Source organism: Oncorhynchus masou, chromosome 30, assembly GCF_036934945.1.
Source record: "Oncorhynchus masou masou isolate Uvic2021 chromosome 30, UVic_Omas_1.1, whole genome shotgun sequence".
Taxonomy (NCBI): Eukaryota; Metazoa; Chordata; class Actinopteri; order Salmoniformes; family Salmonidae; genus Oncorhynchus; species Oncorhynchus masou.
Genome location: NC_088241.1, coordinates 29,777,910 through 29,840,098, shown reverse-complemented (window position 1 = coordinate 29,840,098; position 62,189 = coordinate 29,777,910). Strand labels below are relative to the sequence as shown.

Below are 62,189 nucleotides of genomic sequence, written 5' to 3'. Positions count from 1 at the left end.
CTAGCAGATCTTCAACCATAATCTAATATTAGATCAAGGGAACATCAGTTTACAAATAACAAACAAATGTAAATTTGTTTTATTTATTTAAATAACAAAGTTATGCAACACCTATTCCCCTGTGTGAAAAATGAATTGTCCTCTTACACTCCTGGTTGTGCCACCTTTAGCTGCCATGATTGCAACCAAATGCTTCCTGTAGTTGTTGATCAGTGTCTCACATCGCTGGGGAACAATTTTGAACCACTCTTGCATGCAGAACTGCTTTAATTCAGTGACATTTGTGGGTCTTCAAGCATGAACTGCTCCTTTCAATTCCTGCCACAACATCTCAATTGGGATGAGGTCTGGACTTTGACTAGGCTATTCCAAAACTTCAATTGTGTTGCTTCTTAGCCATTTTCAGGTAGACCTGACTGTTTTGGATTATAAATTATGCTCTGTATCAAATAAAATGTTATTGGTCACATACACATATTTAGCAGATGTTATTGCGAGTGTAGCAAAATACTTGCTGTATCAATGAATTCTACAGAATGTCAGACTGTCTGGGAGCTGAAGCTGAAGCACAGCTGGGCCATGCAGCAAGACAATAATCCAAAACACAATCAATGGCTAAAAAGCAACACAGTTGAAGTTTTGGAATGGCCTAGTCAAAGTCCAGACCTAATCCCAATTGAGATGTGGCAGGACTTTAAATGAGCAGTTCATGCTTGAAAACCCACAAATGTCGCTGAGTTAAAGAAGTTCTGCATGGAAGAGTGGGACAAAATTCCTCCACAGCGACATGAGACACTGATCAACAACTCCAGGAAGCGTTTGGTTGGAGTCATTGAAGCTAAAGGTGTCACAAGCAGTTATTGAGTGTAAGGGGGAATTACGTTTTCAACACAGGCATTGGATGTTGCATAACTTTGTTTATGAAATAAGTATGTAATTGTTGTGTTATTTGTTCACTCAGGTTCCCTTTATCTAATATTAGGTTTTGGTTGAAGATCTGACAAAATTCAGTATTAAAAATATGCAAACGTACTTTTTCAAAGCACTGTATGTTTGTTTGTTTGACGGTATGTAAGGTGAACAGTATTGCAGATGCGGGTGAGTTTCTTTTGCTCGTATCGTATCCCCATCAGTGTCTTTTCTCCAAAATTGGATGAAAGTGCAATAGTTTATTCTTCTACAACCCGCTGTCCTCGCTTGCCCCTTACACAAATTAAAACATTGCTGGCCCTTTAATTAATATTTTTATAACTAAGTTTCATTCATTCTGAGATTATATTTAAAGTGAAGGGATAAAGGACTAGTGAGTCTGAGTTGTACATACAGTTTACTGTTCATTAAATTCATTTATTGCAGATGTCAGGGACAGATTTCCTTTTTTAAACCAATGTAAAAGTGCCAATGTTGAAGGAATGGCTTTGGTCCCTGAAAATGTGGCCAAAATGCAGGTCTTTGCTGTTTCTCGATTTGTATTTTAAAGAACCTCAGGCTTGGGAATAAAATGGCACTTTGAATGGTCTGTAAACTATTTGTGTTTGAGTTTAAAGTTAAGTTAATAATGTATTTCATTTAAATGATTTGTCACTTTCAAGTGTATTGATTAAAAAAATAATTTAAACCATTGTCTGTAATACTTTCTTTATTCAGTGTGTTTTGGGTAGGTCTGTTGTCTCCTCTTTGGATAGCATAAAGTTGTTGCATATGTGTGAGAGTGTGATGTCTGATCCATTGCATACCCAATGAGCACAATATGTTGAAAATACATTTTAACTAATTTTGCTTAACTGAGAAGAGTTCCCCTTTTTGATGTACCTTGAAAAAACTTAGAGGGTATATATTAATGGTATATAAAATAATAATCCATTGATTATTGAAGAATATAACATATTGTCTCATGATCTTAGGTCAATTGTCATACTCCATCAGAATTGAAAATATAAGCTGTTTTACTCCAATGTTTGTAAACAATGTAATTTGAAACAAAAGCTATACAGCCTCAACTGGTTACTTCTATAATTTTGACGTCATGGATGGTCAGTCCATGCAGACATAGCTCTATGAATTTGAGAGTGGTTGCGTTTGGCTACCGTGGTTACATACAGGACTGGCGATGTTATTGTTTAAACTGAAGATTTATATTAAACAACTTATATTTTTCCCGATAGATAATTAAACAATTAAAATATAAAACAAAACATATACATTTAAGGTATATTAACTAGTGAAACAAACAGTTCAGTATGATCTTCAAGGGCACCACCTATGGACTACCCGGACACAAGGGAGTGTCGGAATTTCCGGTGACGTCATCGCGTCTCAATATCCATAATGGGTCTGCAGCTGTCTGGAGAGCAACAATAACAAGAGAAGCTCAGCGATAAAACGAGTTATTGTCTCGTCTCTGACACCTTTGCTAGCCCCAACTTTACATCATTCTGTCACCAACACCCTCGGTGAATTAACTCTGGCCTCCGCTTCCTCCGACTCGGAAACCGGCGGAGCGTCGCCGCCACCGCGAAAGAAATACCGAGCTTCGGTGGCGGAGGGAGCAGGGGGGCTTGGGGCTGCAATTGGGTCAGCGGCCCTGTCTACAGTTGTGGGGATTTGAACTTTTCCCAATTCACCCGTTGCTCCTATCATTCGATTCAATCCGCACAGTGTAGCCCACATCAACATTAATAACATGCAGGCCAACGGGGCAGGGCAGGGGCAAGATTCGGAGCTGTCCTGCCTAAACAACAGTGCGCAAAACGGAGAGTCGTCCTCCGCCGGGGAAGCTCACACTAACGTTAATGGACTATCCACAACAAACAATGGGAACTCTGTCAGTAACAACGACGGTATCCCATCCCCAGCAGCATCCAACAACACCGTGTCTTCGGATGCAAACTCCGTGAAAAAGAAGAAACGTCTTTCTCAGTCAGAGGAAGATGTCATTAGACTTATAGGGCAACATTTACACGATTTAGGACTTAAGTAAGTAACGTTAGCTAACGTTCGCTTCCTAGCTAGCTCTCAGCTGATGCTAAAGCATGTTCTTCATAACGCGAATAAAGCAAGTCATCATGTTGACAGCGACTAGTTCGGTGAGATAAACAGAGGGGCTTTGTAGAGGTAAATGGAATACAGCACGGGTCCTTTAGAAAATTGATGAAGGGAGAAAGATGGCCCATTATTACACAATGTAGCTAGTTTTGGTAGGAAGCTAGTTACTTTGGGTTCCAGAAATGGGACTTCATGAAATGACAAGAACATGCAGTTTTCTCGTTAAGTAGCCTAAATAAATACTTCCCTAATCATCAGCCATATGCATACTTATATATGTTTTAAGTGTAATTAAAAATATGCTCATAATGACATTACTCTTGGGAGTTGCCAAGACCATGGGAACTGGAAAATCTAGTCCAGAATGCTTTGAGAATGTTTGGTTACTCGATAGTATTTGCATGTCAATCAAGCCACAAGGTCACGTGAAATCGATCTGTTTTCGTTAAAAGAAATTAGAAAATTGAATGGTCACAACATTTGCCTCCAACGTTAAAGATATGTCTACATATTTGATACAGCACAAGTCGAATTGTTTAGGACTTTGGCAAGCCATTGATAAAGATACAATGATCAGGCATTGGGATGTTGTACTTGACCAAGTAATAAGTTAGTGAACATGATTCAAATTAATTATAACTTTTTTTATAACTTGGTCAGGGCTCTGACAAAATAAGAAATTTAACAAATATTTTAGTGTTGAATATCTATACATAAAATAATGGTATTTGCAAATACTTTGTATTTCTCCTTTGCAAGTGCTCACCCTCCCCCTCTCATCTACAGTCAGACAGTGGACCTGTTGATGCAGGAGTCTGGCTGCAGACTGGAGCATCCCTCTGCCACGAAGTTCCGCAACCATGTGGTGGAAGGAGAGTGGGACAAGGTGATGAAACCATTTGAGATGTTTTTATTTTTAATCATCTAACCTTAGAGGTACACAACACATCTATTCTACTTGTTGACTTATTTTATACACTTCTCTCAAACTTTTTAAACAATTTTGCTAAATTAAGTTGAAATGTACAGTAGTTAGAAAACAGAAAATAACCTGTGTCTATTTTTTTGGTTTGAATATAGGCTGAAAGTGACCTGAATGAGCTAAAAGCATTGATGCATTCTCCAAGTGCTATTGTGGTAAGCCCAACAGTGCTACAGTTAGTGCTGAGTGATTGGTGCATTTTGAGGTCCATTTCGGTTTTGATTATATATAAATAATTAAAAAACACTTTTTAATTCTTGTTTTTTAACATTAAATGCACTATGCATTATGTGGGTTGAATGCTGTAACACATAATAAAACAATTAATTACTGCTTATCACTTATTAACCATAATCTATACACATTTAATACAATATTTCAGTTGTTTTGTATGTTACATTTGTTTTAGGCCTATTTGATTGCTATTATTTCATTCCACATCATCTCATCTCCATAGAGCTGATGCTTATGCTGTCTAACAAAATCACTATTTTAGTAGTTCTTCACAGTAAATAAGGCATACTTTTATTACTGCTACCATCTATCAATCTTAGATTATGTATTTTCAGGTAGCGATACCACACAAAGCAACTGCTCTCTATCCCTATTGATTGTGTGTTCTTCTGTCTCTTGATTATGGTCATTGTAGGTAATTACCATGTTTTCTACACCAAACTATGTAGAATATTGGCCTGTTGGAAACTAACTAGTACATTGCGCAGTTCAGGATTGATCTGATTTATCTCTAGAGAAATTGCACTCATAGAAAAAAACCCGGAATAAAATGGAATTCAAATAATTGAACTGAAATCAGTCAATTAGTTGTTTAAAAAGCCAAAAATAACTGACGTTTCGGTTAGTCACTCAGCACTAGCTACAGTAGAATGCGGACAAGACATTGACAACTATTGCTTGTCAGAGTAAAATAGTAGGATGTGTAGGCTACATTTTCTTCATAGACAACCATTTTGATATGTTTTAAGATGCATGTGCTTAACTCATAATGCACTCATATTTTCCTCCCCTGTCTGTCTTATTTTCTCCTTTATAGCGGATGAAGTTCCTGCTCCTGCAGCAGAAGTACCTGGAGTGTCTGGAAGATGCCAAGGTCCTGGAGGCGCTGCAGGTCCTGAGAGCTGAGCTCACTCCCCTCAAGTACAACACAGAGCGCATCCACATCCTGAGCGGGTAGCTACCTCTGATCAACAGTCCTAATGCCCTACCACAGCCTAAAGAAATGGCCTAGATCACAGAGATATAGCTAAGCCTCTTTTGAAATTGAAACCGCTGTCACTTGTAGTACCTTTTAAAACTAATTTGATCCACGTCCATTGCAATGTGACAACTAACTATTCCATCAGTGAGGAGTGTTTGTGTTGGAATATAGCCAAATCCTCATTCCGTATGGTCGATGGTATGGATTTGTTAAAGACACATTTTTTGCTCCTCTTTGAATTTTAGCTGATTTTGAGTTAGACAGGGAATCCCATTATTCTAGCTGACTGTCTCCGTGGTGCTGGGGGTGAGTCCTTCAGGGCAGCCTAATACCGATGTCATCTATTTCAAAGGTACCTGATGTGCAGCCATGCAGAGGACCTGAGAGCAAAGGCAGAGTGGGAGGGCAAAGGCACTGCCTCCCGCACTAAACTCCTGGACAAGTTACAGAGTGGGTGCCATCTTACACGCACACATACACACACACACACACACGCACATCTCACACACACCTCACACACACACACATACCACACACACACATACCACATCCTCCCATTCAGCCTTCCCCCCGGTTTTAAGATGAGTGCACCTTTATTATCAAATGTATTCCTCTTGTTGGGTTCTGAGAATATGAAATATACTTATTCATGTCACTGAGGGAGAGAGGGAACTGTATAACGTTTACATTCTGTCCGGATATGTTATTGTTAGCCATCAGGGATCCTATCGGAGGAGAAAAGACACAGTCTGGAACGAGTCAACATGACAGCCGTGAGTTGGGAAGGAGTGAGCACTTTGGGGCAGAGGTCAGGTCAGATGAAGTGAGGAAGAACAGGTATCACTAAGGTTCTGTCTAGCGATGCATTGGCTGTTCAGATGTGTAGGAGAAGAGTTAAATATCAGTGCTTGTGTGAAAATATTTGGTTTGAGCTTTATTAAGCGTCCATGAGTTTTAATAGCTTCATTCAGAACCTAACACTCTCCAGATTAGAAACGGAATTGATGGTCTTTAAACACATATTTTGTTCCTCTTCTTTTCCGAGTGACATTTTAAGAATAGACTTTCTTTTAAACAATGTATCTCTCTCCCTCTCTCTTTGTTCCCCTCATTCCTATCTTATCACACTGTGCCTCATTCCCTCCCTTCTCCTGTCTGCAGCGTACCTGCCTCCCTCTGTGATGCTGCCTCCGCGCCGGCTGCAGACCCTGCTGAGGCAGGCTGTGGAGCTGCAGAGAGAGCGTTGCCTCTACCACAACACCAAGCTGGACAGTGGCCTGGACTCTGTGTCCCTCCTCCTGGACCACGCCTGCAGCCGGTAAGGCTCTGTCTATATTTGTCTGTCCTTTCTGTGTTCATTCCATTAATTTGGCCGTCAAAATTGCCTTGCCTAGGACCGTAGCTGTAGCTGTAATGGTCTTAATTCCCAGTAATAGTTTGTTTTGCTTCTATTATGGTTATGTCACAAGATTGTTTGTATAGATTAGAGGTCGACAGATTAATCGGAATGACCGATTAATTAGGGCCGATTTCAAGTTTTCATAACAATCGGAAATCGGTATTTTTGGACGCCAATTTCTGATTATAAAATAAATAAAAAAATTATAATATTCTTTTGTTTTTATACCTTTTATTTAACTAGGCAAGTCAGTTAAGAACACATTCTTATTTTCAATGACTGCCTAGGAACTGTGGGTTAACTGCCTTGTTCAGGGGCAGAACGACAGATTTTCACCTTGTCAGCTCAGGGGTTCCATTCTTGCAACCGCACAGTTAACTAGTCCAACGCTCTAACCATTGCACTCCACGAGTAGCCTGCCTGTTACGTGAATGTAGTAGAAGCCAAGGTAAATTGCTAGCTGGCATTAAACTTATCTTATAAAAAACAATCAATCATAATCACTAGTTATAACTACTGATCCAGTTTAGCAGGCAATATTAACCAGGTGAAATTGTGTCATTGCACACAGAGTCAGGGTATATGCAACAGTTTAGGCTGCCTGGCTCATTGCAAACTAATTTGCCAGAATTTTACGTAATTATGACATACATTGAAGGTTGTGCAATGAAACAGGAATATTTAGACTTAGGGATGCCACCCGTTAGATTTAAAAAAAAAAATACCGAACGGTTCCGTATTTCACTGAAATAATAACCGTTTTGTTTTCGAAATGATAGTTTCCGGATTTGATCATATTAATGACCAAAGGCTCGTATTTCTGTGTGTTATTATGTTATAATTAAGTCTGATTTGATATAGCGGTCTGACTGAGCAGCAGCAGGCCCGTAATCATTCATTTCGTGTGTTTTGCCAGCAGCTCTTCACAAGCACAGCGTTGTTTATGACTTCAAGTCTATCAGCCTAATGGCTGGTGTAACCAATGTGAAATGGCTAGCTAGTTAGCTGGGTGTGCGCTAATACTGTTTCAAACGTCACTCGCTTTTAGATTTGGAGTAGTTATTCCCCTTGCGCTGTAAGGGCCGAGGCTTTTGTGGAGCGATGGGTAACGATGCTTCGAGTGTGGCTGTTGTTGATGTGTTCCTGGTTTGAGCCCAGGTAGGGGCGAGGAGGGGGACGGAAGCTATACTGTTACACTGGCAATACTATAGTGCCTATAAGAACATCCAATAGTCAAAGGTATATGAAATACAAATGGTAGAGAGAGAAATAGTCCTATAAATACTATATTAACTACATATTAACTACAACCTAAAAACTCTTACCTTGGAATATTGAAGTCTCGTGTTAAAAGGAACCACCAACTTTCATATGTTCTCATGTTCTGAGCAAGGAACTTAAACGTTAGCTTTTTTACATGGCACATATTACTTTCTTCTCCAACACTTTGTTTTTGCATTATTTAAACCAAATTGAACATGTTTCATTATTTATTTGAGGCTAAATTGATTTTATTGATGTTTTATGTTAAGTTAAAATAAGTGTTAATTCAGTATTGTTGTAATTGTCCTTATTACAAATAAAAAAAATATTTAAAAAATCGTCAGATTAATCGATATCGGCTTTTTTTGGGGGGTCATCCAATAATCGGTATCGGCGTTAAAAATCATAATTGGTCAAACTCTAGTATAGATCATATGTATTCACGCGCCATTGACTAACTGGATAGGAAATTAAGTGATTCCTTTAAACCAATGCTGAAACCTTAGCGCATTGTCATTATCTGCCCTGGTTTAAAAATATATAAATTAGGTACCCACACTAGCTGGGTAGAACGTTCAGGGTGATAAGGTCTATTCCTGGAATTAACAAAACCTTATTCTCTCCTATACGTCGTCTCTCCCTGATGTCTGAGTGTTGTTATCTACAGGAAACAGTTCCCTTGCTACACCCAGCAGATCCTCACTGAACACTGCAATGAAGTGTGGTTCTGCAAGTTCTCCAATGATGGCACCAAACTGGCCACAGGATCCAAAGACACCACAGTCATCGTGTGGCATGTCAACACAGTAGGAACCTTTCTCATTACAGGTTAACCATTATCATGCTGATAAGTGTATCAGGTTTTAGTAAACAGCATATAAGAGAGGGGGGTTTCAAAGGGGTGGCGGGGGCAGGAAGATGTGAACTTTGGGGAAAATTATTAGCTGAGGTGATAACTGTGCTGCTGATTGACAGGAGAGTCACCAGTTGAAGCTGATGAAGACTCTAGAGGGCCACGCCTACGGTGTCTCATACCTGGCCTGGAGCCCTGATGACACTTACTTGATTGCCTGTGGCCCTGATGACTGCTCAGAGCTGTGGCTGTGGAACGTACAGGTAATGTTGGATTTACTTTTTATCCAGAAAGCTTGCTGTTGGAAAGATCAAAAGTCCTCTACAAAGTTCTATTCGTCAATGATTGTGTTGCGGGTAAATTAGAGATGACTTCCACATCTTACTCTCACCAGGATGAAAATGGTAGTTGTTATTGTCATGTTATTGCTAGGCATTAAAAAAGTTTAAAGGTTTTAAAAAAAAGTCCTCCCTGCTCACTCACCCATGTCTCTTGTCATTGGCCAGACGGGTGAGTTGCGGACTAAAATGAGCCAATCACACGAGGACAGTCTGACCAGTGTGGCTTGGAATCCAGACGGCAAACGGTTCGTCACCGGAGGCCAGAGGGGCCAATTCTACCAGTGTGTGAGTGTCTTCCATCAGGGTGTAACTTGTCTGTCTCAGCATAAGGGCAGATTGAGCTACTGTGTGTGTTGGGACTAATCAGTGCATTTAGGTTGATATAACCTTATCCCCAGGATCTGGATGGTAACCTGCTGGACTCGTGGGAAGGAGTAAGGGTTCAATGCCTGTGGTGCCTGGGTGACGCTCGAACCGTCCTAGCATCAGACACACACCAGCGTATCCGTGGTTACAACTTTGAGGACCTGACGGACAGAAACATGTGAGTTAGTCCCATTCATTGTCATATCTAATCATTGTTTCTATATGCACGAGGCCCATCCTGTGCTTATGCAAGTTCTGTGTTTGTGCTGCATTTCCACAGAGTCCAGGAGGACCATCCAATCATGTCTTTCACAGTTTCAAAGAACGGGAGGTTAGCTCTGCTGAATGTGGCTACTCAGGTTAGTGGTTTGGCTTTTCTTTTGGGGGGGGTTGGTCAGTTTTATGTCGAGCTGTCTGAGAGTGCACCGGTCAATATTCTGCCTGTCTGTAGGGTGTGCACCTGTGGGACCTACATGACCGGGTGCTGGTGAGGAAGTATCAGGGTGTGACACAGGGCTTCTACACCATCCACTCCTGCTTTGGAGGACACAACGAAGACTTCATCGCCAGTGGGAGTGAGGGTAAGGCCACGTCCTCTTCTAGTCGATGTGTCCAAATTATGCTTTGACATTACTTTCAGTATTCTTTGTAAACCTGTCAGTATAACCACACTAACTCACTCACACATCAGGGCTGTTTATTAGCTCATGCAACAGAAAACATTTTCAAACAGTTTGCAAAGGAAAAAGGCCAGGTAGACCCTCCCTGTTTGTCTGTTTTCTTCCATTTGTTGCCTAATGAACATGACCCAGGAAAAGGTAGAGGCGAATGTTTAACACTCACATGGTCTACAGATCACAAAGTGTACATCTGGCACAGGCGCAGTGAGCTGCCCATCGCAGAGTTGACAGGTCATTCACGTACAGTGAACTGTGTGAGCTGGAATCCTGTAGTGCCCGGTCTCCTGGCCAGCGCCTCAGACGACGGCACTGTCCGAATCTGGGGGCCCGCCCCATTCCTTGATGTCCAGGACGCTGAGGGGCTAAACGGTACGGATTTATTTGACTGGTCATCATACTTTAACTAGTGGCTTAGAGCCCTCTTTATATCTGCCATATGTTTTTGGGTTCAGTGTATATTATTACCATAGTCTCTACACTGTAATTATGAGACAAAGTGATGTAAAATACAATTTGAAAGGTTTTTAAGTCTATTGTGTAGGGGTGGACCAAGAAGTTAAGGTAATATACATGCAAGTGCTCTTCTATAATTAACTCTACATAGGGCATTGTTGGGAGATTTGGAAAGCCATAATCAATCAACAATATAATTGTACTTTGTGTAAAAATGTGTATCTTTAACATACAATCTGTAGATCCTATAGGATTAGACAGGTTCAGAATTTATGTGAAACGGCACAGTTGAAAAGTATATGACACATGGAAATCATACGAGGGCAGTTTACGGCGATAGGTGGGATGGTCTGAGAGTAGCTGAGGGGTGGTTTTAAAAGCTCATGTTCTACAATAGTTATGACTGACAATGTAATGTATAAATAAGTACTATTCTATATAGATGTAATGTATATAAAAATATCAAATTATTTTATTCTTGCTATGTAACTACTGTAAAGAAAATCAAAAGTGGCATCTATGTAAAACGTGTGTAGACTACATGTAACAAGAAAATAAGACTGTAAGAACAATGTTTATTTTTGTCATCCGAAGAAGGGGATGGGCAAAAATAAATGTTCAAAAAATAAACAATATATGAAAATGCTGTTCTGTTTCTCTCTCTCCCTGAAAGAATGTTGTAGCATGGACAGCTGATGGTGACCTTGGAGCAGAAGACACTACTTCTCGAATCCAGGAGAAAAACACTAAACTCTAACGAATGAAGCAGAGAAACTATTGTGTTTTGACAGCTGCTTTCTGAAGGTTTGGCTCTGGGGCTGTGCTCCAGTGGCAGGTGATAACGTCACACACACGGAGATGTCAGACAAATCACTTAAATTAACTGATTACCAAGCAGGCACCTTGACTGACCTCCCACCTCTTCTTACCTGTTTGGCTCACAGTGTCTGATGTCTGTTGCACCTCCTGTGTTCAGCCAGGCCCCATCCTCTTTCGTCTTGGAGCTAACCCCAGGTCTGCCACCTTTCACCTGCCTCGTCGAGAGTTTATTATTTATTATTGATAGTATTATTTATTGTCATGATTAGTACGTTGATATATAGAGAGAGGGCTGTAGTGGTGGAGAGTGGTATGGGTATATACAGTGCTGTGAAAAAGTATTTGCCCCTTTTTAATTCTCTACTTTTGCATATTTTTGATACTAAATGTTATCAGATCTTCAACCAAAACCGAATATTAGATAAAGGGAACCTGAGTGAACAAATTACACAACAATTACATAGTTATTTCATAAACAAAGTTATGCAACACTCAATTCCCCTGTGTGAAAAAGTAATTGCAATCTTTAGCTACAATGACTCGAACCAAACGCTTCCTGTCGTTGTTGATCAGTCTCTCATGTCGCTGTGGAGGAATTTTGGCCCACTCTTCCATGCAGAACTACTTTAACTCAGCGACATTGTAGGTTTTCCAGCATGAACTGCATGTTTCAAGTCCTGCCACAACATCTCAATTGGTATTAGGTCTGGACTTTGACTAGGCCATTCCAAAACTTCAAATTTGTTGATTTTTAACCATTTTCATGTAGACTTGATTGTGTGTTTTGGATCATGTCTTGCTGCATGACCCAGCTGCGTTTCAGCTTCAGCTCACGGACGGATAGCCTGACATTCTCCTGTAGAATTCTCTGATACAGAGCAGGATTCATGGTTTGTTCTATTAAGGCAAGTCACCCAGGTCCTGAGGCAGCAAAGCATCCCCAAACTATCACACTAAGACCATCATACTTGAGGTTTTTATTTTGGAATGCAGTGTTTGGTTTTCGCCAGGCGTAATGGTACACATGTCATTATAAAAGTTATACTTTTGAATCATCTGTCCATAGAACATTCTTCCAAGAGTCTTAATGGAAGTCCATGTGCATTTTGGCAAACTTGAGTCTTTGTGAATAAGGGTCCCATTATGTCTAACGAAAACCAAACACTGCATTCCACAATAAGAAACTCATAGCAACGTTCAAGCATGGTTTGGGGATGCATTGCTGCCTTAGGAGCTGGACGACTTGCCTTAATAGAAGGAACCATGAATTCTGCTCTGTATCAGAGAATTCTACAGGAGAATATCAGGCCATCAGTCTGTGAACTGAAGCGCAGCTGAGGGGTGGTGACCTGTCAACTCTGCGATGGGCTGGGTCATGCAGCAAGACAATGATCCAAAACACCCAATCAAGTCTACATGAAAATGGTTAAAAAGTAACAAATGTTAAGTTTTGGAATGGATTAGTCAAAGTCCAGACCTAATCCCAATTGAGATGTTGTGGCAGGACTTGACAAAAGCAGTTCATGCTTGAAAATCACAAAATATCGCTAAAGCATATCGTTAAAGCAGTTCTGCATGCAAGAGTGGGTGAAAATTCCTCCACAGCGATGTGAGACACTGATCAACAACTAGAGGAAGCATTTGGTTGCAGTCATTGCAGCTAACATTGGCACAACCAGTTATGGAGTGTAAGGGGGCAATTAGTTTTTCACACAGGGTAATTGGGTGTTTCATAACTTTGTTAATACATTTTTTTGTAAATTCGGGTTCCCTTTATCTAATACTGGGTTTTGATTGAAGATCTGATAACATTCAGTATCAAAAATATGCCAAAATCAGGAAGGGGCAAATACTTTTCACGGCACTGTATATCTATGTTGTTTTTCCAACAGGAAAGTAATTTTTATTGGTTTATTTATTGCCTCTAATAAACCTCTCAACGTATATGAGATTGGGGTTTTCACACGCTGAAAATAATGACGTATTTTATTTCACCTCAAACTTTTAGCTATTTTTAAATGACAGGACTTACAGGCATTTTAACTGAATCGGATGGATATAAAATCCACAAATCTAAGTGAATCTTGGAGATGCTTGTATGGTTATGATGATTACGTTTGTTTAGTGTTTTTTTAACACCGTTAAATACCCTTTTAAATTGGATGTAGCTTTGTTTCCCCAAAGGATGGGATGGTGAGATTGATGTGCATGTTGCTTAGGCCTCACTGCTGCCAGAAGAAACCATTTTGACCACATGTGGTTCAGCTAAATAGCATTTGATTATATGGTGGCTATGCTCTTACTCTTCAGAGTCCATGCTAGACCTAGTGAAGCACGTGCTGAGGCTAACTTTCTAATGGGAATGTTTAGGAGGTTATAAACTGAGCAAAAAAAGAAACGTCTCACTGTTAACTGCGTTTATTTTCAGCAAACTTAACATGTGTAAATATATGTATGAACATAACAAGATTCAACAACTGAGACATAAACTGAACAAGTTCCACAGACATGTGACTAACAGAAATTGAATAATGTGTCCCTGATCAAAGGGGGGGTCAAAAGTAGCAGTCAGTATCTGGTGTGGCTACCAGCTGCATTAGGTACTACAGTCCATCTCCTCGTGGACTGCACCAGATTTGCCAGTTCTTGCTGTGAGATGGTACCCCACTCTTCCACCAAGGCACCTGCAAGTTCCCGGACATTTCTGGGGAGAATGGCCCTAGCCCTCACCCTCCGATCCAACAGGTCCCAGACGTGCTCAATGGGATTGAGATCCGGCCTCTTCACTGGCCATGGCAAACACTGACATTCCTGTCTTGCAGGAAATCATGCACAGAACGAGCAGTATGGCATTGACATGCTGGAGGGTCATGGCAGGATGAGCCTGCAGGAAGGGTACCACATGAGGGAGGAGGATGTCTTCCCTGTAACACACAGCGATGATTGCCTGCAATGACAACAAGCTCAGTCCGATGATGCTGTGACACACCGCCCCAGACCATGACGGACCCTCCACCTCCAAATCGATCCCACTCCAGAATACAGGCCTCAGTGTAATGCTCATTCCTTCGACGATAAACGTGAGTCCGACCATCACACCTGGTGAGACAAAACAGCGATTCGTCAGTGAAGAGCACTTTTTGCCAGTCCAGCGACAGTGGGTTTGTGCCCATAGGCGACGTTGTTGCTGGTGATGTCTGGTGAGCACCTGGCTTACAACAGGCCTACATGCCCTCAGTCCAGCCTCTCTCAGCCTATTGCGGACAGTCTGAGCACTGATAGAGTGATTGTGCATTTCTTGTGTAACTCGGGCAGTTGTTGCCATCCTGTTCCTGTCCCGCAGGTGTGATGTTCGGATGTACCGACCCTGTGCAGGTGTTGTTACACGTCGTCTGCCACTGCGAGGACGATCTGCCTCCCTGTAGTGCTGACTTAGGCGTCTCACTGTACGGACATTGCAATTCATTGCCCTGCCCACGTCTGCAGTCCTCATGCCTCCTTGCAGCATGCCTAAGGCACATTCACGCAGATAAGCTTGGGCATCTTTCTTTTGGGGTTTTTCAGAGTCAGTGGAAAGGCCTCTTTAGTGTCCTAAGTTTTCATAACTGACCTTAATTGCCTACTGTCTTTAAGCTGTTAGTGTCTTAATGACCGTTCCACAGGTGCATGTTCATTAATTGTTTATGGTTCATTGAACAAGCATGGGAAACAGTGTTTAAACCCTTTACAATGAAGATGTGAAGTTATTTTGATTTTTACGAATTATCTTTGAAAAACCGGGTCCTGAAAAAGGGACGTTTCTTTTTTTGCTGAGTTTAGTTGTGGAGTGGTTAGGTGGTGAAGGAATTGCTTAAACTTGCTGTTTTAACTGGGTTGTATCACCCTTAACATCAACGGGGTTAACTGGGTTTTCCTTGACTTTGATCTCATTTATGTGTCCTCCATTTCCCTAGTCTCTCACTTGTTCCCTTCTCTCCTATCCCTCACCTTTATCGCTTACATTTTTGGTGTATCCACTTTTTTCTCTAGCTGTGGTGAAATTAGCATTTATTTGCTGCTTTGTTTTTCCTTTTCCTGATTTATGTATTCAATACAGGCTGACATAAAATGTCTTTGAAAAAAACTTCTGTTTATGGCTTTTGTTTTTTTCTAATTTCCCCTGTACTATCATTGGCCTCTTCAACCATGTATTTTTCCACAATTTAACATGTATTCATTTGTACATGTACAAATTGTTCCTGTTGGACAGTCAAGCAAAATAAGCTTTTCTGATGTGCTATATATCTGTATATGTTAATGGGATGTATAATGAGAGTTTAAGAACAGTGTATAGGCTAAGCATTTTTCTGTGACACAGATCTCCCCTGCATCAGGCGAGCGCCTGCCCACAGGTCATTACAGCCACCACCAGCTTGTTCTATTACAGAAGACCGATAGATATAAAAATCTGTATACACACCTCAGTACAGATCAAACAATCACAGATGTGTTCTAGGTTCAGTTTATGCAAGTTGTTCTTGAGACATACCTTATTTCCTTGCTGTAAACGCTTGGCGAGGTGAGAAGCCATTATTAGGTTTGTTAGCAGCTAGGTTCGGAAGAATCAGTTTTGCATTTAAGTGTTATTGCAAAAAGTGATTGTACTGTTATGTAACGTTATGTATGCATATTTTCAATAAAGCATTCAGGGTTTTAAGACCATGAGTGATGGCTTTAATGATTAGCAGCTTACGAAACACAGTCACGGAAATTATATTTTCAAAACATGACTTTGGACTACAGTATTAGCCCTACCACAATATGATCTCACAAGAAAAAGACACCAATTGTTCTCTTTCAAGTTTATTTAAGAAACCCCACAAAAAACGAGTAATTTTAGTTTGATTTAATACAATCTGAACACGCACCCTTTCCCCATGGAGAAACACATTTGGCTGGAACATGGTCATTCTCAAACTGCACAAATAACATACATAGTGAAATATAATACAGACAAGGGATTTGATTCAATCTGAAGCACTATACATCAGCTCAATTGGAAATTGCTCTTCAGTGCTACGGATTGAATCGAGGTTATATTGCCCATTGATACACAGTCGAGTGATAAAAATAGGGTTGAAAAACATTTTCCAATCCAGGTGCATGTATTCCCCTGAGAACACTTTTATAATACCAATCAAATGTGCAACTTTCAGCAGTCAGGGAATGTCAGATCTACAACTTATTGATGTTAAGAGACCAAGAAAATATAGAAATAAATCTCCAAAACACAGGTTAGTATTCTGCAAAGGATATTCAAGGATTTAAGGATTTTCCAGCATGTTGACAAGAGACAAAAAAATAAATATGATAATCAAATATGGCATTGACATATCAAAGATGATGTTTGGCAGGCTGCAAGAGGATGTGCTAGCTTTTGTGATTGGCTCTTGGCTGAAAATATGTTAGCCAATCGTATGCACCATCTTGCCTGTATGATTGTCATGTTTTCCATCTGCCCAGAGGAGCAGTGCATGGACAGCATTGTTGGACACAGGCTGAACGAAAGCACGCACTCACACAATTCCAGGGCAGTTATGAGAACACAGAAGTACGTAATGGAGGGGAGGGGGCTGAGCAATGATTAGGTGTCCAAGGGGAGTGTAATGTCAGGTGACTTCAGCTGAGCAGAGGACTGAGGACCAGGACATATTGAACACCACATTCTGAATAGTTTGTGATTTGGCCGATTGGATTAAAACAGCCATGAGGATCTCAATCGTTGATCAGTGCCAGGATCATGCTGTGGAGGAGAAAGGAATCGTGTGACAAGTGAAGAAATTACATTAAAACAAAACTTAAGCTCAGGCTAAACATATGTTATCCTGTACTAAGCAATAAATAAAGGAGCAGTAAGATTAGCTATGTTAGTACTGTAACGTGACAGCGGCTAGCATATAGAATCCCAGACAGCAAGGGCCAGTCTCTTACCTGTACAGGTAGATGAAGAAGCAGAGCAGGTGGAAGCCGAGTTTGATCATGGACTCTTTCATGTGAGACTTTAGTTGTCCCCGGTTGTGGATTTCAGTGGGGTCAAACACCCCCATGTTTCCCATGGGCACCTTCCAAACCCTGTCAGATAAACAATAGGTAGACAACACTCGAGACACTAGAACAACCATAGCATTGTAGGTAACAGCTTGGGTGTGGGCTATATCTCTAAGAGTTGGAGCGTTTGTAAGGGGCTTACATGGGCGAGGGTAGTTATAGTATTACTTGTGGGTGCTGGACTTCCTGCTGAACAGGGGGCAGTATGTCAAGTTCAACAACATCACTTCCTCTGTGTATATATACCGGTTCCCCAAAAGGAACTGTCATCTCTACAGTGCTATTATTCATATGCACCAATGACCTGAAAGGCTCTGATGGGAACTGCTTGGCAGTGAAATATGCAGACACCACCGGGAACCCTCAGATGACACACTGCATTTCCAAACAGACGTAAACAGGGTTCATGACTGGTGCAATAACTACCCCAAACTCAACAAAACTGCTTACTGATTTCATGGGGAAGGCAGACTCAGTGAGCCACCTAGTCCTGATTGGTGAAGAGATAGAGTGTTGAGTTGTAGGTACCTGGGAACCATCATGGACAGCACACCCTTTTAATGCCAACATTCAGAACATCAATAAAAAATACCAACTACGACTGTACCTCCTGCGCAGACAGACAACTGAACGTCAACAGCTAGATACTCTCTAACTACTACACCTGCCATATAGAGAGTGTGCTGATTTTCTGTTTCCTGGCCTGGTACGGTGGGCAGTCAGTGGCTAATAAGTGTATCCTCAGGTGGACTGTGAACCTGGGGTCCAAGATCTACGGGCTGAAATGCAGGGGTCTTCAGAGCCACTATGATAAACAGGCAAGGGACAGGGCCAAGAGCATCATAGAGGACCCCACACAATCTTGCCCAATGATTTGAGCTGCTGCCCTCCAGAAGGAGATTAAGGGTCTCACTTTTCAGTAAGAATAGGAGCAAGGCCTGCCAACAGTGGGACATGGGCCTGCATCTGTCCTAATACACTGTCAGACAGTAGAATATGTGAAAATGTAAATGGGTGAATTGCATACTAACTTTCCAGTTTTTAGTATCACATGTAATACAGTTAAAGTAGGAAGTTTACATACACTTAGGTTGGAGTCATTAAAACGTGTTTTTCAACTACTCCACAAATGTTTTGTTAACAAACTATAGTTTTGGCAAGTCGGTTAGGACATCTACTTTGTGCATGACAAGTAATTTTTCCAACAATTGTTTACAGACAGATTATTTAACTTAATTCACTGTATCACAATTCCAGTGGGTCAGAGGTTTACATACACTAAGTCGACTGTGCCTTTAAACAGCTTTGAAAATTCCAGAAAATTATAGAAGCTTCTGACAGGCTAATTGACATACTTTGAGTCAATTGAAGGTGTACCTGTGGATGTATTTCAAGGCATACCTTAAACTCAGTGCCTCTCTGCTTGACAAGCTGGAGGAAACAGGTACAAAAGTATCTATATCCACAGTAAAACAAGTCCTATATCGACATAACCTGAAAGGCCGCTCAGCAAGGAAGAAGCCACTGCTCCAAAACTGCCATAAAAAAGGCAGACTACGGTTTGCAACTGCATATGGGGAAAAAGATTGTACTATTTGGAGAAATGTCCCCTGGTCTGATGAAACAAAAATAGAACTGTTTGGCCATGATGACCATCGTTATGTTTGGAGGAAAAAGGGGGAGGCTTTCAAGCCGAAGAACACCATCCCAATCATGAAGCACGGGGGTGGCAGCAGCATATTGTGGGGGTGCTTTGCTGCAGGAGGGACTGGTGCACTTCACAAAATAGATGGCATCATGAGGAAGAAAAATTATGTGGATATATTGAAGCAACATCTCAAGACATCAGTCAGGAAGTTAAAGCTTGGCCGCAAATGGGTCTTCCAAACGGACAATGACCCCAAGCATACTTCCAAAGTTGTGGCAAAATGGCTTAAGGACAACAAAGTCAAGGTATGGGAGTGGCCATCACAAAGCCATGACCTCAATCCTATAGAATATTTGTGGGCAGAACTGAAAAAGCGTGTGCAAGCAAGGAGGCCTACAAACCTGACTCAGTTACACCAGCTCTGTCAGGAGAAATGGGCCAAAATTCACGCAACTTATTGTGGGAAGTTTGTGGAAGGCTACCCGAAACGCTTGACCCATGTAAAAAAAAAAAATTAAAGGCAATGCTACCAAATACTAATTGAGTGTATGTAAACGCCTGACTCACTGGGAATGTGATGAAATAAATAAAAGCTGAAATAAATCATTCTCTACTATTATTGACATTTCTTAAAATAAAGTGGTGATCCTAACTTGACCTAAGAATTTTTACTGGCATTAAATGTCAGGAATTGTGGAAAAACTGAGTTTTAATGTATTTGCTATGTATTTGCTATGTATTTGCTATGTACATTTAATGTACATTTCTGACTTCAAGTGTATAGTGTTGTGTTCATATGCTGATGTCGAGAAATGAACTTTAATATTAATGTAAAATAAAGTATATCTTATTGTAAGGTTCACAACACAGCCACTGATGACATCTCTGAGCGGAACCCCTCACTCCTCAGACACAAAAGTGTCTTTACAGTCCACATAGGACAAGAAGATGCCGTTGGTCATTAACATTCAGTTGTCATCACAAACAAAAGGTACAACGTACTTACCTGTACATGTTCCAGGTGGCCACAGGCAGGTTGAGTAGGAAGACAAACCAGTGCAGGGAGACAAGCATCAGCACTGTTGCCAGGGCCTGGCCTACCAGCTCTGGTACAACCCACTGCAAATGCACATTATGAAAAGTATATGAGCACAAGCATACAGGACACAATAAATAAAAGACAATGGGCCACAGAGGTAGAAGTCAGGAAGCTGAAAGTTACTACCTACATGTAGGGTAAATCCATTTGAATTCAATAACTTTTTGACTGCACACCTTTTGTTTGATTTGAACGAAGCCTTCCATACATAGGCTTATTTAACCATTGGAAAAGTGCTCAGAAAGTGACTTTAGGGACCTGAATTCCAAAACATTCACGAGATAAAAGCTGCTCAAAGTTAACCCATTTTGCATAACTCCACCATGTTGTCATCACTGGAAAAGATAAACAGTTGAGATTTATATAATTTAAAACCTTACAAAACAGGGTTGTCAAATTGTTTGACAATTTCTAGATTTATTTTTATAATGTCCTTTAACATAAATGATCTAAAAACGCTATTCGTATATGTTGTACCTTAGACCCTATTATACATAGTCTAAGATGTTTGTGTTGTGTCATCGGTTAAGACAACATGCTCTTGAATACAAGGTGGGTGTCATGTTTTGGCTGATACATGTTCAAATATGGAAATAAAATTGAAATGTCAAATCTTGAATGGTACCACAAAGATAGTTGGATGTCCACACATCAGAGAATGTTGACTTGAATGGGAATATCTGTTGTTTTAAATTATACTGTCAATCATCCATAGGAAACCTACTGTCAATAGTGTACTAGCTAAATTACAGTGGTCTGAAGGGTTGGTTCCATTCTATGAATTATATTTCTATGATTGAAATGACCCCCCCCCCCCCCCCACACACACATTTATTCAAGGGCATGTTGTGTCTCAACCAAAAACCTCAGATGATGTGAAATAGGATATATGAGAACAAAGAAAAAATATTTTGACACTTTTTTTTGATAATTGATGTTCAAGGTTTCAAAATGACATTCTGTATTCAAAAATATTTTTCAAATTAAATAAAATAGTTTGACCACACTGTTTGTAAGCTTTTAAAATGATATCACACTAAACTATCTTTCTAGTGAAGAAGACCTGGATGTCTCATGGTATGGTGGGGGTACGAATAATTGGTAAACTCTTAGCACCTTTATCTCCTGAACCTTTTGACAATCAGGTCCAAAAAGTCACTTTCTGACCACTTTTTCCATGGACAACCATGTCTGGAAAGTTTTACTTAAATCAAAAGGGATCCTGCCAAAAAGTGATTTGATTTCAAATGGATTTAGGGATGGATCAACATTTATAGAATGGTTACCTAGAGGAAAATGGGGGAAGGTCATGCTTTTTTAATTAGTCAAGTGGAGGGTTTAGTATTTTATTAAATCTAGTCCAGGGGAGGGTCATGTAATCTGTAATTGATTGAAATGTCAATATTTCTTTGTTTTAGAAGTAGTTGCTTGTTAGGCAATAAATCAATGTGTGCCCGATCCCGCACCTCATCTCAGATTCTCCGCTGGGCACTCAATATCAAGTGCGCCTATAGGCTATTTAGTGTGTTCTCAATCAAACGATCCATAGCCTATTGGCTACGAAGTGCATGCTCGAAAAGCACAGAGAAAAGTTATATTTCTAAGATAGCTGCTGGGATGGTGTAAATGAAACTAGGCTACATTACACACTGCAATGGATAATCCAACCCTGAGCCCTGGCCTGCTCTGGGTAATCAAAAACATTTTTGTGTGCAGTTTAACCAATGGCTGTACTGTGTAGGACTATGGGGGCAGTTCAGGAGAGTCAAAGTTGCCATCTACTTTTTGTTTTAATTATTATTTTGGGTACAGGGGAGGGTTGATTTAAAAAAATAAATAAAAAAAAGCGTTCAAGGGGGGTTTATGTAAAATATATTTTAGTGAAGGTAGGGCCATCCATTTTCATTTCAGAGAGGTCCGATTTTCTCCATGTAAACCTTATTTTAAATATTGTTCACTCCCTTAAACTATACCAACATTAACAAAATATGACGTTCTTTCTCATGTCTGCTCTGCACTCAGGTGCACAGCTTGTACTTATCATGAGTCCTATAGAATACCACAGTATGAGTCTTAATACCCATTAAACCTGGCGGTCGAACAGGGAAACGGTTCCAAGAATTTTTCCACCATTCATTTTTCTCATAGGGGATTTTAGAAACACTTCAAATAAAGGCTGTTTCTCATGTTGAGTGACTTCTTGATAACTGTGTAAATCTCTCTAGGGCAGGTCTGGGCAATTATTTTCCATGGAGAGCCTCATTAGAATATATTTTAGCCATCGCAGGCCTAAATCATATTACAGGATTATACATCATGTGTATGACTGTTGACAGATATATCTACTGTAAATCACATCCATATATGCTACTTATTTTACTTTTTTTAAATGCAGATATAAACCACATCCATGCTCTCCTTTTGGTAGTTATTTTCATTATTAAACATGCAATGCACTACACGGAGGGAAAAGTACACTGTGCATTCAGCACCACGGACAGAACTCTTGTTAACGGGTATGTACAAAAACACAAGAGAACTCAACAGTACATTTCAACTACTCAATCAGTAAGGAGTAAAGACTGATGGGCATTAACTACAGCAGTTCGGTCAGGTTTAGTTTCTGACATCGCTATGTGCAGGATTTCTGAGAGGTGTGAGTCAGTAAGAGATGATCTGTGCCTTGACTTGTTACATTTCATCACTGAAAATGTCTGTTCACATACATAGGTTGACCCAAACAGTACAAACATCTGAGCATGACTGGTCATCTGATAGGGAACAGACTAGTAGTGTCGGAAGGTGGGTGATATTGTTGGCTTCTACTTGGCAGGTCAGGAAGAGTAACTTACCCTTGAAGGCTTTGACAAGGCTGTACATCTGATGTGTAAAAAGGCCCTTCCTTGTAGTTTGGAATTCAGTTCATTCATGAAGGCCATCATGTCCATAGTGAAGGCAAAAATCAGCCAACCATTCTTTATCTGGCAGTTGATGGAAATCCACATATTTTCCTTTAATTTGCAAAAACTCAGCAATCTCCGACTTCAGGTCCCACACCCTTTTAAGCACCTTCCCCAAACTGAGCCATCTCACGTTTGTGTAAGGGGAAATCTGCATGATCCGACTCGGTCTCTTCCAACAGTGAGACAAATTTCCTGTGGTTTAAAGATTTTGCTCTCATGAAGTTTACCACTTTAGTGACTGCATGCACAACATGGCTCATTTTCAGAACACATTTACAGAGCACCTGCTGATTAATAATGGAATGCAGGAAAATAATGTTCTGATCTGGGTTCAGCTCAGCTACTTGTTCTTGTATCATTTTCAAAAAGCCAACGTTTTTTTCCTGTGAAGTTGGGGCACCCATCAGTGGTCACACACTTGTTAATCTCCTCCAATGAATATTTCACTGTGGTTGTGCTCTTCATTGACTGCACCGAAGCAAAGTCCTCTGCCATTTCAAAGTCTGGGGTTATGCCTCATAAGAATATCAACAACTTGCGCCGTGTCACATGCATCACTGCTCTCATCCAGGGCCAAGGAGAAATAGGTGAAATCCTTTGCCTTGTCTTTCAACTGTTGTTCCATATTCTCTGTGATGTCCTCAACATGCCGTGTCGCCGTTCGTCTTGACAGGGAAACATTTTCAAACAGCTTTCTTGTCGGGGCAAAGTATTGCTGCAGAGTCAATTAAACATTCTTTAATGAATTCGCCTTCAGCGAATGGCTTGCTATGTTTAGCAATTGTGTAGGACAGTACTTAGATAGCACTCGCAATTCCGTCGTTTGCTGAATGCAGTTTTGTGAAAAGTCCTTGCTGCTTTTGCAACTATTTCGATGCACTTGCCCTCTGCTCAGAAGACATATTCCTATATTTCTCTGCATGCTTCATTTGAAAGTGTCGGGATAAGTTGTCGTCTTTCAAGACAGTGATGCTCTCCTTGCACACAGCTTTCCCTGATACCTCAATAAAGAAATATTTCTAAGTCCACTCTTGCTGGAACACCCTACATTCATTGTCTACTTCCTTTTCTTTGGAAAAACTCATTTTAGCTCAATTTCTAGCTAGCTACTATTTGTAACGTGTGTGTCAGCCACTGCCTGTCCTCGTGCAGTTGTTACTTATACGTGCCTTCAAAATATGGCTATCATAAATGGCTCATTAAAAACTACAAATGTCATGATGTTCTGGACGAGACTGCCGAATCAAGGCAAAATTAACTAGATGAATTATCTAATGTTAGGTAAATGTAGTAATGAATAAATTGGCTGAATTTCTTTTAAATGGACAATTCTGTGAACTGTCTCGTGCAAGTTTTAAATTGACACAGTACCTGTTAGCAAAGGTGTCAGCTTGCGATGGTTTGCAAGTGCTTGCAGGGATTTGTAGTTTTGCATGATGTCTACTTTGATCCTAATTAGCATTTTCGAATCAGAGTTAATGGAATAGAATATATTGACAAATCACCTTGTCCGAGATAGAACATGGTTATCAAAACATAACGCCAGGGTAAGTCTACACGAAACACAGCACTTATTTTAAGAATTTCATTTTTCACATAGGGGATTTTTAGATGGGTGGAAAACGTTTGGAACCAATTTCCTGTTTGACTGTTAGGTTATGGGTATTATGACACCTCCACTGTGGGGCACTATGGCATTCCACATCCTTTTTGCAGTGGGAAATGTACTGACCTACCCAAATGCTCGGTCTAAACGTAAATACGCCTCAGTTCGATTGGGTTTTGGAAATATTTGGAACTTAATAAAAATGTCAGTTTCTGACAAAACAGCAAGTATAGTCTAGAGAATCATTGTACCATCTAAACCGTTGTGAAATATCTTCCATAACCAAAAATATTGTAATTTCATTTGTTTGAATGAAAATGGTGTACAAAACCTAAAGTAAAGATGCAAAAAGGAAACGTAAGCACAGAATTCGCACATATAACATATCTACCTCTTCTTAGACTTGCTTTCAATGAGAATGACAGATCTATAACACATTTCTAAGGGAATTTGACCCAGTGGCCAAAAAGTTACACATTGCAGCTAACTTTCATATAAAAAATACGCTTACTGTACAGTTTATCAAAGTTACACCCTGCTGTGTAAAAAAAAAAAAAAAATCCAATGGAAGGAGTTCGATTTAGCTCACCCGGTAGGGGGCGTTTAATCCTTGTAAAAATGATTGCACTCGTTTTGACCACAGGCTGCCTCCCGGCTTGGTAACAAAGTGAGATATCTCGCTTTATTCGCTGGGTGCTCTGCCATATATAACTACTTTAAAACGAAATCCGAAATTCAAGAACATTTGGAAACGTTGGCACACCAACATGTAACCCGGTGATGCTCGATTTGCGATTCACAAATGTATATTTTGGAATTTGACATATTATTTCTTGCTAATGTGAAAGTTAAGTCCCAAATGTTTCCAAAACCTTATCGCAAACGATATGTTATGTTTCGAACCGTTAAAACAGTGTCGGGATTTATTTATAGTTTACAGTGAGCCAGTTGTGGTCTACACCTTTAACCGAAAGCCGTAAAGGGGGGCTATGCCCCTGGGTTCTCGAGAGCTAGCTAGCTGCGTGTACAAGCAAAACTATATATTTGAAATGAAATTACCCATGGCAACTGTGCTTACTCTGTTTAACTTCGAACAGCAGGCTCGTGCATTGATGTAGTCACATTCTAGATCGGAGAGGGTAATTACCTATTCATGAAGTTAAGGTATGTAAACTGTCTTGGCAGAGATGTATAAGGCTAACGTTTAGCTATACAGTAACAGTTTCTCTATATTCTGAATGTCAGCTAACTCAAGCGAGGAAGCCATTGAATACTTAGGAATGTGTGAGTAACTAGGACTCACGGTCTGTTTAACCACTGAACGTTTGCTATGAAAAAACAAGCAGCAGACACTGCATCTAAAATATGTCAACACTTCTGTTGACAGCCAGAAGATCGACATTTTGAAGTGCAAAGGACGAACAGGGCGTTGGCTGACTGGCCCTTACTGGCTAGTTCCGCTAACGTTCGTTTATCAAGACACAGCAGTAGGGATTGGATTGATCCGTTTGATAATGGCTAAATCACAGCCACCGTTAACTAGCACTTATCTGCCACAGACATGGACCCACAAAGCACGAGCGCTAACGTATGGATTGTAACAAAGAATATTACTAGAGATCCAGTACATAACGTATTAGCTAATGTTCAAGAAAAGGATACGAAGTACACCGCCAGAAAAATCAAAGCACAGCAGTCAACCAGTGATAGAATGAACACAGCCGCCTCCATCTTTCATCTTCCGCATTCACTGCTATTTCCGGTTATTTTAAAATTGGTGTAAAGGGTCAGGTTTTACCTATACTGCCACCTCTCGAACTGTAGTAGATAGTTTGGAAGGGGGTGGAGCACCGCACATTTAAGACCATACTTCGTCATTGTTCTCCCTCTTTACGTCTGGTCTTAACAAGAGATTGCTCACCTTTGTTTGATACTGTTTTCCTTGATTTATTTGGCGTGGGCTACGGCCAAACAGCCTGTGATGAGTTTAGTTAATATTAACATCGGTAATTCGTAAACGCAATCCTCTGTCTGGACATTTGTTAATTTAGGATCTAGCCAGGTCATTACAATATTTTTACTGACCAGAATATAACATATTTTTCTGACCACCATATGACTAGTTGGTCATAATTGTGACCACTATATTATGCAGCCTACTGGTCATAGTTAAGATCTCATCATAACCTGGTAATGACCACCTGACTACTGCTTATAACCTACACTTTTTTTTCCTAAAAGGTTCCGAAAGGGTTATTCAACTGTCCCCATTGGAGAAACCTTTTTGGTTCCACGTAGAACCCTCTGTGTAAAGTGTCCTACATAGAACCCCAAAAGGTTCTACCTGCAACCAAAAAGGGTTCTTCAAAGGGTTATCCTATGGGGACAGCCGAATAAACCTGTTAGGTTCTAGATGGTGCCTTTTTTTCTAAGAGTGTACTGTAATATGTATTGCTGAGGATAAAGTTGGAGATTGAAAACATTGTTCAGTACATTTCTATTTGTTTCCATAGTCACCAAATAAAGTTAATCTGCAACATATTCTTACATTTTAAATAGATCAAGCAATGGCAAAAACAAATCTACATCACAATTTTTCACACATCGGCATACAGTAATTGTTTCAAAATTCACCCACAGACATTACATGCATAGAAAGACTGGGGCACAGAGTACATAAAGGCCCATTGTCTTATTTGATTAATTATTAATAAGTATGGTTTGATGGGACAGAGCCTCACAAGGTCTGAGCACAGAAGGCGATCTGGGGCATAGTGGCTCTCTTGAAGAGTCGTGTGATGTGTCAGATCTGCAATGAAGAGAATCAGCGCATTACATCTGTATCAATTTTAGATTTTTAAAGAAAACTGCAAAAGGATATTCTTTGAAGAAACTTTGTGGAATCAGCTGCCTATAGATATTTCAATGCTGCTAGTTGACACATTTTGTTGCAGTTGTAGCTTAAAGGTGTTCATATACATAGTTTGCATCCTTCTACACCACTGCAGCCAGGGGCATATTTTAGGACTTTACAGCAACAGCAACAGATCAACCTACTGCGTTTTCTGGCTTTTCATGGCACTTACTGTAAGCATAAAAAGAGAAGAAATGATAGGCATAATGTGGGCATGCAGGACCTTGTCGTGACTTTACCTTCAGTAATATGATTATTTATTTAATCCACTAACTACGTTGAATTGTTACCCGATTAAATTAATCATGTAACAATTAACTCATTAGGATTTGGGGCACCATGGAATAAATTGTTTAAAGAGTTACCATCTCCCGAATTAAACTCTATAAAGTACAGTTGAAGTCGGAAGTTTACATACACTTAGGTTGGAGTTATTAAAACTTGTTTTTCAACCACTCCACATATTTCTTGTTAACAAATTACAGTTTTGGCAAGTCGGTTAGGACAACTACTTTGTGCAACAATTGTTTATATACAGATTATTTCACTGTATCACAATTCCAGTGGGTCAGAAGTTTACATACACTAAGTTGACTGTGCCTTTAAACAGCTTGGAAAATTCCAGAAAAAGATGTCATGGCTTTAGAATCTTCTGATAGGCTAATTGACATAATTTGAGTAAATTGGAGGTTTCCTTGTGGGTGTATTTCAAGGCCTACCTTCAAAGTCAGTGCCTCTTTGCTTGACATCAATGGAAAATCAAACTAAATCAGCCAAGACCTCAGAAAAAATTGTAGACCTCCACAAGTCTGGTTCATCCTTGGGAGCAATTTCCAAATGCCTGAAGGTACCACTTTCATCTGCACAACAATAGTACGCAAGTATAAACCCCATGGGACCACGCAACCGTCATACCGCTCAGGAAGGAGACGCATTCTGTCTCCTAGAGATGAAAGTACTTTGGTGCGAAAAGTGCAAATCAATCCCAGAACAATAGCAAAGGACCTTGTGAAAATAATGGAGGAAACAGACACAAAAGTCTCAAAATCCACAGTAAAACGAGTCCTATATCGACATAACCTGAAAGGCCACTCAGCAAGGAAGAAGCAACTGCTGCAAAATAGCCATAAAAAAGCTAGACTATGGTTTGTAACTGCACATGGGGACAAATAACTTACTTTTTGGAGAAATGTCCTCTGGTCTGATGAAACTAAGATAGAACTGTTTGGCCATAATGACCATCCTTATGTTTGGAGGAATAAGGGGGAGGCTTTTAAGCAGAAGAACATCGTCCCAACCATGAAGCATGGGGGTGGCAGCAGCATATTGTGGGGTGCTTTGCTGCAGGAGGGACTGGTGCACTTCACAAAATAGGCATCATGGGGAAGACAAATTACGTGGATATATTGAAGCAACATCTCAAGACATCAGTCAGGAAGTTAAAGCTTGGTCGCAAATGGGTCTTCCAAATGGACAATGACCCCAAGCATACTTCCAAAGTTGTGGCAAAATGGCTTAAGGACAACAAAGTCAAGGTATTGGAGTGGCCATCACAAAGCCCCGACCTCTATCCTATAGATCATTTGTAGACAGAACTGAAACATTGTGTGCGAGCAAGGAGGCCTACAAACCTGACTCAGTTACATCAGCTCTGTCAGGAGAAATGGGCAAAAATTCACCCAACCTCTTGTGGGAAGCTTGTGGAAAGCTACCCGATGCATTTGACCCAAGTTAAACAATTTAAAGGCAATGCTACCAAATACTAATTGAGTCTATGTAAACTTCTGACCCTCTGGGAATGTGATGAAAGAAATAAAAGCTGAAATAAATAATTATCTCTACTATAATTCACTTTAAAATAAAGTGGTGATCCTAACCTGACCTAAGACAGGGATTTTTTACTAGGATTAAGTGTCAAGAATTGTGAAAACCGGGGTTTACTGAGTTTAAATGTATTTGGCTAAGGTGTATGTAAACTTCTGACTTTAACTGTATATATCTATTTCATCGATAAACAGTCACCTTATTAATCATTACCTCTTATCATATTCATCATTCTGAACCTCCTCCTCGTGTTGATTATTCAGGGTTCAGAATTCTGACCACTATGGACGTGAGCTGCAGCTTTTCGTCTCTCTGGTCTAAAGGAAGATGAGTTTATTTCTTCACCTCGTGTTGAGGTTCAAAGTTCCAATCATTTCCGACGTGTAGCGATTGCTCCACACACACTTTTCTGGTCTAATGTGAATTTCATTACCAAGACTTGTTATGCACTCTGGCCAAAAGGACGTCTCCTTCCGTCTGACACGCTCTTCTGACCTCACTCAGAGTGTGGCTACTTAATGTGCAAAGGGTATGATTAGAAGTTATCCCTTATAACTCCTAAAATCAAATATCTATCCTAACAAAAATACTTTCAGCATTGTTCATGTCCTATGCACAACATATTGGATGGAAACTTGACAGATAAAGGGGGTTTCCTTTCCAAGTTACAGATTTTCGTCCATACAGTTTGTTTTTAATGACATCACACAATGAAAAACAATATGACATTAGTATTCTACATTTCCCCACTGACCATTCCCAAAATTCTTTATGTTAGAATTATTGTTCCATTATCCACTTTTTGGACATTAAGAGTTTTGGGTGGGCAAAAGTCTCTGGAGACAAAGGGACATTCCTTTAGCCAATACTGGAGGGTAGAGAGAGAGTCCTCTCCTGCTTAATTTATGACCGGGCGTGGAGGTATTATCAAAACACCCACACCAGTTCCATCCTCCCCCCTGCGGGTGGGAGAAGGTCTGGTTATTGTCAGCCATTTCCAAGAGGATCTGACCCATTGAGATCCTCACAAGACAGTCATGACAACACAACAGAACAGTAACGCACAGTAAAATATCTTTAACAGAATCGACAAAAAGTCATAGCAAAGGCATGTTTGCTCCTCTGTCCCTTCATATTGAAGTGGGAATTTAATGAATTAGTCATCAATCTGAAACATTTTAAGAAAGAAGATATCAACGTTAGACAGAAGTTGGATAATGACCATTTTTAACCCATTGTAAAAATGTAAGTATGTGTAAAGAGGCAATAAAGAGACAATAACATATAATCTTGTTCAAAAGTTGTCTGACATATCATTTCAGCAACAAACATTGTTAGAAATTGAGGTTATTGGCAAATCTCTTCCTCTTCTCTGCAACTGCGCACATATGTGAGTTTGAGTGAGCGACAGGGAGAATGAGCAAGAGAGAAAAGGAAGAAACTTTACATGACTCACCATGGTAGGTGTCTGTTGAATCAGGACACAAGGGTTTTGCACCTGGGAAAAAAAGCGAGATTAAATAGGATTTTATTTGCTTTACAATGGTATTCTATTAGAAGTGGTGCTACATCAATTGGATCTACCTACACTACACTCTTAGTGTTCCAAAGGGGTTCTTCGGGTGTCTCCATAGGTGCACCTTTGAAGGACCCTTTTTGTTTCCAGGTAGAACCCTTTGGGGTTCCATGTAGACTCCTCTGGGGAAAATGTTCTACATGGAACTAATAGGTTCTATCTGGAACCAAAAAGGGGTTTTCAAAGGGTTATCCTATGGGAACAGCCAATGAACTCTTTTAGGTTTGAGATACCACCTTTTTTAAATTTGCAAATCAACTCAGCCAAATCTCAGAAACTCACCCAAAACCAGGTCAGAAACTCGGTTGCTCTGCAACAACATAGCTGCTGTTAACATTATTAGCTAGCTAGCTTGCTTGACCAAAGTCCAGCAGCTAACCTCTGTAGCTAGCTAACACCAGTCAGCTAGCTAGCTAACGAAAAGGCAAAGAAAGGGAGTTAGCTATATTTGTTTATGGACAGTTTGTTACACAAATAACTTCAGCCATTAGCTAGCTAGCTAGAGCCAAACAACAACTGCTGACCTTGACACAGAAGCTAGCTAACATTAGTTTACATCCAAATGCCATAACACTACTAGTAGCTAGCTACTCCATAGTCCAAGTTACAGTAAGCGCTACCTAACTTAGCCACATTTCACTGTCAGACAGGACACTAACGTTACTCAAACTGCTGAGAAAACAAATGGCTTGCTAATGACATTAACAGCGCCTTTGGCTCTGTTGTGCACTGACTGCAGTGTGCAAATGCATGTTTGGTAGCATCAAAAAACTCACCAGTTTAACATCCATAACATCTGTCTTAGCTCTTATTGCAGGACTTTGACTGTGGGGAATCACCTTTGCAATCATTCTATTGTGTGTATTGGCCATTCATACTGCTCTCTGCAGCCTAACCTATGAATTGTGCACCCGTGAAATGGGGTATCCGCCTACTTAGTGACACTCACAGAACACAACTGTGTAGAGTGTACCACAAATATTGAGGTCTTAGCTCTTATTGTGCTGAAAAACACCAATTAGTATAACGAAGAGAAACCAAAAAAATAATAGCAGAGTGTGTCCACAACATAAACACATGAAGAGTAAGAAATATGTACTCACATTTCTGAAGGACGCATACGGGCCTTGGCAGAAACAAAGAATGCTACCTAAAAGAAATCCCAGGAGATGACTGGAACTTATAACTGAAATGGAAAATTCTTTGTGTCTGTGACACCCTCTGATTGGTGCGACGCAGACCCAGTGGTGAGTGTGGTGAAACTGAGAAGACATTGTCTGTCCTTTTGAGTTTTGAAGCAGAATCTTTACCTGATAAAGTCATGTTAGGATATGTCAGTTATCCAGTCAGTCCAAATAACTTGTGTCGGAACCACTAAGGTGTTTCAGATGCCAAGCTTATGGTCATGTTGCAGCAGTGTGTAGGATGGAGATTAGGAGATGTGAGAAGTGTGCAGGAGGGCATGGGACGAACAAATTTGTAGTATCGGTGGAAAAAACTGTGTCAATTGTGGGGGTGCCCATGTTGCTGGGGATCAGAAGTGCCCGGTGTGAGAGAAAGGTTGAGGTTGCCAGGGTCAGAGTAGAACAGAAGGTGTCATATACTGAGGCAGTGAAGAGAGTTGAGGATGATTGGTCAAGGGTGAGTAGTAGACCTAGGCCAATACAGAGTGATACAAATTTGTTTGTCAGTAAGTTTGGCTTCTTAGCGTTCATTGCCATGGTTATCAGCTGCAGAGAAGTACTTGGGTGTACAAGGTTTTACTGCAGAAGAGTTTCAAGGTGTGTTGAACGAACGAGTCCCTATCTCCCAGTCCGTTGGCCTGGTGTAGGATCAGTTAGGGACAAAGTAGTGGAATGGGGTGGGGATTTAGATTTGTATTAAATAATGGTGTATAAAACAGTACCATTCAAAAGTGTGGACACCCCTACTCATTCAAGGGTTTTTCTTTATTTGTACTGTTTTCTACATTGTCGACATCAAAACTACAAAATTAAACAAAGGGAATCATGTGGTAACCAAAAAAGGGTTAAACATGTGTCACGCCCTGACCGTAGATTGCTTTGTATGTTTCTATTTTTTAGTTTGGTCAGGGTGTGATGTGGGTGGGTATTCTATGTTTGTATTTCTATGTGATTGGCCTGGTATGGTTCCCAATCAGAGGCAGCTGTCAATCGTTGTCTCTGATTGAGAACCATAGTAGCCTGTTCCCACCTGGTGTTTGTGGGTAGTTGTTTTCTGTCTTTGTGTGTCTGCACCAGACAGAACTGTTTTGGTTGTTCTCGTTGTAGTTTTGTTAATCAGTGTTCAGTTCCATTAATAAAAGGATGAACACGTACCACACTGCACCTTGGTCCTCACCTTCTTCCACCAACAGCCATTACAACATGTTATATTTTAGATTCTTCAAAGTAGCAACCCTTTGTCTTGATGACAGCTTTGCACACACTTGGCATTCTCTCAACCAGCTTCATGAAGTAGTCATCTGGATTGCTTTTCCAACAGTCTTGAAGGAGTTTCCACATATGCTGAGCACATGTTGGCTGCTTTTCCTTCACTCTGCGGTCCAACTTATCCCAAAACATCTCAATTGCGTTGAGGTCGTGTGATTGTAGAGGCCAGGTCATCTGATGCAGCATTCTATCACTCTACCTGGTAAAATAGCCCTTACACAGCCTGGAGCTGTGCTTTGGGTTGAAAAACAAATGAAAGTCCCACTAAGTGCAAAACAGATGGCATGGCGTATTGCTGTAGAATGCTGTGGTAGCCATGCTTGTTAAGTGTGCCTTGAATTTTAAATAAAGCAACGCACTCCCACACCATCACACCTCCTCCTCCATGCTTCACAGTGGGAATCACACATGCAGAGATCATCCGTTCACCAACTCTGCATCTCACAAAGACATTGCGGTTGGAACCAAAAATTTCTTATTTGGACTCATCAGACCAAAGGACAGATTTCCACTTGTCTAATGTCCATTGCTCGTGTTTCTTGGCCCAAGCAAGTTTCTTCTTATTATTGGTGTCCTTTAGTAGTGATTTCTTTCAGCAATTTGACCACGAAGGCCTGATTCACACAGTCTCCTCTGAAGAGTTGATGTTGAGATGTGTCTGTTTCTTGAACTCTGAAGAATTTATTTGGGCTGCATTCTGAGGTGCAGTTAATTGCCGATTTCTGAGGCTGGTAACTCTAATGAACTTATCCTCTGCAGCAGAGGTAACTCTGGATCATCCTTTCCTGTGGTGGTCCACATGAGAGCAAGTTTAATCATAGCGCTTGCTGGTTTTAGCGACTGCATTTGAAAAACTTTCAAAGTTCTTGACATTTTCCAGATTGACTGACCTTCATGCCTTAACGTCTTACGGCTGAAATCCCGTTAACGGGATCGATATGACAACAACCAGTGAAAGTGCAGGGCGCTAAATTCAAACAACAGAAATCTCATAATTAGAATTCCTCAAACATACAAGTATTATACACCATTTTAACGATACACTTGTTGTTAATCGCACCACAGTGTCCAATTTCAAAAAGGCTTTACGACAAAAGTATACCATGCGATTATGTTAGGTCAGCACCTAGTCACAGAAAAACACAGCCATTTTTCAAGCCAAAGAGAGGAGTCACAAAAAGCAGAAATAGAGATAAAATTAATCACTAACCTCTGATGATCTTCATCAGATGACACTCATAGGACTTCATGTTACACAATACATGTATGTTTTGTTCAATAACGTTCATATTTATATCCAAAAATCTCAGTTTACGTTGGCGCGTTATGTTCAGTGATGTTTTGCTTCCAAAACATCCGGTGATTTTGCAGAGAGCCACATCAATTTACAGAAATACTCATCATAAATGTTGATGAAAATACAAGTGTTATACATGGAAATATATATATATATATATATATATATATATATATATATATATACTTCTCCTTAATGCACCCGCTGTGTCAGATTTCAAAAAAGCTTTTACGGGAAAAAGCACACCATGCAATAATCTGAGTACAGCGCTCAGAGACCAAAACAAGCCATACAGATACCCACCATGTGGTGGAGTCAACATAAGTCAGAAATAGCATTATAAATATTCACTTACCTTTGATTATCTTCATCAGAATGCACTCCCAGGAATCCCAGTTCCACAATAAATGTTTGTTTTGTTCGATAAAGTCCATAATTTATGTCCAAATACCTCCTTTTTGTTTATGCGTTTAGTTCACAAATCCAAATCCAAGGCGCAGGCCAGACGAAAAGTCCATATGAGTTATGTTATACTCACTGACATCATTCAAACAATTTTAGAAACTTCAGAATGTTTTTCATCCAAGTCTACTAATAATATGCATATCTTAGCTTCTGGGCCTGAGTAGCAGGCAGTTTACTCTGGGCACCTTATTCATCCAAGTTACTCAATACTGCCCCCAGCCATAAGAAGTTAAAGTAATGGTGGACTTTCATTTCTCTTTGCTTATTTGAGCTGTTCTTGCCATAATATGGACTTGGTCTTTTACTATAGAGGCTGTCTTCTGTATACCAACCCTACCTTGTCACAACACAACTGATTGGCTCAAACGCATTAATAAAGAAAGAAATTCCATAACTTAACTTTTAACAAGGCACGCCTGTTAATTGAAATGCATTCCAGGTGACTACCTCATGAAGCTGGTTGACTGGTACTGTGAGTGTAGGGTTAGTTGGTGGTGCAGTATTTTCCTTTCCTGCCTTTCTTTTTCATTGTTTAATCACAAAATGTAAGTGATTGACCACACACTACCGCACAGTAGGTGGCGGTATGCACAATCAAAATGTGCGAACGCCATGATAGCAAAGAAGAAGAAGTACACATAAGGCTTGCATTTAGTCCAAAAAGTGTATTCCTATGCTGGTTTTTTGCACATTACTTTAGTGCCTTGTTGCATACATGTGCATATTTTTTCATTTATTTTCACTCTGTTAAGTCAGTATTGTGGAGTCACTATAATGTTGTTTACCAGTTCTCAGTTTTCTCCCATCACAGCCATTGAAGTCAACAATAAAATCACCAATGGTCTCATGGTGAAGCTGTTTCCTTCCTGTCCTGCAGCTCAGATCAGAAGGACGACTGCATCTTTGATGTGTCTGGGTGGTTTAATACATCATCCACAGCATAATTATTAACGTCACCATGCATAAAGATATGTTCAATGTCTAATTTGTTATTCTTACCCATCAACAAATCACTGCCCTTCTTTATGAGGCTTTCGAAAAGCTCCTTTGTCTTTGTAGTTGAATCTTTGCTTGAAATTCAATACTTGATTGAGGGAACTTACAGATGTTGTATGTTTGGGGGACAGAGGAAGGGGTAGTTATTAAAAAATCATGCCAACCCCTATTATTTCATACAGAGTGAGTCTAAACAACGTATCTGATTTGTTAAGCCAAATATTACTTCTGAACTCATTTAGGCTTGCCTAAAGAAATGGGGGAATACTAATGAAATTACTATATGAGTTATTTAATTTGTAGAATTTGTAGAATTTTCTTTTCACTTTGACATTATCGAGTATTTTGTGTATATCAATGACAAAAAATGCAATTAAATCTATTTCAATCCCACTTTGTAACTCACATTTTTGTTTTTTGTTCAAGGGGGTGTAGACTTTCTATAAGCACTGTGTGTACACTGAGGGAAAAACATATTTGATCCCCTGCTGATTTTGTACGTTTTCCCACTGACAAAGAAATGATCAGTCTATAATTTTAATGGTAGGTTTATTTGAACAGTGAGAGAAAGAATAACAACAAAAAAGTCCAGAAAACGCATGTTAAAAATGTTATAAATTGATTTGCATTTTAATCAGGGAAATAGCATTGTACGAGATCTTCAGTTTCTTGGCAATTTCTCGCATGGAATAGTCTTCATTTCGCAGAACAAGACTAAACTGACAAGTTTAAGAAGGAAGTTATTTGTTTCTGGACATTTTTAGCCTGTTATCGAACCCACAAATGCTGATGCTCTAGATACTCAACTAATCTAAAGAAGGCCAGTTTTATTGCTTCTTTAATCAGGACCACAGTTTTCAGCTGTGCTAACATAATTGCAAAAGGGTTTTCTAATGATCAATTAGCCTTTTAAAATTATAAACTTGGATTAGCTAACACGTGCCATTGGAACACAGGAGTGATGGTTGCTGATAATGGTCCTCTGTACACCTATTTAGATATTGTAACGTTCTTTGTCGGGCGAAAGAGAGGAGGACCAAAATGCAGCGTGATGATTATCCATTTTAACAGAATACTTGATCAACGGGGAGAAAAAAACAATAAACCGACCAAATTGAACGAAGACGAAATAGTCCCGTAACGTGAACACTGGAAACAGGAACAATCACCCACACCCCACAATGACAAAACAGGCTACCTAAATATGGTTCCCAATCAGAGACAACGACTAACACCTGCCTCTGATTGAGAACCATATCAGGCCAAACACATCGAAACAGACAAACTAGACATACAACATAGACTGCCCACTCATATCACACCCGACCAACAAAATCATAGAAACAAACAACGCAAACTATGGTCAGGGCGTGACAAACGCTCATTTGCTGGGATGAATGCAGGAGCAGATTTCAGAAGCAGGACAAGACACCCTTTTTTTTGACTGATGACTGACATAAGGGCATGTATGTGATAGGCCTATATGATTATGATGGTCATAATGCTTCTTGACAGTATCATAAAGTGCATTTTCTTAGTCCAAGTGAAGTGGCACAGGATGGTCATAATGCTTAATGACAGTGTATTTTCTACAAGTTATTTAAAATATGATGAAAAAAAACATGACTGTAAAGAATTCATTACAACAACAACAAAGGACTTAAGAAACATATTTTCAAACAAAAGGAAACTTCTTGGCAGGGAAAAAATACATTTGAATAAATGTGGGTTTTGACACTTTTATGTAGGTGTCATAACCAAACATAAAATAATGCAATATATGTCACAACAGGTGTAAATATATGGGTCATGACAGTGTTATGACCATAATATGACAGGTTATGACAAGTTATGTTAGCTGTTATGACATATTATGACAGGGTTATGACTGTCATAACATGACATGAAGCTGGGTGTCAAGGAAAGTGTTACTTTACAATAGGCTAATTAGTATGAAAGAATTATGTTGTCATGCATGTGTTGTGCAGTTGAACATTCTGTCATTCTTTCCAAGAAAACCTATTTCTTATTTTTCAGATGTTGGGATGCTGCTTTGTAGTGTTGCTATACAAGAGCAAAAAGGTGTTGGCACATAATGTTTGCAAACCAATGTCAAATTAGTCCCTGAAACATCAAAATGTCTAGTCATTCTCTGGTGACTGGTCTGAATTTGACTGGAGCCTAGCTTATCTACTCTTATTGTGTAAATGTCATTACACTCCATAGTTTGGGTCTTGGGACCATAAATTATTTAATGTTATAGATTATTGAAAATAATCTGCCAGATCATTTGTTTGGCCTCTATCTGTGTCAGTGCATTTAGTTACGTTTTTGTGTCAAAGGGTCATTTTGTGAGAGGGAAGCCCGAACTGAAAGGAACCCCAGGCTCCATTTCCTTTGACCTTAGTGTTCAGCGATTGCAGATCTGTAAAACTCAGAAAGGTGTAAGCACTAATGCGTATGCTCCCCGAATGTTGTTATATTACCATATTGCTTGCACCTATCCTGTTTGTATATATCTGCAAACCCCAAGAGGTTAGGACCTTGGAGGTGGAGAAAAATAGTTTTCGGACGGGTCCACAGAGACACAGCTCGCACTGGAGGATGCAGTGTCCTGACATTACATCGCCGCATACATCATTCATCAGAGGCACATAGGGTGTTTCGCGCGGCAGGCATGGCGGCGCCCTTTGCGCATTTCGATGATGAGTGGCACGATTTTAAGGAATTTGAGCCGGTTTCAGAGCAGGGGACTCGGATGGACCGAGTAAACTTGGTTGTCGAGCAGGTGACAGACGTTCTGAAGGTTCTTCCAGAGCTCAACAGCAGCTTTTCGGGCGAAATGGGCAGCTTAAAGTCCATGGAAGATCTGGTGAACAATTTAGACGAGAAATTGACAATGTGTTTCCGAAATTTCAACACCAAAGCTGAGAACATTGCCCCTGTAAACATTATCGACGAGGACACAACACTGAGGAACGACGAGTGAGTAAGCTAAATGACTCGTGGCCAAAGTTAGTTCGTCCCTTGCAACATACTGTCACATTTCAATGTCTCGCTCTGCATAATTGCGTTCCACTCATACATGCAGTCACGTGTATTGATAGTTGATGCAAACTGCCAACATTCAACATTGTATTAGATAGGCGTATATCATATTTACACCTATTCGAGAATATTGCTATAGGCTTACAGTAAGGCTACATAAATTTCACTAGAAGTTTACGTTTATAAGTATGTTTTTCATGCATTATTGTTGCTATGCTTACTGCCAGTTATGCTGATGACTTGTCAATAAGCAACGTTATCAGTGGTCATGTGACTTCTCCGTCAAACTAGATTTTAGAACTCACATAATCTCTGTTGAAAACATGTCCGTGCATGGTGTCCCAAATATGCCTAACAAAGACATCCCACTAAACTCCAGATTAGAATGTTGACCCAAATACCCTTCCCTAGAGTTCAGAATAGGACAATTCACATTTATCCCCTCCTAAAAGATGAAAGATTTGGATAATGCCTTGGGTAGAGATAGTTGATCCCACTGTCTGTCTGTGGTTAATAAATAGTTAGCCTAATACCATGCTGTTTATAAATTATATATTAGTTATTAATGTCTCACCATTTCACTATTCATAATACTGTCTTAAAGCAGTGCGGCTGTAGCATTATCAACAGCCCAAACATATCGCACAGCTGGAGGATTAGTCTTCATTTTACTGCTTCCAATGTATGTTTTTGATCGAAAATGTACAGTATCATCTGGGTAAATCTTTTGTAAGATGTTTGTGACCTTGTGGCATCTGTCACTTGGTAACCAATATTTGGCTACATGCACAGTGCAGTGTCATTATCCCAAATATAACCACTGTTGACCATTATTAGAAGTTAGCTATCACTTCTCTACATGGGCTTTGGACCTAGAGACGGTGGTGTTCACTTTTATGTGTCTCTCATCTCATTTCCCACACAGGATCTGGAATGCTCTTTCAGATAATTATGGTAATGTCATGGCAGTAGACTGGAAACAGTCTAGAACCCGCACCCTCCATCTCCCCAGTCTAAACCTCGAAGACAAACCAGTGAGTCAAGATCTTGCTTCATAGAGGGCTCTCTCTTTGCCCCTTTCCTTCCATCTCCCCTCTCTCTTTCTCCCTATATCTCTACCACTCTCCCTCTCCCTGCCCTACCTTCCTGTCCAATCTGTTTATAGCTCCAATCTAAAATTCAGATTTCATTGTGCCAGGATTTAGTTTTGATTAAATCCCTTCCCCTGACCTGTCAGAGGGTGGATGATGCAACACTGGAGCTGTCCGACGATGAGGAGCTGAGGGAACAGATGGACATGCACACCATCATCGTCTCCTGCATCAATGACGAACCCCTCTTCACCGCAGAACAGGTAGGGCTACCCACCAATTTACCAACCTACCAACCCACAGCTCTGCCTGGAATAGACCAAGATTGACCTGCACTTTATCAAAGATGGAATACAGTGGAGCAGAGCTGGGTATGGGGCTTGTACCTGTTGCTTGAATGTGCTTCACATAGACAGATGACAGGTGGACTGAGCCGGTGTTTGTGTGTTAACCAGAGTTGGAGTCTATTCTATTGACATTTCCAGTCAATTCAATAATAAAATGTCATTCCAAGAAATGGAATAGCACTACATAGAGAAATTCTATGTCCAATGCAACAGACAGGAATAGAAATGGAATTGATCCCAAATGTGTGGTGTTACCGTGTGTATTGTAGGTTATTGAGGAGATAGAGGAGATGATGCAGGACTCTCCTGACCTGGAGGCAGAGCAGAACCACCCCTCTCAGTCAGACCTCTCCATGCTCTCTCTAGACATCCAGCGCTCCAGAACAAACCACAGCTATGAAGAGCGTGAGTATATCTCTGTCAGTTAGGTGTGTGTGTGTGCATGTGTGTGTGTGTGTGTGTGCAAATGGTGTGAGGGAGGGTTAGAAGGAGGTTGAAAGTGTGTTTGCATTCTTATGCTACATTTCTGTCTGTGTGTGGTTGTGTGTGTGTGTGTGTGTGTGTGTGCAGGAGAGAGGACCCTGTGTTTATCAGAGCTGAATGAGCGGCTAGAGGAGGTGGAGACAGCCATCAGACATTACAGTGAGGAGCTGATTCAACACCTGGCCCTCAGGGATGAACTGGACTTTGAAAAAGAGGTGAAGAACAGCTTCATCTCTATCCTGATAGATGTGCAGAACAGACAAAAGGAACACAAGGAACTACTGAAGAAAAAGAAAAAACTCAAGAGTGGTGCCGGGGCCCCGCAGGGCCGACCAGAGAGAACACAAGCACTAGGATCAGTGAGTGACACCATCCATGCTGTGCGTGCACACACACACACAAACACACACACAATGCCTGCTGATCCACTGTTTCATGGCATTGCTTACATTCAGAGTGGACAGAGTAACCTTTTAAAATATATTCAAACCTTATACAACTTATTTATTGCTTGTGCAGATGTCCCCCTTATTACTTTCTTGATACCTTATTACTTTGCTCTTTTTACAAACTAATTTACTGGTTTATTGTTTTGGCATTTTTGACCTTTTAAACCTTGCGTATGGTTCCTTCTCTCTTCACCTGCTTGTTTCCTGTTTGTGTGCCTCTTACTTCCCATTTCTCTGCATCACTTCCTTCCTCTCCAGCGCTTCAGCATGGAGGGCCTCTCCTCTGCCATTCAAAATGGCTTCTGGCAAACTTTTGGGAGTGGTGGCATTGAAAGACAGGTGCCTATATTTCTCTCTTTCTCTCTGTCTGTTGCCCTCTTCATTGGTGATGTGTGTGTTTTTGTTGGTCAACTAGATGGTAATTGTACATGAAGTACAATTGGTGGGACTTGCTTTAACTCTTTAAAATTATTTTTGTGTTAGTGGTAGAAGTTTTACTTTACTATTTAAAGCAAAGCAGTTGCATATAGTCAACGTTTATTGTCGTAAAATAATTACTTTGATAAACTACTATATCAACCGTATTAATTTGGATTGTAGGGAAGTTAGATCACAAAAATGTCTCAGCTACAGTTGCTTTGAAAACTTAACCTGTTGAATGTAGGGGGCAGTATTTTGATGTTTGGATGAAAAACGTACCCAAATGAAACTGCCTATTTCTCAGGCCCAGAATCTTGAATATGCATATAATTATCAGATTAGGATAGAAAACACTCTAAAGTTTCCAAAACTGTCAAAATATTGTCAGTGATTATAACAGAACTGATATTGCAGGTGAAAATCTGAGGAAAATCCAACAAGGAAGTGCTGTTTTTCCTGAAAGCTCTCTGTTCCATTGCCTGCCTTCACTCCATTTAAAGGGATATCAACCAGATTCCTTTTCCTATTGCTTCCCCATGGTGTGAACAGTCTTTAGACATCGTTTCAGGCTTTTATTTTGAAGAATTAGCAAGAAAGATCACATGGCGTCATTGTATTACTGGGTGCCAGCAGCGTTTTGCATGCGCAACAGCTTGGAGCAGACATTTTCTCTCTCTCTCCTATTGAAGAAGCTACAGTCCCGGTTGAAATATTATCGATTGTAAAAACAACCTGAGGATTGATTATAAAAAAACGTTTGACATGTTTCTACGAACTTTACGGATACTGTTTGTGTATGGATTGTTGTCGGGAGAAGGAGAAGAGGACCAAAGTGCAGCGTGGTACGTATTCATAATACTTTTAATGAAGATGATTTCCAGAACAAAAACAACAAACCGACAAACGAACAGTTCTGTAAGGTGCAACAGAAACACTAAACAGAAAATAACTCCCCACAAACACAGGTGGGAACAGGCTACCTAAGTATGGTTCTCAATCCGAGACAGCGATTGACAGCTGCCTCTGATTGGGAACCATACCAGGCCAAACACATAGAAATACAACACACAGAACAAAACAAAGACTGAAAAACATTGAATGCCCACCCCAACTCATGCCCTGACCAAACCAAAATAGAGGCCTAAAAAAGGAACTAAGGTCAGTACGTGACAATTTGGAAGTGACCGCTCGAGCCTGGTAGTGACCGCTCAAGCTTGTGGATTTCTGAACATAACGCGCCAATCAAATGGAGGTATTTTGGATATAAAAATAATCTTTATGGAACAAAAGGAACATTTATTGTGTAACTGGGAGTCTCGTGAGTGCAAACAACCGAAGATCATCAAAGGTAAGCGTTTCATTTTATTGCTTTTCTGACTTTCGTGACCAATCTACTTGGCGGCTAGCTGTTTGTAATGTTTTGTCTACTGAGAGAGATGTCCTTATATAAACGCTTGGTATGCTTTCACTGAAAAGCTTTTTTGAAATCAGACAAAGCTAAGCTAAGCTGTGTTTTGCTATATTGCACTTGTGATTTCATGAAAATAAAAAAAAATAGCCATTTAATTTGAATTTGGCGCTCTGCAATTCAGCGGATGTTGACAAATGATCCCGGTAACGGGATGCGGGCATCAAGAAGTTACAGAAGAAACACAGAACAAAGAATTATTTTGTTAGAAGATGGGAATAAAAAGCCGGATCATGTGGGCAACACTCTTAGGATAGCAAAGAAACTCTGAATCAATCATGCTGTGGGTTTCAGATAAATAGATGCACAATTTACATTCGAAGTGGGTGAGAAAAATAAATATTTAATCAATTTTGAATTCAGGCTGTAACACAACATAATGTGGAATAAGTCAAGGGGTATGAATACTTTCTGAAAGCAGTGTATTAAGGCTGACCCCAGTTAGTCGATTGTTTGGTTGATAGGCTGTTGGTCGACCGAGATTTATTTAGTCGAACAGTGGAAAATATACACTACATGACCAAAAGTATGTGGATACTTGCTCGTCGAACATCTCAATTCAAAAATCATGGGCATTAATATGGAGTTGGTCCCCACCTTTGCTGCTATAATAGCCTCCACACTTCTGGGAAGGCTTTCCACTAGGGCTGGGCGATATGGCCTAAAACTCATATCTTGATTTTCTCAAACTTATGGGAGATTCGCAATATATATCTCAATTAAAAAAAATATGTTTTCTCTAAATAAGCTTTGTTGTACAATTTAAAGGTAAAATACACTGTATTTTAATCAGTCAGCAATAATCTAATGAATTCAGAGCTTGTGAAATTATATCTAGGCTGAATATATGCCTTCAACAACCATAAGACCCACTAATAATTTAATTATTTTATCACAATAGTTGTACCTTCTTTTTTTTGTAATAATCACTGATATGGCTTTCCGGTCTGTCTATAAAAAAGCTATTTTTGTTTCAAATTTAACCAGAACTATGCATATTGCACATCAACTAATAATGTATCAGGCATTATAGAAAATGAACACCGGTCTCATAAACAATCTCTCAAGCACAAGCCCACGTGCTAGTAAGTAGCCAGCTAATATTTATATTTCAAGTTTAGCCAAATTGGATCTAGGTATAATTTCACAAGCTCTGAATTCAGCTGACAAGGCAAAACAGTTGAATTGTTACGAACACAACCTTCTGTCCGTCTCCAACTATTTGAACAGATGTTGAAATAAAGTGGCCTACCTTCTTTCTCAGAATGAGAACAAGTTGCCAATTCCTTATATAATTGTTTTATTCTTATTGCACATTTATAAAACAGACTAAACAGCTAGTATATCTATCTTTATTTGACAAAAATGCTGCTAGCGATACGTGGTACCGTAATGTGTGTGCTACCAACTGATCATTCATTTTCCAGAATGAATGTTCATTGGTACATCCATTTTAGTAGGCTGCTCTGCATGAAATTTGAGGAATTAAAATATAAACAGGGTATGGTTTGAAAGGTTACCTTCTCCTCTATTACAGTGAAATAATGTCTCCATGTGTTTCGGTGTCCATGTGACCGATTCTGTTGGACCAAACCTCAAATGCAAATAGCAAGTTGAAACCGTTTGTCAGAGAGGAAGAGGTGATCTCTCATCTTTGTTTTTGTGAGTTGTAGGGGGAGGGTCTTGGGAGAAAGAGGCGAAATGAGAGGTTTCACTCTCACTAAAATCTGTCCAAAATAAGGCCAATGCGTTTCTATGCGCTTATTTTGAACCTAAGCTTGTTGCCAGCCTTCCCTCCTTTCGAACAACGACACCTGTTGTTAGGGCGGAGACATGAGCATCTTGTCATTATATACAGATCTCTGGTGTAATGGGAAGGTGCACAGCACAGAAGGAGCGAACGAGACGAGACCAAAAAGACAACATGAGAACAAGCCGACATAAGTGCTCATGAAAACAAAAAATTACAAAATCCTTGATTCTGCGATACAGGCATTTGGAATATCGCGCAAAAACATTCATTCGATATATAGCCTAGCCCTATTTTCCACTAGATGTTGGAACATTGCTTCAGGGACTTGCTTCCATTCAGCCACAAGAGTATTAGTGAGGTCGGCACTGATGTTGGGGGATTAGGCCAGGCTCGCAGTCTGCATTCCAATTCATCCCAACGGTGTTCGATGGGGTTGAGGTCAGGGCTCTGTGCAGGCCAGTCAAGTTATTCCGAACCAATTTCAACCGACCATTTCTGTATGGACCTCGGTTTGTGCACGGGGTCATTGTCATGCTGAAACAGGAAAGGGCCATGACCAAACTGTTGCCACAAAGTTGGAAACACAGAATCATCTTGAATGTTATTGTATGCTGTAGCGTTAAGATTTCCCTTCACTGGAACTAAGGGGCCATGAAAAACAGCCCCAGACTATTATTCCTCTTCCACCGAACTTTACAGTTGGCACTATGCATTCAGGCAGGTGGCGTTCTCCTGGCATCAGTCAAACCCAGATTCGTCTGTCGGACTGCCAGATGGTGAAGCATGATTCATCACTCCAGAGAACGCAATTCCACTGACAGCGAGCTTTACACCATTCTAGCCAACGCTTGGCATTGTGCATGGGGATCTGAAGCTTGTGTGTGGCTGCTCGGCCATGGAAACCCATTCATGAAGCTCCCAACGAACAGTTCTGGTGCTGAAGTTGCTACCAGAGGCAGTTTGGAAGTCGGCAGTGAGTGTTGCAACCGAAGACAGAGGATTTTTTATGCGCTACACACTTCAGCACTTGGTTGAGCCGTTGTTGCTCCAGACGATTTTTACGCGCTACGTGCTTTAGCACTTGTGTGGCCTACCACTTTGCGGCTGAGCCATTGTTGCTCCTAGATGTTTCCACTTCACAATAAAAGCACTTACCGTTGACCTAGGCAGCTCTAGCAGGGCAGAAATTTGACGAACTGACTTGTTGGAAAGGTGGCATCCTATAACTGTGCCATGTTGAAAGTCACTGAGCTCTTCATTCTACTGCCAATGTTTGTCTATGGAGATTGCATGGTGGTGTGCTCGATTTTATACACCTGTCAGCAATGGGTGTGGCTGAAATAGCTAAATCCACTAATTTTAAGGGGTGTCCGCATACTTTTGGCCATGTAGAGTACATAAACAAATTATGGCACACAAGAAACCTGTCTGTTTCACGCCTGTCTGAGTAGACTAATCTATTGAGGAGGCCGCGGGGATGGCACAATTACTCTTTACTCCCATAATTTCTAATCTACAATGTTTGTTTGGCCTTGGTAATTTCTGTTAATGCACTCAATATATTATTATTTTACAATTTTACTGTTGTCATTGTTGGAGTGGACACGTTGTTTGCAGAGCGCACAACTTAGGCTGTGAGAAAAAAGTTATGGTTTATTTCATTCCATGTATGAGTTGTCAATTTATTAATTGTCTTTTGTTTTGAGCACTCCTGTCAATCTTGAGTAAGGGACACACAACTGATTACGCATATAGAAGAAGGACTAGTCTACTTGGTCTGCGAGCAAATGTAGGTCTACAATTGTGCCCATTTGAGGATCTAATACTATTTATGATTGTCTTATTTTTTTTATTATGATTGTCTTAACTCGCCATCACTGTGGAATTTCTGATAATAATTTTTCCTTCACATCAAGCAGCGAGTAGACAAAGTCTGTTTTTACATCCATTGAAAATTACAGTTGTTCCTCAACACAGCCTATTTGAAACATCTTTCCAGCTCGCTCCCTTTCGATTACAGCTCAGCATGAAAGGGGAAGAAATGTCATGCTCTGATCTGGTGGAAGCGTCATAAAATAGGTCTACCTGATTACTTCTTATCCCTTGTGCAAAATAGCCTGCAGCTGTGTCTGTCTGTCAAGAGTTCACTGGAGCTGGAAACTCCGAGGACCCAGAATATTTTATACAATGTTGCAAGTTTGCTAGCACGAGCTTCAGGCCAGACCAAGTTAATATAATAGCTGACACAATGCAAGTTCCTTGCAGACAGGTCATGCATAGCCAATGTGATTTAGATTATATTTATTTTTATCAGGATATTTTCTACCTGCAGGTTGCAATGTATTTATTTGTTGTCTTTGTGTAGGCTATTTTTACATATTGGCAATGAAAATAAAAGTTACTTTTAGATTTGTATAATTTTCATTTAGATATAATTTAGATTTACCACATAACATTCATTTTGAGATATGAAGACTTTATAAATTACATTAAAATAAAGTTCCACGTAAATGTGCATATAAAAATCATAACTGACATGTAAGATCAGTAGAAATGGTATGATAACTTGGCACTACAAATGGAAAAGGTTGCCGACCGCTGGTGTAGCCCATTACCGGCAAAGTCAGGAGCTTAACAGCAGAGACAGAATCTGAGAAAGCCAGCAACAACGGGAGGGGGAAGGTCAGGAACAGGTGTTTTTCTTCTGGGTAGGCTTCATTGATCTCTGGCTCTCTATTTAGTAATTAAAAAATATATATAAATATTATTTCACCTTTATTTAACCAGGTAAGCATTTACAATTGCGACCTGGCCAAGGTAAAGCAAAGCAGTTCGACACATACAACGACACAGAATTACACATGGAGTAAAACAAACATACAGTCAATAATACAGTAGAAACAAGTCTATATACGATGTGAGCAAATGAGGTGAGATAAGGGAGGTAAAGGCAAAAAAAAGGCCATGGTGGCAAAGTAAATACAATATAGCAAGTAAAACACTGGAATGGTAGATTTGCAGTGGAAGAATGTGCAAAGTAGAAATAAAAATAAGGGGGTGTAAAGGAGCTAAATAAATAAATAAATAAAATAAATATAGTAGGGAAAGAGGTAGTTGTTTGGGCTAAATTATAGGTGGGCTATGTACAGGTGCAGTAATCTGTGAGATGCTCTGACAGCTGGTGCTTAAAGCTAGTGATGGAGATAAATGTTTCCAGTTTCAGAGATTTCTGTAGTTCGTTCCAGTCATTGGCAGCAGAGAACTGTAAGGAGAGGTGGCCAAAGAAAGAATTGGTTTTGGGGGTGACCAGAGAGATGGGTGGGTGATGCTATGGTGACCAGCGAGCTGAGATAAGGGGGCACTTTACCTAGCAGGGTCTTGGAGATGACATGGAGCCAGTGGGTTTGGCGACGAGTATGAAGCGAGGGCCAGCCAACGAGAGCGTACAGGTTGCAATGGTGGGTAGTATATGGGGCTTTGGTGACAAAACGGATGGCACTGTGATAGACTGCATCCAATATGTTGAGTAGGGTATTGGAGGCTATTTTGTAAATGACATCGCCGAAGTCGAGGATTGGTAGGATGGTCAGTTTTACAAGGGTATGTTTGGCAGCATGAGTGAAGGATGCTTTGTTGCGAAATAGGAGTCCAATTCTAGATTTAAGTTTGGATTGGAGATGTTTGATGTGGGTCTGGAAGGAGAGTTTACAGTCTAACCAGACACCCACAGTGGGGCAAAAAAGTATTTAGCCAGCCACCAATTGTGCAAGTTCTCCCACTTAAAAAGATGAGAGAGGCCTGTAATTTTCATCATAGGTACACTTCAACTATGACAGACAAAATGGAGAAAAAAAAATCCAGAAAATCACATTGTAGAATTTTTTATGAATTTATTTGCAAATTATGGTGGAAAATAAGTATTTGGTCACCTACAAACAAGCAAGATTTCTGGCTCTCACAGACCTGTAACTTCTTCTTTAAGAGGCTCCTCTGTCCTCCACTCGTTACCTGTATTAATGGCACCTGTTTGAACTTGTTATCAGTATAAAAGAGACCTGTCCACAACCTCAAACAGTCACACTCCAAACTCCACTATGGCCAAGACCAAAGAGCTGTCAAAGGACACCAGAAACAAAATTGTAGACCTGCACCAGGCTGGGAAGACTGAATCTGCAATAGGTAAGCAGCTTGGTTTGAAGAAATCTACTGTGGGAACAATTATTAGGAAATGGAAGACATACAAGACCACTGATAATCTCCCTTGATCTGGGGCTCCACGCAAGATCTCACCCCGTGGGGTCAAAATGATCACAAGAACAGTGAGTAAAAATCCCAGAACAGAGCTGGGACCAAAATAACAAAGCCTACCATCAGTAACACACTACGCCGCCGGGGACTCAAATCCTGCAGTGCCTGACGTGTCCCCCTGCTTAAGCCAGTACATGTCCAGGCCTGTCTGAAGTTTGCTAGAGAGCATTTGGATGATCCAGAAGAAGAATGTCATATGGTCAGATGAAACCAAAATATAACTTTTTGGTAAAAACTCAACTCGTCGTGTTTGGAGGTCAAAGAATGCTGAGTTGCATCCAAAGAACACCATACCTACTGTGAAGCATGGGGGTGGAAACATCATGCTTTGGGGCTGTTTTTCTGCAAACGGACCAGGACGACTGAAAAACTCCTTCCATCAGCAAGGGCATTGAAATGAAACGTGGCTGGGTCTTTCAGCATGACAATGATCCCAAACACACCGCCCGGGCAACGGAGGACTGGCTTCGTAAGAAGCATTTCAAGGTCCTGGAGTGGCCTAGCCAGTCTCCAGATCTCAACCCCATAGAAAATCTTTGGAGGGAGTTGAAAGTCCGTGTTGCCCAGCAACAGCCACAAAACGTTTGACCTCTGTCATTGCCAACAAAGGGTATATAACAAAGTATTGAGATAAACTTTTGTTTTTGACCAAATACTTATTTTCCACCATAATTTGCAAATAAATTCATTAAAAATCCTACAATGTGATTTTCTGGATTTTTCTTTTTCTGTCATTGTAGTTGTCCACGTACTCTAAGTCAGAGCCGTCCAGAATAGTGATGTTAGACAGGCAGGTGCAGGCAGCGATCGGTTGAAGAGCATGCATTTAGTTTTACTCTTATTTAAGAGCAATTGGAGGCCACGGAAGGAGAGTTGTATGGCATTGAAGCTTGCCTGGAGGGTTGTTAAACACAGTGAGCATGTGGTGATTGACAGTCAAAAGCCTTGGCCAGATCAATGAATATGGCTGCACAGTAATGTTTCTTATCGATGGCGGTTAAGATATCGTTTAGGACCTTGAGCGTGGCTGAGGTGCACCCATGACCAGCTCTGAAACCAGATTGCATAGCAGAGAGGGTATGGTGAGATTCAAAATGGTCGGTAATCTGTTTGTTGACTTGGCTTTCAAAGACCTTAGAAAGGCAGGGTAGGATAGATCGAGGTCTGTAGCGGTTTGGGTCAAGAGTGTGTCCCCCTTTGAAGAGGGGGATGACCGCAGCTGCTTTCCAATCTTTGGGAATCTCAGACGACATGAAAGAGAGGTTGAACAGGCTAGTAACAAGGGGGGCAACAATTTCGGCAGATAATTTTAGAAAGAAAGGGATGAGAGAAAGCCCGGCTGATTTGTAGGGGTCCAGATTTTGCAGCTCTTTCAGAACATCAGCTGACTGGATTTGGGAGAAGGAGAAATGGGGAAGGCTTGGGCAAGTTGCTATGGGGGGTGCAGTGTTGTTGACCGGGGTAGGGGTAGCCAGGTGGAAAGCATGGCCAGCCGTAGAAAAATGCTTATTGAAATTCTCAATTATAGTGGATTTATCAGTGGTGACAGTGTTTTCTATCTTCAATGCAGTGGGCAGCTGGGAGGAGGTGTTCTTATTCTCCATGGACTTTACAGTGTCCCTGAACTTTTTTGAGTTAGTGTTGCAGGAAGCAAATTTCTGCTTGAAAAAGCGAGCCTTGGCTTTTCTAACTGCGTGTATATAATGGTTTCTAGCTTCCCTGAAAAGCTGCATATCACAGGGGCTGTTCGATGCTAATGCAGAACGCCATAGGATGTTTTTGTGTTGGTTAAGGGCAGTCAGGTCTGGGGAGAACCAAGGGCTATATCTGTTCCTGGTTCAAAATTTCTTGAATGGGGCATGCTTATTTAAGATGGTTAGGAAGGCATTTAAAAAAAAATAACCAGGCATCCTCTACTGACGGGATGAGATCAATATCCTTCCAGGAAACCCTGGCCAGGTCGATTAGAATAGCCTGCTCGCTGAAGTGTTTCAGGGAGAGTTTGACAGTGATGAGTGGAGGTCGTTTGACCGCTGACCCATTACGGATGCAGGCAATGAGGCAGTGATCGCTGAGATCTTGGTTGAAGACAGCAGAGGTGTATTTAGAGGGCAAGTTGGTTAGGATGATATCTATGAGGGTGCCCGTGTTTACGGCTTTGGGGAGGTACCTGGTAGGTTCATTGATAATTTGTGTGAGATTGAGGGCATCAAGCTTAGATTGTAGGATGGCTGGGGTGTTAAGCATGTTCCAGTTTCGGTCGCCTAGCAGCACGAGCTCTGAAGATAGATGGGGGGCAATCAGTTCACATATGGTGTTCAGAGCACAGCTAGAGGCAGAGGGGGTCTATAGCAGGCGGCAACGGTGAGAGACTTGTTTTTACAGAGGTGGATTTTTAAAAGTTCAAATTGTTTGGGTACAGACCTGGATAGTAGGACAGAACTCTGCAGGCTATCTTTGCAGTAGATTGCAACACTGCCCCCTTTGGCAGTTCTATCTTGTCTGAAAATGTTGTAGTTTGGGATGAACATTTCTGAATTTTTGGTGGTCTTCCTAAGCCAGGATTCAGACACAGCTAGAACATCCGGGTTGGCAGAGTGTGCCAAATCAGTGAATAAAACAAACTTAGGGAGGAGGCTTCTAATGTTAACATGCATGAAACCAAGGTTATTATGGTTACAGGGTATCGCCTTGTGCCCTTATCCCCTTTGTGCATGTGCATAACTATAGATAAATCCCACAGGAGAGTTTGAGTGATGAAAGTTGAATAGAGGGTCTCAAAATCTCTGAGCAAGAAACACTTGGATGAACATAAAGAAATGAATGTTAGGCTCTTTTCTGGCAATTGTGCTGTTATTATGTGCCAGATGTTAAGACTACGAACCGCCATTGACTTGTCATTTCAATAGGCATAGGCTTCAAACTAAATTCAGGGTTTTTGATTCTAATTCAATTTTACGCTAGTTTGCTCAGATAAAGGCAGGTAGCCTATAGCCCCGTATAGGCCTTACATCTAATTTCAGATAGTCTACAGTATTCTAGACAAGATGTAGGCAAGATGTAAACTTGCTTCATTCAAATTAAGACTAATTTATTCAACATGAATAGCAAGGCAATTTTGCAAATATAAGTTCTTCTTTCCCCAATAGTCTGCTGGAATAGGCTACAGAGAATGGGGTCATAATTTCAATCACTGAATTAAATATGAATAATATATATATATGAACTTAATATGCTTGTCAACAACAGCCAGTTTATTTTTCTGAATGTGATTCACCTGTAGCCTAATATGACTACTGTTCATAATAACACACGGCTACAACAACAAAGTTATAGGCTATTTATTAAATTGGTTTTCCAGCCCCAGATAGGCTACACAGGTTGCACAAATTGATTTGTAAGGACTCCAGTGATATCGTCATTTCAACATATTTATTGTATAAAATGGTAGCCTACAATGGCATATATATTACTAGGTTTACTTGATGGCCAAAATAAGCAAATGTATAATTCTCCACATTTAGCCTAAAGTCAGTTTCATTGAGGACTTTTCCCCATAAAAAGAACCAGGTGAGGAAGTTCCATAACTTCCATTTAATATGTCCACTCGGGCAGCCCCCGGTACCCATGAACTGAGCATGTATAAAGCACTTAAGCAGTCAACTTTAGAATGCAGTTTAAACCAAGCGGATTCATGTAATGCGTTCTAGTGCGCCTAAAAAGTCCTTTTCCAGTGCCTGGTCTCTATTATTTTTTGATATGCATCAGTTCTAGAGTATGAACATATTTTATGGAAAAAGGTGGCTCCACAATGACAATCTAAATAGCCTACCAACAACTGGTAAAAAGTTGTCACAACGTGCACGCGTGCTGCTCTTGTTCCTCTCGCTCACCTGGCTCAGCCAATAACTGTAGTGCTCTCTCAACACACACACCACTCCTGATCTCTCAATCACTCAGCAACAGCATGACTCACTGCCTACAGTCAGGAGCAGGTCACAGTGAAATATATATGTTTTAAATTGCTCAAACTCCGAGGACAAACCTTCCAGGATGTTTGTTTTTGAGGTTACTCACTTTTCAATGGGGTTTCATTGGGAATCTAGAATTCTAAGGCAGTTGCTTGCAGTTACTATTGCTTCCACTGGATGTCAACAGTCTTTAGAAATTGGTTGATGTTTTTCCTTTGTGTAATGAAGAAATAGGGCTGTCCAGAACAAGGGTTGAGTGAAGTGTACTGTTTGATAGACCTGAAAAGCACGCTCCACTTTGTTTTCCTCCGGTATTGAACGCAGTTTATCCCGTCTTAAATGTTATTGATTATTTACGTTAAAAAATACCTAAAGTTGTGTTAGGAAAGTTGTTTGAAATGTTTGGACAAAGATTACAGGTAATTTATGAGATATTTTGTAGTCAGGTTGCGTGAGTTGGAACCGGTGTTTTTCTGGATCAAATGCGACAAATAAATGGACATTTTGGATATATAACGATGGAATTAATCGAACAAAATTACCATTTGTGATGTTTATGGAACATATTGGAGTGCCAACAGAAGAAGCTCGTCAAAGGTAAGGCATGGATTATATCTTTATTTCTGAGTTCGGTGTCGTGCCTGGCGGGTTGAATTATGATTGACTTTGTTTGATGGGGTGCTGTCCTCAGATAATAGCATGGTTTGCTTTCGCCGTAAAGCCTTTTTGAAATCTGACACGTTGGCTTGATTAACAACAAGTGTAGCTTTAATTTGGTGCATTTGCATGTGTGATTTCACGAAGGTTTAATATTTATATATATTTAATTTGAATTTGGTGCTCTGCCATTTCACCGGATGTTGTCAAATCAATCCCACTAAAGGGATTTGATCCATAAGAAGTTCATGCTAACAAACATTTATGCTTTGAAACTAATAAATAAATACCGCACTCTGACCCAGAAAAGTTACTTGCTAGATTCATGATAGCAAGGAAAGTGAATTTCCAAACGTGTTTCAGTTTTAATGGAATATGCAGCTGTTGTTGGTAAGTAATGAACCTGCTAGCTTCTGACATGACTAACAGCATCTATAAAGAGAGCAGTTGATTGGTTACTAAAACAGCTCTATCGATTGATTGGTAGAAGCTATTCTTAATCCGTTGCCAGATTTGAATAGCAGAGAAGTAGACGAAGATGTCATACCCATAACTTTTTGCCTAAATTTCAGTTGTTTATAAAAAGTTGTTGTTGTTGATGCTGTGACTAAAATAGCTGTTACTTTGTATCAGAATAAAATATTTTTGTTTTGCATTCAGATTTGAAAAGCAGAGAAGTAGATGAAGATTTCATATGCTCATTGTGTAATAGTTGTTGACTAACTGGTTAAAACTGGTTAAAAAGTTGCATTGTTTCATTTACAGTGAATGGAATGTTGGAATTGATGATGTCACAAAGGGGCCTTTAGAATGTTGAGGAAATTGCCATGAAAGTGGATGGAGGACAAAAAGGACAAAAAAAATGTACAACTTAAAAAGTATAAAATGTAATTTAAAAAAAGTATTAAATATATATATATTTTTAAAAGTTGTATGTAAACACACTGGTTCTGACCAGTATGTGCTAAATAATAATAATCAAATGTCAGAAATATGACGAAAATTTAAAGTCTGGACTTTTGCTTCGCAAGTCCCACCTAAAAATGCTGATTCACCCAGCGTCACATTTCCATAAACTGAACATGAATTACTCGCTGTCTCACCTCTCTGCTGTATTTAAGTAGTCTTAATAAACATCACCAATTGCCTTTCTACATTGGAGCAGCAATTGAACAATTGTTTTTAGCATGTACAGTGCCAAGTGAAAGTCTTCACACCCCTTGCACAGTTTTCATATTTTTCTGCCTTAAAATTACATGTAAAAAGGGATTAAATTAGATTTTTTTTCCCGGACCAATCTACACAACCTACTACACAATTTCAATGTAAAGGAAAATTATAGAAAATGTTCTATATTAAATAGAACAGAAAACAAAGATGCCTTGAATTGAATATGTCTTCACACACCATAGTTAATACTTGGTGGAAGAACTTTAGGCAGCCATTACAGCTGTGAGAGGAACATTTGTGTTAAGTTGGTAGGATCTCATTCAAAATGATTCACAGCTGTAATACCTGCCGATGGTGGTTCCACCAAGTATTAACTCTGGGGTGTGAAGACATGTGCAATCAAGACTTGTTTTTTAATTTGTATTGATTTGGAAAATGTTCTATAATTCTTCTTTCACTTTCAAAATGTGGGATAGGTTGTGTAGATCAGTAGGAAAACAATATAATGTGTAATTGAATTTTAAGGCAGAAAAATGGGAAAATGTACAAGGGGTGTTTACACTTTCACTAGGCACTGTACTTATTCTCTCTCTTTTTCTCTATTGTTTCTACCCCATGGTCTCTCTTAGTATCTGACTACAGTCATTCCATATGAGAAGAAAGGAGGCCCTCCATCGGTGGAAGATCTTCAGATCCTTACCCAAAGTAAGTGGCACCTTAGTAAGTGGCACCTGTAAGGTGCAGAGCATTTATCTCCCACCCATCACATGAATCTTAAATAAATAAAAAACATTTTTGCTACTTGAAGTACAGGGTATAGTTGTTTATCTAGTGTTATAGATGGTTGACATACCCTGGTCAAATACATTCCTGGAATAAATACATTTTTCTGTTTGGTTTGTGTTTCTGTTGCAGTCCTGCAAGCTATGAGAGACGACAGTGACAAGGTGCCCAGCCTTCTGACAGACTACATTCTCAAAGGTGAATACACTCAGCCTCTCTATATGTACATTTTAACATGGGTAGGCTATACTGTTGTCTCTGCGTTTTTGTATAGTTGTTGTCTCTCAATTTTTGTAGAATTCAAGAACATAACGTTTATTGATAACTCATGATTTTCACATTAGGCTATTTTAAACTAGGCTGTTCTACTATTTAAGTTGTTGTGCCTTTTATTTTGTGTGTGTGGTACAGGGCAATTTACAGTTGAGTGATCTCCTTTTTCCTTCATTCATTTCTTTAAAAAAAAATCTCTCCATTCTCAATTTTCTGTTCAATGTCTCGCTGCATTGTACTTGCTAGCTCTGGTGTGAGAGCCATGGACAGAGAGGTTTGTGGCACACATTCAGACACTGTACTGTGTGGTGTTGTTCACTCATTGCGTGAGAGCACCCCTAGTGGCCACTGAGCTTTAGTGTAATGTAACCGTACCCTGCCGTTGTGTCCTGTCACTGTCCTGCCCCACCCCCCACTGTCACACTGCTGCTGTTTAGGGTATGGTAGACCCCATTGCTGCTCCCGTTGGTGTCACAAAGTTATCCCTGACCCACGACCTTGCTTTGCCTAACCCTTCACATCCTCAAGTGATCCTAAATGGACCTTACGGGTCCTACTAAAACGCTCCCTGGGAATCACTACTTTTACAACCATTGGAACCGGTTTCTCCCTCTGGGCTCACTGAATACTAAATGGCTGTATTGGCATATTGTGTATTGTTGCCGTATCTGTTTCAAGTGTGTTTGGATTGCTTGTGACTGTTTTCCTGATCAAACCTAGATACAGGTACTTGGTTATTTTATTTCTCCTGTTTTATTATTTAATTCCTTTTTCTCCACCCAAGGCTGTTCTATTTCTTACTTTATATTTTCCCGTAGTAGCCTAACTGGCATTCACACCTAGTCTCAGCCATACTCATTAATATGTGTTTTTTCCACAGTGCTTTGCCCAACATAGACTGGAAGGACAATAACTGACATTTTGGAAACAAGGTGAGGGATCTGGTTTCAATGTCAACAAGCAAAATGAAGAGGACTTGCTCAGTGTATAAAAAATAAAAACATAAGAACGCTTAATTTATTCTTAATGATGCATGGTATTTTATCAGTTGCTCCTTTTTGTTTAATACCCATAGATGTTTTATAGCTCATTCAGTTTTATTTTCTCCGTGTTGAGCATGGTGATTTCACAAACCTTGTGTATTTGACTACTTCAAGTATTTTTTTAAAATGGTTTTTACTTTATGTACAGTGTACAATTCAGTACTCAAAGTCATAAGAAAGATACTCATACATTCTAGTGTAGCATCTACTGTATGTGGCTGATTTCAACAGCCTTTTGGACGAAAGGGAGCCTTACATTTTTGGCCCTGAAGTAAGATTGAAGCTACTCATATCCAAAGGTTTGTGTCTTAATTGGATTCACCTAATCTGAAGGTCTCAGAAACGACTGAGCTGCACTCCACAGCACTTGTAATATCAGGGATATGAAACATTTTAGATTAGTTTTTAAAGTGCTTAAATACATTTGAGTATTAAAATAAACCTTGAACTAAATACTAACATTTTTCTACACAACTCAGTCCACCATTTGGCCTCCCTAAAAGCACTGCACATGTATTTTTTAGTCATAGCTAAATACTGTAGTAGTACCATTTTTGTCATACTTAGAAGGAATTGCAAAGGTAATGTGAACAGAACTGTAATTAATTACCGAGCACTGATGTGACTACTAGCTATGCATGTGAGTAAATAATTGCTCACTGAAGCCCTGAATCAGAGGCACCATGCAGCCCAGACCTGGCCAGTTTGTGAAGGCTGTGCACACAAGCTGGGCATTATTATAATTCTATACACAATAAATTAAGATGCCTTTGTATTTGCCAGAATTTTTTGTACATTGACTTATTTTTGACAAAATGTTATTATACTAAGCTACTTATCTGCTAAACTATTCATTTACTTTGCAAATATTTTATTTCAAATAAATGTATAAAGTCAATGATAAACCCAATTTAATCTGGTTTTGTTTCATTACTGAGTCAACTCCCTTTTTTAAAATCTTTGCTCATACAGCATACTCCAGCTACTCGTCAATGACAATGATATGGAACAACATAGAAAACGTATTTAGTTATGCAAACTCAACCTTGCTTTTAGCCAATACCCCCAGCCAGTACTTTTAATATTGTAACAGGGATCCATGCTCTTTCAATGCCACTGTAGTCTAATCCTCATTGGAACATGGGAAATCATAAAGCTAGTGTTATATGGAACACAAAACATTGACAGTTAACACATTTTTCAAACTCCAACTAGGAGAAAACATTGGAAAGAGGAACAACAAATGGTTTGTGCAAATGTGAGAGAGATGGCTCCTTCGGTAACAGTGTCTTTCACCTCAGCAGTAGGCATCTTGATACTTGAGGATAAGAGTAACTCACACGTGCATATAATACACGTGAAATACAAAAACACTCCAAAACACACTGTTGTTTCATTATCAGCTGGCCATGTGTCAGCCAAACCATGTCCAGCTAGCTGACAGGAACCAGATGAAATAAATAAATGAAAGGGTATTTTGGCAGCTAGGCCAAGCTTGTAGGTACCTACCGATGGGAACATGATTGCAGGATGAGTGGGATGATATATGCCAAATTAGGCCATGTGACAACCAAACCAACACATGGCACCCCATGAAGAACTTAATGATACCACAAGAATATCACTATTGTTTGGAATGAGAATGAAACACAAAGATCTAGAGATAGAGATGTCTAGAGATAATATCATATTATTCATATTTCACATTCATATTATATCGAAATGGAGTTACATTTCAAGATAGGAAACTGATATGGATATCTAAGATGATCAAATTTTCATCATGGTAAACTGAGATAAACTCATTCACTATTGCTAAATGGAGCATATGAATGGAGACATGTCATGACAGAATATCTCATGTTTAATAGAGGCCTCATCTGCAAAAAACATGAAGAGTTTCATACCAAAATTATATATGATTTACCATATATATGTCGGTAAATTAACTTTTATTGTTTAATGAAATTAAAAGAGATTGGCGTGTTTTTCACTATCAAATCATGGCATGGTGTGGTTCAATGACAGACATGTATTTGTTTAAAATCTATCACTTGAGGATTTCAATTCAGAGAGACAAATAGTCATGTTTTTTTGCAAAATGCTATATATCCACCTCAACTCAGAGAAATAAGTAGTACTGCTCATTTTTACATCGTCAAATGTAATAAATAACTATGTTTTTTATACCCCATTTTTTCTCCCCAATTGGTAGTAGTTACAGTCTTGTCTCATCGCTGCAACTCCTGTACGGACTCGGGAGAGGTGAAGGTTGAGACCATGCATCCTCTGAAAAACAACCCAACCAAGCCATACTGCACATCCAACCCAGAAGTCAGCTGCACCAATGTGTCAGAGGAAACACCTGGCGACCTGGTCAGCATTCACCACAGGAGTCGCTAGTGAGACAAGGATATCCCTGCCGGCCAAACCCGGATGACGCTGGGCAGCTGGTTACGGCCGGCTGCGACAGAGCCTGGGCTCGAAACCAGAATCTCTGGTGGCACAGCTAGCACTGCGATGCAGTGCCTTAAACCACTGTGCCACCCGGGGGGCCATAACTACATTTTTAATAAAGAAATGTACAAATGATACATTTGTGACTGCTACACTACATATAAAAAAGTATGTGGCCATCCCTTGGAGTATGTGGCCATCCCTTCAAGTTAATGGATTTGTCTACTTCAGCCACACACGTTGCTGACAGGTGTATAAAATCGAGCACACAGCCATGCAATCTCCATATTCAAACATTGGCAGTAGAATGGCCTTACTGAAGAGCTCAGTGACTTTCAACGTGGCACCGCCATAGGACGCTACCTTTCCAACAAGTCAGTTCGTCAAATTTCTGCCCTGCTAGAGCTGCCCCAGTCAACTGTAAGTGCTTTTATTGTGAAGTGGAAACATCTAGGAGCAACAATGGCTCAGCTGCGAAGTGGTAGGCCACACAAGTGCTGAAGCACGTAGAAAAAGATCTGTCCTCAGTTGCAACACTTACTCCCGAATTCCAAATGGCCTCTGGAAGCAACTGTTGTTATTTATTTATTTTTAACCTTTATTTTACTAGGCAAGTCAGTTAAGAACAAATTCTTATTTTCAATGACGGCCTAGGAACAGTGGGTTAACTGCCTGTTCAGGGGTAGAACGACAGATTTATACCTTGTCAGCTCGGGGATTTGAACTTGCAACCTTTCGGTTACGAGTCCAACACTCTAGCCACTAGGCTACCCTTCCGCCCCTGTACGGACTCGGGAGAGGTGAAGGTCGAGAGCCATGCATCCTCTGAAAAACAACCCAACCAAGCCATACTGCACATCCAACCCAGAAGCCAGCTGCACCAATGTGTCAGAGGAAACACCTGGCGACCTGGTCAGCATTCACCACAGGAGTCGCTAGTGAGACAAGGATATCCCTGCCGGCCAAACCCGGATGACGCTGGGCAGCCGGCTGCGACAGAGCCTGGGCTCGAAACCAGAATCTCTGGTGGCACAGGGATGTTTGTCGGGAGCTTCATAAAATGGGCAGCCGCACACAAGCCTAAATCACCATGGGCAATGCCAAGCGATGGCTGGAGTGGTATAAAGCTCGCCGTCATTGGACACTGGAGCAGTGGAAACGCTTTCTCTGCAGTGATGAATCCCGTTTCACCATCTGGCAGTTCGACGGACGAACCTAGGTTTAGCGGATACCAGGAGAATGCTACCTGTCCGAATGCATAGTGGCAAGTGTAAAGTTTGGTGGAGGAGGAATAGTGGTGTGGGGCTGTTTTTCATGGTTCGGGCTAGACCCCTTAGTTACAGTTACATTTTTATTATGGGGGGGTAGATCAACTTTAATATTGTGGATAGATTGCAGCTTCCGTCAATGTAGTTGTCTGCGTCATTTCCAATCCCCCATATATTTTTGGGGTATATATACAGTGGGGCAAAAAAGCATTTAGTCAGCCACCAATTGTGCAAGTTCTCCCACTTAAAAAGATGAGAGAGGCCTGTAATTTTCAAAGTAAGTACACTTCAACTATGACAGACAAAATGAGGGGGAAAAATCCAGAAAATCACATTGTAGGATTTTTAATGAATTTATTTTCAAATGATGGTGGAAAATAAGTATTTGGTCAATAACAAAAGTTTATCTCAATACTTTGTTATACAAGCTTTGTTGGCAATGACAGAGGTCAAACGTTTTCTGTAAGTCTTCACAAGGTTTTCACACACTGTTGCTGGTATTTTGGTCCATTCCTCCATGCAGATCTCCTCTAGAGCAGTGATGTTTTGGGGCTGTTGCTGGGCAACACAGACTTTCAACTCCCTCCAAAGATTTTCTATGGGGTTGAGATCTGGAGACTGGCTAGGCCACTCCAGGACCTTGAAATGCTTCTTACGAAGCCAGTCCTTCGTTGCCCGGGCGGTGTGTTTGGGATTATTGTCATGCTGAAAGACCCAGCCACGTTTCATCTTCAATGCCCTTGCTGATGGAAGGAGGTTTTCACTCAAAATCTCACGATACATGGTCCCATTCATTCTTTCCTTTACACGGATCAGTCATCCTGGTCCCTTTGCAGAAAAACAGACCCAAATCAC

General features: G+C 40.3%; 3 protein-coding genes across 8 annotated transcripts; 2 read left to right on the top strand and 1 right to left on the bottom strand.

The window, feature by feature from the left end:
• Nucleotides 1–2,310: 2,310 nt before the first annotated feature.
• LOC135522500 (WD repeat-containing protein 26-like) lies at nt 2,311–16,113 on the top strand. 2 transcript variants are annotated; one of them, XM_064948798.1, is made up of 14 exons: nt 2,311–2,976; nt 3,832–3,931; nt 4,126–4,182; nt 5,079–5,215; nt 5,596–5,693; nt 6,405–6,561; nt 8,573–8,711; nt 8,881–9,021; nt 9,265–9,384; nt 9,498–9,643; nt 9,746–9,824; nt 9,917–10,046; nt 10,320–10,514; nt 11,282–16,113. In XM_064948798.1, the coding sequence occupies exons 1-14, from the start codon at nt 2,684–2,686 to the stop codon at nt 11,353–11,355; spliced, it is 1,866 nt and encodes a 621-aa protein (XP_064804870.1). In that variant the 5' UTR covers nt 2,311–2,683; the 3' UTR covers nt 11,356–16,113. The 2 variants fall into 2 exon arrangements, with proteins under 2 accessions (XP_064804870.1, XP_064804872.1); XM_064948800.1 differs by having other exon boundaries at nt 11,272–16,113.
• Nucleotides 16,114–16,243: 130 nt separating this feature from the next.
• On the bottom strand, nt 16,244–26,589 carry LOC135522501 (protein cornichon homolog 4-like). 3 transcript variants are annotated; one of them, XM_064948802.1, is made up of 5 exons: nt 26,483–26,589; nt 25,899–25,967; nt 20,159–20,271; nt 17,388–17,528; nt 16,244–17,199 (listed from the first exon to the last, which is right to left on the bottom strand). In XM_064948802.1, exons 1-5 carry the CDS (start codon nt 26,549–26,551, stop codon nt 17,172–17,174), a joined length of 420 nt encoding a protein of 139 aa, XP_064804874.1. In that variant the 5' UTR covers nt 26,552–26,589; the 3' UTR covers nt 16,244–17,171. The 3 variants fall into 3 exon arrangements, with proteins under 3 accessions (XP_064804874.1, XP_064804875.1, XP_064804873.1); XM_064948803.1 differs by lacking the exon at nt 26,483–26,589 and having other exon boundaries at nt 25,880–25,960; XM_064948801.1 differs by lacking the exons at nt 25,899–25,967; nt 26,483–26,589 and adding an exon at nt 23,104–25,873.
• A 12,361-nt stretch (nt 26,590–38,950) lies between these two features.
• LOC135523140 (fasciculation and elongation protein zeta-2-like) lies at nt 38,951–58,485 on the top strand. 3 transcript variants are annotated; one of them, XM_064949863.1, is made up of 9 exons: nt 38,951–39,330; nt 40,319–40,427; nt 40,631–40,747; nt 41,101–41,236; nt 41,402–41,673; nt 42,022–42,102; nt 56,140–56,215; nt 56,426–56,491; nt 57,447–58,485. In XM_064949863.1, exons 1-9 carry the CDS (start codon nt 39,023–39,025, stop codon nt 57,461–57,463), a joined length of 1,182 nt encoding a protein of 393 aa, XP_064805935.1. In that variant the 5' UTR covers nt 38,951–39,022; the 3' UTR covers nt 57,464–58,485. The 3 variants fall into 3 exon arrangements, with proteins under 3 accessions (XP_064805935.1, XP_064805937.1, XP_064805936.1); XM_064949865.1 differs by lacking the exon at nt 42,022–42,102; XM_064949864.1 differs by lacking the exon at nt 42,022–42,102 and having other exon boundaries at nt 41,402–41,694.
• Nucleotides 58,486–62,189: the final 3,704 nt, after the last annotated feature.

What these genes read in the sequence shown, in the direction of transcription:
- LOC135523140 (XM_064949863.1), top strand. Translation starts at nt 39,023, where the DNA reads ATGGCGGCGCCCTTTGCGCATTTCGATGATGAGTGGCACGATTTTAAG. An exon ending in CCCTCTTCACCGCAGAACAG is followed by an intron (nt 40,748 to 41,100) that starts GTAGGGCTACCC and finishes TGTGTATTGTAG; the next exon opens with GTTATTGAGGAGATAGAGGA. An exon ending in AAACCACAGCTATGAAGAGC is followed by an intron (nt 41,237 to 41,401) that starts GTGAGTATATCT and finishes GTGTGTGTGCAG; the next exon opens with GAGAGAGGACCCTGTGTTTA.
- LOC135522501 (XM_064948801.1), bottom strand. Translation starts at nt 23,256, where the DNA reads ATGTGGATTTCCATCAACTGCCAGATAAAGAATGGTTGGCTGATTTTT. An exon ending in CCTTGTCAAAGCCTTCAAGG is followed by an intron (nt 20,272 to 23,103) that starts GTAAGTTACTCT and finishes GTGCATTTGCAG; the next exon opens with TGGGTTGTACCAGAGCTGGT. An exon ending in TTCTTCATCTACCTGTACAG is followed by an intron (nt 17,200 to 17,387) that starts GTAAGAGACTGG and finishes TCTCCTCCACAG; the next exon opens with CATGATCCTGGCACTGATCA.
- LOC135522500 (XM_064948798.1), top strand. Translation starts at nt 2,684, where the DNA reads ATGCAGGCCAACGGGGCAGGGCAGGGGCAAGATTCGGAGCTGTCCTGC. An exon ending in CGCATCCACATCCTGAGCGG is followed by an intron (nt 5,216 to 5,595) that starts GTAGCTACCTCT and finishes TCTATTTCAAAG; the next exon opens with GTACCTGATGTGCAGCCATG. An exon ending in CATCGCCAGTGGGAGTGAGG is followed by an intron (nt 10,047 to 10,319) that starts GTAAGGCCACGT and finishes CATGGTCTACAG; the next exon opens with ATCACAAAGTGTACATCTGG.